Here is a 72,089-nt window from a genome sequence, read left to right on the forward strand (position 1 = left end):
TTCAGATTTCTCTTCAAATCTATTAACCTAACCTGACAACGAAAAATTATTCTTTGGTTGAGCTACTTATAACTCATCCATATCCAAATGAAAGACTTTAATTTACCTGTGAGGAGGGATCGCAAGTAGATAGTGCTTCATTTTAAGGGGTCACAAGTCTAAAAGTTTGGGAGCCACAGCTGAAAAGGGACTTAGTTTTGAGTTGCTGCAGTAGAATACAGGTGCATCATCATGGCCCTATATTAACTGTGCAACGCAATGCGTAACGAATAAATAAATGAAAAATAAAAAATGACCATCTGACAGTTCAAGAAGTTAAACGTGACATTATGTGGTGTTACTGGAGTGGTCGCATTCGTGCGTATATCCTGAGTGCATCTGTCAGACCGGCCGGGATATGTCAGCCAGGTACAGCGGTTCTCTCCTGTAGTAAGATATATGTTTAAAAAAAAGTCACGAGTAGAGTCCTGTCTGTCTCTTAACATGAGGTGCACTTGTTTTGGAATTTGATTCGCCGAGGAGGCTGCGGAGGCCCCGCCCCCCGGCCAGCGGAGCCTTCTGATTGGTCGCTGCCGTCGCCTGTCTCTGGGACATCAGGGGAGGCACGAGTTGGCCCATAAGCCTGCGCTCGGGAGTCATCAGTGTCGGACACGTAGTGGCAACGAGCGGGTCCCGATGCACAAGTCACGGCGACCCTCGGCGGAGATGAAGGCGGACTCCGACTGGCTTTGATTTTTAACAGCCCTTTTCATTCAGGAGGTTGGTTGCCAATGGTTATCAATATGGCAGAGCCGTTATCCCAAGCACCCACTGCTACAAAAATGGCGTCACTTAACCGGGTCCGAGCTTTGGCGATGATTTTCTTAACTGTCACTGGCTGTTGTGTCGCCCCGACAAGTGGCAAGGAAGGGTCCGAGGAGACCGTCATCATAGGGCTCCGGCTGGAGGACACGGACGACATTTCCTTCATGGATAAGGGCTACCTGCGGGTGAGCGAGCGGTCTCGGGTGAAATTGAGGGTGTACGGGCAGAACATCAACAACGAGACCTGGTCCAAAATTGCTTTCACGGAACATGAGCGGAGCCGGGCGGTGGGGAGCGTTGACAGCTCCTCGGGGGATAACCAGAGCCAAGAGGACCCGTCCGGCTTGCATCCCTGCGGCATTAGGACTTCGGATATAATTATATTGCCCAACATCATCCTGAATCGAAAGACGTCCGGAATAGTTGAAATTGAGGTCAAACCTCTGCGAAAGACGGAGAGGAGTAAAGCGTATTACCTATGCATCGCCACCTCTACGCCGGCCGTGGCCGGGATGCACGACCCGTGGACGGAGAACACTTGGATCTACCACGATGGGGATGACACCAAAGTAATAGTGGTGGAGGAGAAAAAGTTTCTGCTGCCTTTCTGGCTCCAGGTCATCTTCATCTCCATGTTGCTTTGCCTGTCGGGTATGTTCAGCGGGTTGAACCTGGGGCTCATGGCTCTGGACCCCATGGAGCTCCAGATAGTCCAGAACTGCGGTACGGAAAGGGAGAAGAATTACGCCAAAAAAATAGAGCCGGTCAGGAGCCAAGGGAATTACTTGCTTTGCTCGCTTCTGCTCGGGAACGTGTTGGTGAACACTACGCTGACCATCCTGCTGGATGATATCGCCGGTTCGGGCTTGATCGCGGTGGTCATGTCCACCATTGGAATAGTCATTTTTGGAGAAATCGTGCCCCAGGCCATCTGCTCCAGACATGGCCTGGCGGTCGGTGCCAACACCATATTCCTCACGAAGTTCTTCATGCTGCTCACCTTCCCCGCTTCCTACCCGGTGAGCAAGCTCCTGGACTACCTGCTCGGACAGGAGATAGGAACCGTGTACAACCGGGAGAAGCTTCTGGAGATGCTGCGCGTCACGGACCCCTACAACGACCTGGTGAAGGAGGAGCTGAACATCATCCAGGGTGCGCTGGAGCTCAGGACTAAGACCGTGGAGGACGTGATGACGCCGCTGAGAGATTGCTTCATGATCCCCGGGGATGCCACCCTCGACTTTAACACCATGTCCGAGATCATGAAGAGCGGCTACACACGCATCCCGGTCTTCGAGGGCGAGAGGTCCAACATAGTGGATCTGCTCTTCGTCAAGGACCTGGCCTTTGTGGACCCGGATGATTGCACCCCGCTCAAAACCATCACTAAGTTTTACAGCCACCCGTTGCATTTTGTGTTCAATGACACCAAACTGGATGCAATGCTGGAGGAGTTTAAAAAAGGTGAGACAGCCAGTTACACCAGAAATGTTTTCTCCTTTGTTAACTGTGAGTGTGAAAAGTTTTCAGTAGACTCACATCAACGCTTGACCCCTTAATATGACGTTGTGTCTATTATTCTGATGCCAGTTGAAAAGCTCACTATACAAAAGTGTCAGAGAGCTCTCTTGACCCTCAAGTGATAAAGTTAATTGCACATGTAGGCTGGTCTTTCACCTGTCCACCCTCTCCTTGGAGGAGGCAGGATAGACACAGTTATGTAATAGTATGTCAGGAATTATAATACTAGGAGCCACGGCTCTTTCCTTCATCATGCACTGAATGCCTGTGCTTCTCTGTCCATCCATAGGTCAAGTTGTGTGAGTGAATCCAAAATGTCTAAAACCTGATTTTCAGGAATAAAAGGAGGAGGAGGAGGGGGGGAATTCTTGCCCCCTGCAAGATTTCACAAGAAATTCCAGGTAGTGAAGGAAAAAGAGGAGGAGGAGGAGGAGGAGGAGGAGGAGGAGGAAGATGATAGGGTTTTTTTGGCACTTCTTATCAGGCCTGCCTCACAAAGCACTGAAGCAGCCACATCAGTAGTGAGGTGCACTTGCCACAGCCTCACTGGTCACTTCCTATGAAGGGGAGGAGGAGGCGTCCTTATCTTTCTCCATCGCTTCCATTCAGTGTTAATGTTCACACGGTCTCTTTCTCTCTCTCTCTCGCTCTCTCTCTCCTCCTGCTCTCTGTCTTGCTCTCCTCCTCTCCCCTTGACTTCCTCTCATTCATTCACCTTTTTTTTTTTTTTTTTTACTCTTTCCCCCTCCCTCCATCCCTCTCTCTCTCTGATTTGTGAATGCATTAGGACATGTGGGAATGGTGCAACGGCAATGCTCAGGTTATCAGGTGGGGGCATCTTGTTTGAGAACCTGCTTAAATCCCTCTCTACCTCTCTTGTGCTTGCCTCTGAGTGATGGTGGCGATAACTCCTTTTGCCCAGCCCTGGAATGCAGTCGTGTGGATAATGAATAACAGCCTCTAACACCCTCGAGCCCCCCCATGTGTTGTGTGTGTGTGTGTATGCGCATAGTGTTTAAGAAAGATGTTTACCTCACCCATGGTTTACCTGATGTTTTGCATAGCCACCCCCCCCCCCCCTCTCTGTTGTTGCCCCTGACTGAGTTATTCCTGGCAGTGTTTGTAGATCTGGTACAAGCCTCTTTTCTCTTTTCTTGCCAAACATAGGAGGGATTCACAGGCGCACCTGTTCAGCAGCTGATTTTTAAATATATAAAATGGGGAAAAAGCATGAGTGATGCATTGCGTGCTCATTAGAATATTCACTTTACTTTAAGAGGATTAATGGGGGGCAGAACAAATCAATGAGCTCCATTACCAGAAATTAGGTGTAGTTCTCCAGGCCAAATCAGCATTACATAATATACTAGTTGAGGGGGGGGGGGGTTTGTTTGTTTTCATCACAGCTAACTATTTACAGACATGCACTAGTTTTCTGAGTGAAGTATTAGGGAAGAGTTACTGTACAGCATTGCCTCATGTTATATTATTACAATAGTAATATTACAGAACATGACCCCTGCAGTATCTCTCACCTGTTTTTATTATTATTTATTTTATTTCATGTTGAAGTTGATTGTGAACATCTGATGGTCAAGATGCTCTGTAAGTGTCACCACTCTTTGTTGTACTTTGTAAACCTAATATCTTAGGGTTTTGACTGCCGGTCAGACAAAACAACCACCGTGAAGACGACACCTTGGACACAGGGAAATCATAATGCAGATATTCCACTGTTTTCTGACTTTCTATAGGCGAAAGAATTAGCAAATGAATTGAGAAAATAATTGGCAGATTAACTGATCATCATTAGCTGTGGCCATGGTGACAGTGACAAACAGAAGCTTTATTATTGAAGCGTGACGACAACAAAGTTTGTTGTGCTGGTGCAGGGTCACTGACCAATCACAGTCTGCTGCTGTACACTGTTATCACCTGTTGTGACCACAAAACACCTGTTCTGGTTATCATTCTTAAATGGAAGCAAATTGAATGAAATCAAGTTTACTGTCCTTGAAGGAGTTGTCATGACTTATGATTTTGTTGTCTTAATTATTAATGTTAAACTAAATTAGCTATTAAACAAAGTGGAGCAAGTCATGTAGTATGGAGGAAATAGTCTTATAGGCTGTGTGGTAGACTTATAGTACTACCTATAGTACTACCGTGTGGTAGACTTATAGTACTACCACACACCTATGTAATGAAATTCATTCACAAAAGTAGTTTTTAAAGAGATGCTCCTTAGTTTCCATCCAAGGTGTTGTTTCGGTTTGGATCATGTGTGTGTGCTTCTGCTACCCTCACCACGTACCTGAATGCATCAGGTCACTTCTCATCTTTTCTTTAACTCCACCTATGTACCTGCTAGATATGTACATGACCTTCATATTAACATCTGGGTCCTGGTATACGATAGAGTCAGTGTAACACATGTCTAAAGTACAGTTCATGTTATCAGTCGTATGGCTTTGTGCACACTCTGTGTTTGAAATCCTTAACAGCGATTATGGATGGAAATATTCATATTCTACCTGCACACTGACGTGTATCTTCATCATTATCATTATCCTAGCACATATGTTTCAATAAAACATATCAAAGTTTTTCTTATGATTATCATGATATTCTTTTGTCCACATCATGTAGTCGGAGCTGACAGCTGTTGAATACCAGCCTGAATCATGCTCAACAAGTCACATCTGCACTCGGTTCATATGAGTCGTGTAGCAGGTGCATCACTGACTGAAGTCAAAACCATCAGGCAGTTGAACTGTTGTGCTTAGGCATCTGTGTTGTTTACTCAAGTTAGTGGCACTTTGTGAATCAGTTTCCTGCCACTAAAAGCCAAACATATGACATGTTCACCTTATTATTGCCGACATACTTCATCCTATAGGTCCATTTGTGGCGTGTAGTGGCTGAGGCAGAGCGTCTCTGCGGCTGGCCCTGCGCCAGAGGGAATTCGCCTTCCAGCTTCTCATGGAAGTCATAAGCAACTGTTGCAGGGAGGGCTGCAGGGTCAAAGTTTCCTGTCAATCTGGCTCTGTTCGCAGCGCACACTCAGTTCAAAGTGCTTTTGTATTGTAAGTCATTGTTAATTAATTTAATGCCGCTTGCGGAGCTGCATAGTCGTCTGAAGTCTGTTACAAAAACGAAAAAACCCACAACATGTTGCTCATATTACAGACTGTGTTGGAGCAGCTGGCGTTGCTTTGCATTCGATCTGAACTTTCTGACAAGGTGTTTTCTCTGGGCCGTTGGGATTTTTGTAGGAGACTCTTTTATGCTGACATTCTCAACTTTACAACATTACATAACTCGCCATAATACAGTCTTCCACTCATTATGGCTCCTAATCTACCCAGAAATAACACAAAATTAATGCTGCCCTAAAATTAGTCAGAAATATGAAAAACAGCCATTCAAAAGTCAGATCTCGATCTCTACTGTGTGCTCATGCTGATGTTTTACATGGCTCAACCCAGGCCCTAGGTCAGGGGTCACAGTTAGCTTCATGTGGGCGCTTTTTAATTCAGGCAGACACCTTTCTGGAAACTTCTGACCCCTTCATTAATTGCTCTCTGTCTGCGATTGCAACAATTACTGTCATCCAGGGGCTGCTTGTCAAGCTGCAGGTTTACCGGTTAATGAGTGGGTCAATGTGTGCCATTTGGGAACAAAACCAAGTAGTTGAGTCAGAAACATGAATTTAGCTGCCCTTCTGACTTCCAGTTATGTGAGCTATTTCTGAAAGTGAAAGTTATTCACTCACTTGCATGCAGTGTGACCAGCCTTGTGAGAGGAGGAAGGAGGTTTGGAGAGCTCAAATCTCAAATCAGGTTATGCACAGGTATTCTTCTCCACCACACTGTGCTTTCTGCCCCTGGGGAAGAAAGGCCACTTGCCTAACTTGTATATGGGTGTCCAGAGCGGAACTGGGACTTGACCCAGCGGAAGCAAGGAGAACTTTTGTTTTTTTTTTTTTTCCCCAGTTGTCTCCCTGCCTTACAAAAAAATAGGTCACCGACACATACACTCAGCCCTTCTTATCTCTGACTTGTTAACTGTGCATATACATTTATTTAGTTACTGCGCTGTTTGTCTTTGGAATAATGTTTCACATGTGCACTGTTATGACAGGTCTGTGAGCCATTGTGCACGTATGACAGTTCCCCACAGCGCTCAGGGGAACTCACAGTACCAGTTTGCGTCGTATTTTCATTCACATTAACAGAACTCCTCACTCATCTGGAAACCTGTGTGTTCAGCGAGTGTTCCACGGCCCGGCGTGTATATGCCTCACCGTTTGAAGGTAGGGTCCCCTGTGTGAAAGAGTCTACATGGGGCCTGGCACGTCTTGAACTAGTTTCCCGATTGCTGCAATATAGGCCAATCTATGCTTAATTCAGATTCAACAGCCTTCACGGTCTCTTTGCTCGGTACTTTGTCTTAAAGCGAAACTCATTTCTTCTCCAATGGCCTTATTGAAATACTTACAGCAGTTTTGTGTTTTGCTTCAGATGGTTTTATTCTTTCTGGGTGTTTGTGTGGAGCGTATCATAGCAAATGTCTCGAAAGCGTGTTGGAGTGTTTGCCTGGTAACCCTTGGTGCTAACGCTGCAACAAGTGTTGGGATTAAATGGCATCATGTTGGTAAGAACACTTAATGTTTCCTGATGAGGGACACCCCTTTGAACTCAGCAAGACTTCTCCTGCCAGCCGCTCACTTTATCAGAACTAATTACCTCGAATCAAAGGTTGTCTGCTTCTCACTATACTTTGTGTTACAGGAGATGGCATTAGTAGTAGATTTTCTCTTGTAGGGAATGTCATTTTGATACACAAGTACTTATAGAACAGAAGAAGCATTGTTCATGTAAAAAGGATGTTATCTTATTTTTATTTAAAGTCTTTCCTTTTTTTTTTTTTTTTTTTTCAATCACATCAGTTGTAGTTTTGTGCTCACCTGTCCTGCCTTGTGGCACTGAAGCCTCACTACGTACTTTATGGAAACAAATATTTACTTTATTAATTAGCACCTGCATTTTGTTTAAGTCATTTGTTTGTGAGTTTTCATCCACACTCAATGCAACCCATTTGGCAGCACTTTTACGAAAGAAACCAAAAACTGCTGTTGTAGCAACCTGTTGTGCGGTAACCCTTTCTCTATTGTACTCTTGACTCTCAGTTTGAAGAACCACATGTTTACTTTGCATGTTTTAGCCTGTTTTCTAAAAAATCCTGACTAATTTACATCACTGCCGACAGTTTTTCCAAAGCACAATTTTGCAGAGACTTGTTGAAACTCTCTTGAAGTGCTCTAGTTGATCCAACGCAGTGAAAATGTAATTCTCTCTGCTTTTTGTCACAGTTAGGCTCATGACGTATGGTGATGTGTTTGCTAACAGGGCAGTTCTAAAAATTCTGTGAGTTTAAAGCTGCAGTTTTTTGGTTTTTTTTGCCACTTGGCTAAAAACAACATATAGAGGTATTATCACTCTTCAAAGTTGTTGTGTGTTGAATATATTAGCAAATCGTTTCTTATTACATTATTTGTAGTCATTTATCATGATGTACTTTTAAACCTGGAGAAATATTCTAGTGCATTAGCTGCCAAACACACCACTCGTTCACCAGCTAGTTGCTAACTGTGTCTGTCTGCTGCTTGGCGGTGGGCAGGTGTGTGTGCAGCTGCCTGATGTAAACGAGGTTTAAAGCAGAGTTCATTGGTCAGGAGCCAAAACAAGCTGAAAAATGCTGAAAGGCTGTGAAGAACTGCAGAGCTGGGTGATCATTCTCAGCAGGTTTGTCACTGCAAGCGACCCCTTACATATTAAACATAGTGATGTGACTGGTTAGTGCAGCTTTAAAGATGCTTTAACGTTTGACATCTCCGACTTTTATGCTGAACTTACACAGAAAAACAGCCAACCAGGTAGACATCATCTGTTCACAACACATGAGTTTGCTCTTTGTTTGGCTTCTGGGATTCATTTTTAATTTTTATTTTTTTCACAAAATCTAGCTCAGTGTCCTTGAATGCACAACCAAGTGAAGTTTCCAAAATGATCCCTTAGCAACTGTCAGTAGCAGAACAACGTAATGTTGACAAAGAAATGAAGGTGATGAAATGTTTACTGTTAATGGATTTTGTCAAGTGAGTTCAAATTCTCTACAAGTTGATTTTCATACACATGAATGAAAGGTAGGAGTGGAAAATAATCTAAAACACTGTATAGTATGCTTTAGGAAACCCTAAGCAGTCATGTAAAATCCTATGTAGTTAATGCTCCATAAATCCATAAATATAGTATGGATATAGGATGAACACAGTGAGATTAATCATGCTACTCACAGAACTTCCACGTGTGATGTAATATATGATAAATCACATTCAGTGAAAATATTGGTAGATTGCAGCGTGAAATATAAATGTGATTGACTTTTGGTGATTTAGATAAAGTCTGGATTGAGCTCTTGTGTTTGTTGTGTTAAAAGACTGGCTTTTGAATTGGCCTACATTCTTCAGATTCTGGTACAACATGGAGTAGGCTTTTAAGACCCGATTAGTACAACAGTTGAGGAGTGTGAATCTGGGAGCAGTGCATTCCCAAAGCCTGTCTGATCTGGCATTATGACTTTTCTTTACGTTTATTTTCCTCCCGGGACCCCATACTACAAATTTAACTCGACAGCATCAGAGCAGTCCTTCTGCAGTGGTCCTGATCCGGTGTTGTGAGGAGGTGAGATGTTTGCTCCGCGTGCAGCCCAGTATGCACTCAGGTAGGCTACGCCATCGTGCAGTGCTGCCCTACAACTCCTGCCTTACAAACAACTGTGTCAGAGTCAGCTTGCTATATTTGGCATTTGTTGGAAAATGCTTCAGCCTCCATATTTGTCCCACTTGGCAAACCTGTGTGCAACCGACACAAGGTGCATCAGAAAATAGAAAATGCTCCAGTGTTAAAAAAAAAAAAAAATCAGAAATCACAAAAAGTCCTTTCTGCCTTGAGGATGAACGGTTATGAAACATTACCTTGAAGAACAAATCGTGTGGATGTCTTTTGATATAAACCTCTGTGATCTCGCCTCTGTAAGACAGATTTATGAGTACGAAACAGTGATGTATGTAAAGGCTGCTCACAGTAGAGTGACAATGGGCTTTTATGAATGCCTGCTAAGATAAAGGCAGGATAAATCTGAGGCATTTGTTGTAACAGGTATAGTAGTGTTACTGTATTTCTTAGGTCTCTTGATGCTTTTTTTTCCTCACAGAAACAGTGAAATCCATTGTGTCAAGCGATTAAAATATCTATATCGCACTTGTTTCATCTTTGGCCCAGCTGTCAGATCACGTCCCCTCATCTTAGAAACTTAAACTCACTAGTGACTCCTCTCATTTCTGGTAACCTCTGATGATGATGGCTGTTCCTGAAGAAAGCCTTTGATAGTTTTGTGTTGCGGATGTAGTTAAGGAGTTGAGTCTGCTTCCAGCACATGTTGCCTAGGATCTGTAGCCATGCACTACTGGGCAAAATTTGTTATTATGCAATCGAGAATGCAGCCGCCCCCACGTTCCTTTTAATAAGCTGTTTCCCAAAACAGAGATCACACTGGACCTGTTTTTGAAGGACCAAGGTGTTAACAGGGTATTTAGGCTTTATAATTGACATGACATGACTGTTACCATAACAGCTGAAGAGCAGAGTGAGTAACAGACTAAAAATGACTTGCTCTGTTACATAAAGGTCTGAATTTGACTTCTGAGGTACCTGAGTGAGCAGAAATGAGTGGGTAAACTATTGTAAACTTTAATCAGTTCTAAAAAAAAAAAATCACATAAATGACAAAATGACCATATTTGGGTTTTTTTGTATAGTGGTGACATTGCAGATTACTTTATTACTTTTGTGGTCTCAGGCTTTATGGAAGACTTGCTGATGTCCGCAGTGTAGATTGAATGTTTCAAGGCATTCGTGAATTTAAAGGCAAATCTCATCACTTGAAGGGGAAATACAATTAAAAATGCAACCCAAGTTAATTCAGCACCATTCAGTTAAGACTGTGAACAACAACACCTCTCTCCCAAAGCTGAAAACCACAAAACCAAGAACTTTCTCTGTAATGTCATCAAGTTGAGATGCTTGTTTTTCATTCAATGACAGATCTTGTCTGGAAATGTAATAAAGGTTAATTTACTATTTTTAACAATCTTTAATATAGTGTTTAGTGCAGAGCCCTATTCTCCTATGTCTCTGGTGAGAGGAAAATGTTGCAGACATGTTTGTTTCCACTGTAGTTATGTCTTTAAGATATTATCATGGTAATTTGGGTGTTGTGCATTATGTCATTGTTATGAAATGAAAGGAAATTGCTGCAATTAGTGTCCCTGTATGATGATTAGGAGGAGGAGAAGAATATTGATGATAGTCACAGTACTGCACTGATTATTATCACACAGTAAAAGTTTACCACGTTGCTTTAGTTATTTAGCTCTGGAGGTAAAGACCCATAATGAAATGGGAAAGCTGTGAATTTACAGTAAAGCTGCTGCTAGCTTCTGTCAAACATATACAGTGAGTACGGTTGGTTTAAAAAAAACAAAACAAAAACTAAATCAAGCACTCCTGACCTCTGCCCGATGGTTTACTCTGCATCTGCACTTATCTGTATGTATACACAACGATATCTTCATCGAGTTTATGTCTCACTCTGACTTGAGCAAAAAGAAAAATAAGGCCCATTCAGGCTGTGCCTCACAGAGGGACAGAAAGCCCTCCAGCTTGGTCAGCCTGGTAACCAGGCTCTGTGCAGCACACTCAGGGAAGCAGAGCCACTTGCTTGTGCAGCAAGTCCCATCCCCCTCCTCCCACATTCCCTCTCTCCCTCTTCTCTCCATATTGTCCTCTTGCCCATTTCCCTCAGTGTTATAAATTACAAACGACACAAACCTCCAGGCCTAATGCCCTGCCATGGACGCCTTCCAAGCTGCACTTTTTGGAGAGCCAAGAGGCTGGCTTCATTGATAACACCGGGCACACTGTCCGTCTCTCCATTTGCTGGCAGGAGGAAAAGCCCAAGACGGGCCCTTCACAGGCCCGAAAGACACCAGCGCTTTTTACAATCAGCTGATGGAGCCTACTTTTCTGAGACTTCAGCAGTGGTACTGTTTCATTTCAGCTGGCCCTGCAAAACACATTGATAATAAACAGAACAACAAAAAGACTTTATACCTACTCTTAAAGGACGCCTTATGATTTGATTATTCATGAAAGTGTATGGATTTTAAAGTGTAAGTCTGTGGGAAACTAATCAAAGTCATTTTTGGGCACATTTGGAAAATTCTCACACCACCGTTTTGGTTTCTGAGAAATTGGCACCAGCAACCCTGTAAGGGTTTTTTATTAGCATAAGCCAATGGGCCATGAAGTGTCATTCTCAAAAGTGCATGTGACCATTTCGTGCCCTCACATTGCCAAAGTGATACTAAAGGGAAAATCCACCAAAAATAGACCTGGATTGACAACTTTTATTGTTTTTTATTTATCTTAAATACCCCGACTCACAGCTTTTATTTTTTTTTTACAAAATGACAGAGCAAAGAATGCAACCAGTATCTTCAATACCCACTTAGGTCCACATACACATCTTTTATTAGCTTCTCTTGTTCAAAAAAACAGAGTCAATTCAGATTCTTTTCTCACAGGTGTTATGTAAGTGTAAACAGGGAAAATCTGTTTGAATACACTGATTTTGGTCTTTTTTTGCACCACATCCATATGCAGACTTAAACCAGGTAGAAACCGGAGATCTCTTTATGTGGTTCTGCTCTAAATGCACAGATGCATTTTTAGGTCACTCAGTTCTCTTGGTATGCCTGCCCTTTTTCCCTCTCCGGTGTCTCCCGACTAACAGCAAGGGGGGAAACTGCTAGTAGAGCCCCACTATGGGCTGCAGGCCCCTGCCACTGCTCCAGCTGACCCTCCAGACCCAGATCCAGCCTCCAAGTCTTAACCCCATCCACAGCTGACCCTCCAGCTTGAATTATTATTCCTGTCCTGTTTGCTTCCATTGCAGATGGTGATTGTGCTGTGTGACTTAGCTGTGCTTATATAGTATTTTAGTTGCTTTTAGTCGACGTCTTATTGTTGTGCTTCAGGAGTCAACTGTCAGTGGCTGTTGATGACTTTACTGTTTCAAATCATGAAATAGTAATTCTGTTTTAGGGCCGATTTTCTCTTTGGGGAAAGACTTGTAACAATTTAAAAGCAATGTGTGATTTCATGAGTGATGGTTAATTAGTCATCAGAAAGGTGTCAAGAGAAACAGTGTTTATGGGCATTTGAGCATTACAGGGTCAAGGAGACCTGCAGTGTTTGAAAGAATTATTTCACATCATTACCAGGAAACACTGTGCATTAACACCGTGAGGCATTCACTGACACTCCTTGCTCAAGGCTGTTCACCCACTTCCACTGTGGCAGGGTTGCAATATTTTAATTAACGAAAACGTAGATGAGCAAATGACCTATAATAATCATAATTAATCATCACTACAGTGTTTGATCTTTAGTATTTTAAGCTGCAGCTTTTACCACGTATTATGACACTTTCATAAAATGTCAACATGATAACAAACATACCTTTAAGCTACAGCTTGTAAAGGTGAAAACGAGTGTCAGTTGCACTTCAGTAAGTCTACAGCCACTCAAACCCTATTAATGACCTTTATTAAGTCAGTTAAAGTGGTCTTTAAAGTCAGCTGTCTAACTGGATGACATCAAGCGTTTGACTGGAGTGTATATTTATATACAAAAAAACATATCTCAAGGATTTATATAGTTGCATTTGAGAATTAATAAATAAGAAGTCTAACCAGTGTTAGTGGCAACTTGATGATTCTGTGTGGACGTGTAATGTAATAAAAACAACACAAGGATGCAGGACATTCCTGCAGGTTTCATGTTTTCCTCAACAACCCACATTCTCAAAGCTTATTGCACAAAGCACGGCAGCTTTTTTATTGAGTACTTAGCTCATTCTAGCTTTAAGGATTTCGCCCGGCTAATTGTTTTTATTGAGGTATTAATTATGAGTTTTAAAGCTCCAAGTACTCTGTGCCAAAAATGTGTGTTTTCAGGTGTTAAATTAGCTTCCTCTTTCTGTGTCACAAGTGAAGAGTGTGTCAAATGATCCGGCTGCAGTAGTATGACACAGATCACTACTTGATTCTCTCCCAAATTTTGTCACAAGCAAAAAAAAAACCAAAAACTCGCTTTAGTGGGTGTTTCCATTTTACACATCTCAGCACCCTTGTTTTCATATAGTATGACATTTATTTTATATGAGCTTGTAAAGGATTAAAAACAATACGAAGTGAATTAGAAGTGCTTACTGCACACACAAAATTTGCTTCTACTAACACCTGGTAGTTAAGCAAAATCTTTAAAGGTGCCATTTATGAAAGAAAATAATAGCAAGAATTTTTCTTTTCTCAATGATGACATTTTCACAGTAAAAGATTTACTAAATAACTTCCACCTGCTGTAGTTTACTCCTACAGGATGTAATTAAACATTTAGCTTAAAGTGACAGTGAATTAGCTGTTAGAGCATCTTTAGCTTCCATAATGTATTTGTGATTCAAACATAATAGTTTCTACAGAGACATCTTCTCCATGTGTCTCTACAGCCCTTTACAGAGACATGTAGCTGTACAAGACTCTTTGCCTCCACCCACACTTTGGTCTTCTGCATTGTTCAATCAAGAGGCAGAGGATGAGGGAGAATTGAAGAAAATTAGACCTCATCCTCGCTCTTCTGAAAATGTGAACAGTTTTTGGCAGCTGACATCCAAACACACACCACCTACTTTATGTTGCTCTGCGAGCTGCTACGACCCACGATCTTATGGTCAAGCGTGGGTTTAAATGATAGGGGAGGTTAGTTAGTCGCCCAGATCACCAGCTAAACCCCCCCCATCATATGGACATGGTTATGAATATGCTCCCATGTTCAGGAAAAGAGAGGTATTATGATATAAAACACTCAAAAAATGTATACTAATGTATGCTATATACAAATGATGTCTATATTTGTAATGTACAAAAGAAGTAACGGAACAATTAACAGAAAGACTTGTGATTAAAACTTGAAAAACATATTTTTATTTCATGTCTTTGCAGATATAGTAAAGATGTAATATTTTACTTTCATCCTGTGAACAAGATGAGAGTACTTTTATCAGCACAGCATTGTGTGTTAAAGCAACACTACGTAACGTTTACTGATCAACAGCCGTTGTGGCCACGAGTGGAAATTACAAAATTAATGACGCATTGAATTTCACTTCATTTTCCAAGATTCTCTTGAATCGGTTGCTTGTTTTACTTTGATAGTAACATCTGTAACATATGAAAACACAGTGTGACTGTAGCCCGAGAAGAGAAGAGTCGTGAAGTCACAAACGCACCGAGTAACATCAGTTGCACAGTAATATCTAAAGTTAGCCAACATTAGCCACCATAAGCTACTGGTCATACCAGACCAAATAAGGCTGTAAGCAGCAGAACTCCAGTGTGTACTGAAATGAGTACGGTTGTGTTTTATTGCTAATGAATTGAACTTTGAAAAGGGATGTTGTCTTATTTCTTCTTTGAAATGTTGCACAGTCAGCGCTGTTGTCAAGATGTTTGGCTGAGCTTAGCATAAAGACAAGAATCATGTCATTTGTAAATAAAATGATGCGATCTGAGATTTTAGGGGGATTTATATGGTATGACTGTTGACAAAACAACAGTTGACCCTTCCCTACCTACCTAGAGCATGGGTAGCCAGACAGGGTTGGTCAACACAGGTTTTGGTCTCCTTACAGGCACAGTGGTACCAAACCTGTCAACCTCAAGACTTTTGGATATGTGCTCAGTCACTGTTGTTTTTCAATAAAAAGTTCTAGCATATAATGTCCCAACATATTGTGCTTTTTACACTTCTTTTTGTATGCATATTAGACCATTGAGATATGCAAATTAGTCAGCTTCATAGGTGTTCGTTGGCACTTTGTTTCACTTTTGGCAGAGCTAGGTGAGCTGTTTTCCCCTGCTTCAAGTCTTTATGCTAAGCTAGGCTAAACATCTCCTGACTCCAGCTCCATATTTAATGCACAGCCATGAGAATGAAAGCAATCTTCTTGTCCCACAGAAAGTTTTTATTGAACAACAATGAATGGACATGAAAGTTATAACTTCTTATTACTTATTACTTCTTATCATTTCTTAATGTTATGTGATCTGCAAGCACTAGATAGCACAGTTTATCCAAAGTGCAACAAAGTGCAGTTTCTGCAATCTGACCTTCTGTCTCGGGTGTCACTATTGCATCAAGTTTTCACATGGAGCTTTAAAGAGTATGTATATCTGTCACTGATAGACTGTGTAAACTGTGTGACTTGCTTTCTGTTGGTATGCACAGTTCTTTTAACTAATACCCACCTACAACTACTTCCAAACTATAAAGATAGCACAGATCAATATGAAACTAGTTAATCAACACATGTATTGCCCACATTAGAGAATGTATGAGTTCTGTAATACACAACTAATTTCATCAAGTCCTTAAGTTCACCATGCCAAAAGAGTAGCTGTGTGAGGACTATTTGTCACTCAGAAATTCAAAAGTTCAAACTTAAACAAACATCATTCCACTTTCATGTGTTTTTGCTGCTTGAAAACACCCCCGGTTCTTGTCATCGTTGTATGATGTGCTCACCATTCAGCAGTTGCAACACTCACATAACAGAGCAGCACCTGACCACAGGCCCATTCATTTATTCCCACTGGTTTCCCATTGATGCCTCTCCTTATGACTGAGGCCCAAAGGAATCTCCACCCAGGGGACCTTTCAACAACAAACGCAGCCAGCTACGACAGCAAGCTGCTTCTCTGAATGAACAACAATGTCATTCCAGCAGTGTGCGTGTGTGTGGCTGTACTGTATGTGTGTGTGTGTGTAGTGAAACACCACTGGCTAGTAGCAGCAGAGTGATCTTGTGACCAAGGCCTCTTAATGATGGTTAGGAGCTGTGAGCAGACTTAACGTCTCTGCCTTACCCTGATTGGTCCATATCATGCTAAGTGAGCTGTTCGACCCAAAGGCTGTCCGAGGCCACGGCAGCATCAGTGACTGAACACAAACACCAGACTGGTTGATGTCAAACAGGAATAAGCTAAGCTGCTTTAGGCTGTGTTTCAGCTGCCTGGAGTTAAAATAATGTTTTTCAATAGGTTCAAATAAGTGAGCAGGTGAACATCTGGAATGTACTTTCTGTTGTCACTGAGTGTATAAAGCTTATGACTTATGTGAGCCCAGGACTGTACTGTAACCACAGACCCACTTTGTCTCACATGTGGGTGACTGCATTTCCCATGAGCCCCTTTAAAATAAAAATGCTAACCTTTGTGCTGTAAATCTTTTCTGAGAAAATGGACAATGTAATATCAGCGCAGATGCTTGTGGAGGCACTGTAGAGTGTCACATCACCTCAGGTATGTACCATCCTTTGGTCCATCAGATATTTCACGCAGCTGTAAACAGGCTCCCCCTGGCAGCCAGTCATTTTCAGCCTCCATGCTACATCTACAGAGACACATTTGGTAGTGTTTTGGTGTCAGCAGAAGCATCAACACCTGATCTGCTTCTCTATTGTGACAGTAAACTTGGAAGTGTGAAAGCAGTAGAAGCAGATATGAATGAGGCGACAAAATATAAATATGTCACCACATACAGTTTCTCCTCTGTAATTTCATTGCTTTTCAAGAACTGTTTCATCTGGTCAGCTGTGTTTGTCTTTGCATGAACTCTCTCCGTTTGTGTATGTGTGTGAGTGTGTTCATGCAAACGCATTATGAATGAATGTCTGTATTTCTGTGTCCCAGCTGTGTAGCTAGATGACCAGTGAATTACAGACAATATCCCTAAACTCAAGACAGTGGCCAGTGCCCACCTCTGCCAAAGTGACCCTGCCTGACTGTGTCTGTGCATCAGTGCTGTGTGCTGTGGTCTCAGTGTGTTCCTCATCATGTTGCATATGGTGGGAAATAATAATTATTAATACAGTCTGAGCTCCAGAGCAATTTGTGAGAAGGTTGTGCAGGAAAAAAGCTCAAACATTCTCACAATCTCACCTTGATGCAAAGTGCATGAAGATTAAAGCTCCAGCAACGCTTGTTCTATTGAGAACTTAATGCAAGAAATGTGAAACAAAACGCTATAGCACTGGTGAATTATTCACAAGCCTCCTGTGTTTCTGTTTTGAGGAACATCGTCATTAAAAAAAACTTTCAAATGCAGATTTAGAGGAAAAAAGTGGTACAATTGGTTATCTTGGCTCTTGAGCCATGAAGGTTGTCTGCATATTCTTTCTAATGGAAACAGAGAGACAGTGGCTTACTGTATCTGTATTTCATCTTTGCAGTGCTTTCAGAAAAACACACAGAGGAGCTGATGCGCACACCCCATACAGTGTTTTAGCCTGCTGTGTCAAAAGGGTTGATTGGTTGATTTAACTTCCTGTCAGGAAAAAAACATTAGCTTACTTTCTGACCATCGTAGCATCCATCCATCCATCCATTATCTATAGAGCTTATCCGTACAGGGTCACAGGGGGAGGGGGCTGGAGCCAATACCAGACACTTGGCGAAGGCGGGGTACACCCTGGACAATCTATCACAGGTCTGACATATGGAGACAGACAACCACACACACTTACCTATGGGTAATTTAGAGTCACCAGTTAACCTAATGACGAACCCAGAACCCTCTTGCGGTGAGGTGACAGTGCGAAGCCCCATAGGAGCATGAGTTTGAAAAATGCTTTGTAAAAATTTGAGGTAGGGCTGACTCACAGTGTCTAAACTAATTAGCTGGTGTTAGCATTAGCTTAGTAAATTTCTTGCACATCATACCGTTATCTTGACAGGGGTGTAAGGTCAAAAGATTGTAACCGAGGGAACCCTTGTGAAGCCGGTTTGACCACACATATGACGTCGCCCGCAGGATTTCCTCAGAAGTTTAGATAGCGTCTCTAGAGCAGCAGCTGTACTTCCACTTTAAGTGGCAGATTAAGGTTCATTTGTTCCTGTGTTTATATCAATGTTATAAATTTTTCACAAGGAGTTTCATTTATCTCTTTTATCTATAATGCTTGTGGAGGAAATACACTTATACACCCAAATATACAGACACACATTCCACTTGTCTCCAGGCCCAAGACACTGAAATATGTTGTTTCACTGCATGTGTGTTCAGACTAAATGTTTATGTAAATTAAGAAGCTCTAAACAGTCCACATGTTACCAGCGTCAGGGTGAAGTTTCTGTCCATGTCAATGGAAAAATGGGTCAGAATGCCTGGAAACTCTTCTCCGCTTTTTTTCACTCGAGGTAGATTTAGAAGAAAGACCATCCAATGGGTTCCCATCACCCTAACATTGCACTATATTTGTCAGTGCTCAAATATTTGGAAAAATAGGAGGAGAGCAAGACAGGGAGGGGGGCAATGATGAGTGTCCAGAACAGATACTGACCCCTCATACTCCCACCCCAACTCTCCGAGCCTTACGTGCCTATTTATAGGGGAAAATTGCGCTATGGAAAAATATGACAAAGCTGCATTCCATAAATAAGCTGGGAATGGTGGAAAAGAGCACACGGCTTAGTCTCTGAAGGCCTGAGTGGTGGTTCTCAGGCTTGGCTTTGGAGCCTCCACACACCAGAGTAGCAGGGCTGCAGCTACCATTAGCAAGGTTTCCATCCAAATGTGGTGCAAATTTGAACTGAATTTCCAGACACCTGGCAGAAGAAAAGTCAAATGAATCCACGTCTCCATCTAATGCGGATATTAGCAGTTGGTTCATCAGTAACAGCTGGTGGCACCTGTTTGTTAGTCAGGTGCCATCAAAAGAATTCAAAGAGCACAGGCCTTTTTTCATGTATTAATTTGAGGAACATCAGATTCTTTTTGTCTGACACAAGTTACAGTCATAGTAAGTCACATGCATCATTGACTTTTGTGTTTGTCTTTTAGCAACACATCAACTTTTCCACCTCAGCCGAGCATAAACTTTTTTTGCTATATTTAAACTTTTTTTTTTTTTTGCATTTCCACTCAGGTGTTTTTCTCTGGTATTATGGGGACCTGAAGTGCAGTTTACATTTTTTTTATTTAAAGTTGTACATAGTGGTATTAGTAAAGATATACATATATATGGTATAATATATATGAGATTATACCAATATGTTTTGTTGGTCTGTCGGTCAGTCCATCACTTTCAAACCGGTCTGGGCTAATAAATACAATAGTATAAAATCTTGCACACTGGATCATTTGCTGTGCATCTTCATCTTTTCACAGCCAGTGTTTTAATGAAACACTGAAACACATTAACTAAACAAACATGTTGTGGTCTCTGTCTCCTCAGTGCGATTAAGCGCTTCCTGGTACCTTAGTCATCTGCTGCTTTGTTGGTAAGGGAAACAAAATAATCCTCTGTGTGTGTGTGTGTGTGTGCGTGTGTGTGTGTCTTGACTTCACTCAATTATAAATGTAAACTGAAACGACCATTTGCAGGGCTAATGACACAACCATTATCCTCAGAAATGTTTTAGAAATGCATACAAGAGCCTTTTAATGACTGAAGCGCTCCAGTGTTTGACCAAGAAAACATGCTGCTTCAATGGATGAAATTGAAAGTGAATTGACCCCCAACCCCGATGTGTGCAGTGTGCCTGTGTGCTGGACTACCCAGCATGCATTCAGTCTCAGCCCAGCTAGACAGCCCCAGATGTCAGGCAGCAGTGGTGGCTTATAGGACCCCAGACAACTGGTCTTCGCAAGGACACGCTCTCCCTGAGGCCCACTGCCAAGTTCCAGGCTCCAGAGGGTCCAGAGGGTCAGCCTCCCCACTCTACCTCCAGCCCCCCCCCCCCCCCCCCCCCCCCCCCCCCCCCAACAAAACCACTGCCATAACAGCAGCTAAGGAGCTATGAATAAACAGGCTGTCATTGTCTCGTAATATATTTATGGAAGACAGAAGCTGCATTTTTTTCTGTCGCTTGTGTGGTATTTTGTCTTTGTGGGAAACTGGAAAGTATGCACTCATCTTGTGGGACAGCGAGACAAAACGATCTGGAGTGAAGCTACTGTGCAAAAGTGTTTGTGTGTGTGTGTGTGTGTGTAACATTGAGAAAGACAGAACTAGACTTTAGACAACAACTCCAGAAGAGGAGTTTACATCAGCACTGTTACTTGTAAATTGGTAACTTTTAGATTTTCATTTAGTGACACCTGAAACTAACATCATTTAGTTCAACGGTTAAGGCCAGCTGGTGTTTCAGAGATTGAATTTTAAACTTTATTTATCATGCCACTTCAGACTAAAGCAAATAAATGTAGTGTAATGAAAGCAAGAAAGAATATGAGTGTTGAACAAAAAGTCCAATTTTACTGTGATTCTCAACTCAACTGATGTCTGCATTTCTTCCTATACAACTAGTATCCATAACTATGCTATAGTCTGATATCCTCCAATCTCTAGCCGACAGTTAACCGGCTCTAGAATAAACATAAAAATATCCTGGGTACAAACAAGTGGAAAAAATAGATTACAGTGTACAGTATTTGGCTGTGTACCTGTCTGTTTGCACGTGTTTAGCAGCTTGACACCTGTCTAGGGACTGAAATCTTGGTTTTTCCACCACCTTGGTCTAAACTGACATATTCAACATCTTCTGGAAAGACTGTCATTCGGTTTTGTACATATATTTCATGGTCTGTAGAGGAGGAATCCTAACATGAGGCTGTACTTAGGTACAACATTGCTTTGATTTAAATGCTAATGTCAGCTTGCTAACATGCTCACAATGACAATGTTAACATGCTGATGTTTAGCAAGTAATATTAATATGGTCACCATCTTAGTTTAGCATGTTAGCATGCTAAAAATTACACTAAACACAAAGTGCAACTGCAGTGGGAGGGTCATTCGTTTTGCAGCAAGTATAGGATTGCTTCAAATTTTGACCTGATGACACCAGATTAAAAATTAGCGGGTCACCAAACGAGCAGGGATGTTTGTAAATTTCAGGGCAAGACATCCAGTAGTTCTCCAGACATTTTACTAAACTAAACTAAAAACACCAACCTCATGGTGGTGCCAGAGTAATAGCCAGGAGATCACCAAAGTAATGAGGATTCATCATCTGGCAACCAAACTTTGTGCCAGCACACGCAGGAGACGTGAATATATTTCCAGGGATAAGTAATAAAGTTGACCTGCTGCTGACACTAGATGAAAAACAGTTATTAGGTTTGGGCACAAAATGTAATGGCAATCCATTCGATAATTGAGAAATGCCACTGTCAAACAAAGTGGTCGACTAACTGACGGACACTAGTCTCCCTGGAGCCACAGCTCTTGCATGGCAAAATATTTTCTCAAACCACGTCTATTGACTTCCACATAAAATATACAGAATAGTATGAAGTGAACGGTGGGTGTATGATTTTCCCTTTGCCGTCAGTTCCATGGTATTTGTGAAACTTCTGTCTCCTTACATTGCAGCCCATGGGACAGACTCTAGAATAAACACTAAACTTTGCATAAACATGCTTTTCTCTGTCATTTCAATAGTTTCCCATTCAGTTTTTTCCTCTGTGTCATGCTTTTTTTTTTTTTTTATACTGGTGGCCTGTCTGGCCTCTGTTCATAAAGCTCTTACAACGGGTCATCTCTAATAGTTCCCCAAGTACCCTCTTCTATAGAAGGAGGTGATGGAAAGTGGTCTTGATGTGGACAAACATCCTGATGGGATTAGTTTAACTTGTCAAACAAGCGCCTTGTGCTGTTACCATTGTGTGTTCAGCGTATGTGTGCACATGGCTGCTTGAAGAGCAGAACAGATTGTGTGATCTACTCCACCTCTTATCAGCTTGCTTACATAAAGGTCAGAGGTCGGGTCTCATTTTGTGCCAGAAAGGTGAGGTTATGTTGACACATATTCTGATTGGTTGTTCCACTTCCTCTGATGAAACCAAACCTGACATTCCCATATACACAGGGTGGAAACAATAAGGAGAGAAGATATTTAAACAAATCAGTGCAATGCTCACTCTTTGTTGAGGTTGTGGCCTTTGGTGTTGCTAGACTACATGCACAGGTTGTACAGTAAAGGTATAGGTGTTGAAATAATTGTATATTTATTTGAGATGGCTCTCTTGAATATTAATCATGTTAAGCTAATAAGTTTGCCTTGTTTTAAGACTTTTTAGTCAAACTTGTAATTTTGGCTTTTAAGAAATTTAGGAAAATACTGTACGTTCTGCTTTCTTTATAGCACTTCCATGTCTGTTTAATAACAGACATGGAAGTGCTAAAGTGCTAGCAGCTAGCAGCCTGTTAGAGGTGCTCTTTTCTTTCTTTGTACAGAATAAAGAAACAAGTCATAACATAGTAATATTTGTTACCTCTGGACAGGGCCAGGCTAACTGTTCCTACCTGATTTCTGTCTCTATGCTGAGCTCACCAGCTGCTGATGGTAACTTCACACAGACATGTCAGTGGTGTTCATGTTCTCATCCAGCTCTTGGCAAGAAAATAAGAATAAGTCTTTCCCAAAAATTTCAGGCTACTCCTTAAAAGGAGCCATTTGTAAGTTTTGCTATTGCTACATAGCCAGCGTTAGCAGTAGGTGTTTACTTATCAGTCTAGAAGAAATGTTGCGAGTTCAGCATCAAACTTCATCCCTTTACTCTCCAAGAGCTGTTTCCAGCAGTGGAAAGCAACGCCAATGTTAACCCCTTGTCTCTATCACATTTTTTCTTCTACTGAAGTTAGCATGCTAACCAGCTAGCCCCAGCCCATCTCACTTTCTGATAGCAAATCAATGTAGCCTCCAATCTGCACTGAAGACATAGTGCCGCTCAGCGGGCTTATTATAACCTCTTAGATTATAAAGAAAATGATGGCAGTGAAGTACAAGACACTGTAATATCACTTGATACAAAAAGATCTTGAAACAAGTGCATTTGTACTGAAAACAAATCATTGTAACGGAAATGAAACATTTTTGCATATTTTCTAGATTTTCATGTTCAGTTCATTCTTTGAAGATTAAGGCGACATTAAGGTCGACACTCTTTGCCTACAAACCTATATTCAGGAGCTGTGTTTATAAACCTGATGTGAGCAGAGTGGAAGCCATTAAAGAGAGGGGAGGGAGCATTGATCTGTTTCACTGTGCTGTGCTGGCCACTCCATTTGCCATTCCCTCCCAGGGCAGTTTAGAGTAATTGCTTGCTCAAGGACTTCAGAGGCCTGATTGCTTTAACCCACTAAGGCTCCATTTGTGTTTGTCCTAGTTAAACCCAACCCCACAGTGATAAAGCAATATGCTGAAGATGTCGACATATCAATAGAAATAAGCAGATTCTACTCTTGTTGGACACTTTGAAAATAAGACCTATACACTGCCTGCCATTTGCAGACTCTTTGCGTAAGTGCATTTCTGTGTTTACATTATTAACACCTCTATTAGGGGATCTTCCCCTTCCAGTAACCTGAGCATATTTGTTGAAAGCATCAATTCTGCATCTAATGCTCACAACATTCTCACATTCAGACTCTCAGGCTCTGTGCACTGCACATCAGTGTGCTGTCATAGTGTTGTGAGGAAGCAGAGAGCTGCAGTGCAATAAAACACTCTTGGTGATCAGCCCAGAAGTCCTTTCAGCCTGTGCTCGCCCGCACCGAAGCAGCCAACGTTAGCTGAAACAGCATCTGAGCACCGACTCTGTGATGCACCTGTGTTCTCCGAAAAATAACCACGCACACACCCGCGCACCCATACACCCATGCACTCTCACACACGTGCATGCACACGTACACACAAGCACACTGATGTCCTCCATTATTTACACCCAGGTGTATCTGCATGCAAACGGCCCATTTCGAGACAATCTGATCACACAGTGGAGGCTTCGCCCGGTCTGTTCCTTCGCTCGGTGAGAATATCGCCGGGGCGGAATGGAAACTTCATTTTGCAGGGGCTAATATTAGCCTGGGCCTCTGGAAAATTCCTTTTAAATGATCACAAGCTGAGAAAAGGCAAAGAATTTGTTTAGTGTTTTGCCTGACAGTATTCTCTGCATACACGGCAGTTTGTTTCTGTTTTTTTTTTTTTTTTTTTTTGTTCTCAGATGGTACAGCACACAGGAGGGTCCTGGGAACACAGATGTGGAGGGAGGGAGGGCTGTGGGGTCTCATATGATGAAATGCAGGGCTGTTTGACTGTCAGTCTGTCTGAGTTTGTGCTGGCACTTTTAACACCTGAACACTTGAACCACCATGTTCTGCATCCCTGCTCATTTAACTGATAAGGAGATCAGATCACTGTGTGTCTCCTGCTCTGTGTGTGATTTGACTTGCTATTGACAGCCAACCATGACAGCCACAACTCCATCTGACATTAATTATTTTTTTCCTTTTTCATAGCATAAAATATAGTGAAAAGTTATTTTTTTTATTTTTTTTTTTTTTGGATAGTGACATTATAAAAGGAAATACCTATGTATTTGTCCCCGCCTGTTTGTTCCCTTGTACCCCTATCACTGCCTGATGTATATTTAACTCTCTTATCATTATATGACCCTAACTTTATAACCTGCCTTTGTGTAACGGCGTGTGTGTGTGTGTATGTTTTGCCAGGAAAATCCCACCTGGCCATAGTTCAGAGGGTGAACAATGAGGGTGAGGGAGACCCTTTCTATGAGGTGCTGGGTATCGTCACCCTGGAGGACGTTATTGAAGAAATCATCAAGTCAGAGATCCTGGACGAGACTGACTTGTACAGTAAGTTCCTCTCTTGAAGCTCAGACTTCTTAGAGTTTAAGACTTCAAGGCGTCACCACCCTGTCAAAGTAAGAGCGCCGGTCTAAAATCCGTGGCCTGTTGTAACCTGATTCAAGCCCAGCGGCCGGGCTCAATCTAATAGCTCTTACATCACAGTGACTTTTAAAATCAATTTATTGTGGGTTTAACTCATGCAGCATAACTTTTTAAATAAACTTAAGTAAACTTGCAGGGGCTTTCAAATAAGCATCAGTGGATGTGTCACATCATATTCTTTTAACATAATTAATTCAATTTATTGTTAATTAACTTTTCTGTTAAACCCCCAATGTTTTTTGGTTTCAAGGGCTGTAGTGATATATCACAGGACAACATATCATGATACCAAAATGTGACAAAAGGCAATGTGAAGCTGAAAACTGAGTTGAAAATTGTGAATCCTCAGAGGTACAAAAGTTGTTTATAAGCATTAAATGTCGATTCAAAGGTTCAACTAAAGCTGCTCTGTTCAATTGTTTTTGTATCAACCATGTTTTGAGTGACGGGGGTTGTTTGTAGTGATGAACCCACGGGGAATTATCACACAACTCTGCAGTTTCTCTCAGCTCTCTGGAGCATTTTAGCACCTTTCAGCTCATTGTTTTGGTTCACTGTCAGCACTGCATTCAGCTGTACACTGCCTGCTCAGCATCAAACATGGTGGAGCATTTAGTAACTAAGGTTCCAGATATTTCCCTCAGGAGTTAGTGGAGAACAAAACTAAGTTAAAAGGAGAATGAATGGACTTATATTCAACAGGTGACCAGAAACAGGGCTCCATAAATGCTAGTATTGCGCCATAGCTACTGTTTGCTCACAATTTGCTACAACATTTGAGGGCTATAAATGTCCAGTAAAATGGCGGTTAGAGCATCTTAACCTTTCATATTGTGACGTATTTCTAAGCCAAATGGAAAATGTGAGCGGAGTTTTCATTTCGAGAGGAATTTGATCAAAGAGTTCAGATCTGATTGGATTGGAGCTGTAGAGCTATTTATGACCGTTAGAGCAGGCTAGTTTTTGTCAAGTGATCCAACAAACACACTTTCCTAATATAATATTGTTCTGCTAGCTACTATGACTCACAAGCTAATGGTCAAGAGTGGTCTTATTTGATGGGAGGGGCTAGCTAGTCACCCCGACTTAAATTTGACTGGGTATATTGATGCATGTGCCCCCAGGTGCAGGTTGAGTCATCAGAGATGATTAAATGTGTTGCAAAGAAAAGAGAAAACAGTTGACACAGAGACACATGAGCTGTCAAAGATGAACTGATGAAGCTTTTCGTCCTTCCTCGCATCAGTCTCTGTGAGGGTGAGGGAAGTTCAGACTCTTGAGGAGGACTTTTGCATTTAGACATTTTTTTCTCAGTTTATTTCTGTTTAGAAAAAAAAAATAACTGTGTAATTTTACATTTAAGAGTCTATGTGTGTGGTGAAACTTAACATTTTATATCCAGGGATGAAAAGCCCTTTTTTTTTTTTTAACAGCCAGACTTTAGTTTCATTTTGTTTCCCACCAAACCTTGAACTGGCTGCACTGTTACAACCTTAATGGTATCAGTAAAGGCCTGCAGACATGGAGTACGTGCCAGTCTATTTGTTGCCCTAATACATATGGCTTTAAGTAATGCTAAGAATGTGGTAAGCTAACAATGTAGCCCCCTATAGCTATCCTTTAGTTCTGAGAAGGACGGCACTGCTACGTTTCTGGAAAAAGCAATAAGCTTTGGGTAACTCAAGTTTAGTCACCCTATGACCCGGGACGACTAGCTCAGTATCTGTGGAGTGGTATGGATTGACCTTTCTCTGTTGCAGAAAAGGTTTTAGTTTGTGTCTTACCCTCGACTTTTAATTTTCCCTCCTCAGCTGACAACAAGACGAAGAAGAAAATCACCCATCGGGAAAGGAAGCAGGATTTCTCGGCCTTCAAGCCTACCGACAATGAAATGAAGGTTAAAATATCACCTCAGCTTCTGCTGGCTACCCTGCGTTTCCTAGCAACAGGCAAGTGGGCTGCGTTGCTGCTTGACTTCCCCCAGTGTGCCCTCAGCCCCTCACTGTGGGGAAAGTGTGTGTGTGTGTGTGGGAGCTGTTTGTGTGTGCATGTGCCCGTATGGGCTTTGAATTTTTGGGCAAGTGGGTGTAGGGGGGGAGTGAGTATGTGTGTAGAATGAGTATCTGTTGTGTGTGTGTGTGAGGGAGTGAGTTGTGTGAGGACTCACAACAAGCGTGTTGGTATGCATGTGTGTGTTTGTGAAGAGATGGAAGGCCTTTCGGGAGCGCGGCACGGGATGTCTGTGCAGACTGTGCGCAGATCCAAAAAAAAAAAAAAAAGCAGGCGTCTATTTGCTTGCATGTCATGCACTGAAGGTTACATGTTGAGTCACAGCTTTAAAAACACCACCCTGTTTGCTTACACTCATTCCTCAGTGACATCACGCCCAGCATTTTTGGCCTATGATCGGGGTTCTCACACAAGTCGACATATTTAGTGTAAAATGTGAAATATTTCACCCGCTTTCCCTTGGGAAATGGATTTCTAAACAGGCAGAAGAATATCCAAGTAGTACTACAGCAGCAGCAGCAGCAGCAGCAGTTGACCATGCCTCACTGCAGTTGGATTTGCTTTAGAACTTTGACCTAGCAGCTAAGCGTTGATTAAGTTCCTCTAAAGACTATTAGGGAGTTTAGTTCCTGGTGGTGGAGCCAGCAGCCAGCTGACACATATCACCGCCACTGAGTTAAAGGAGCTGATTGGCCCATTAGGTGGTTGAGGCAGACCAGTCACAATTAGGATACATCTTTTAAAAGTTTTAGACGAGTTTCTGGTTAGTTTGTATGTATAGAGAGGTTTGTATGCATCTACAGTTGAAGCTATGGCTGCAACTTTGGGTAAGGAACAACTCGACCAATAAAAACCCTTTAATGGGACATAAAGAAACTTCAGGAAGAGCAGCAGAGGAGGGATCACTCTTCCAGGACAGACAGACAGACCTGCAGTAGGTCTCATATATACAAAGAGTAGACAGAAATAACAATAGTGAAGTTACTGTATGGAGAAATATGTCAGGCCTAGTTTGAGAATATTTTTGTATTCCTATCCTAAACCTCTCGTGCTGTTATCTTTTAGGTTTTGCTTGTTTGAAGGTTTGTTTCAGCCTGATGAATGTCACCTCTTCATGAGGAGGTGTGAGTTTGTAAAAAAAAAAAAAAAAAGATTAGCATAATTGAAAAACCTCTAAAATTGCCATATACAGTTAGTTTCATTCATGAGAACGATGTGTAGAAGAATTTCCCACCACAGAGCTGTGTGAGGGTGAGGGAAGTTCAGACTCTTGAGGAGGACTTTTGCATTTAGACATTTTTTTCTCTGTTTACTTCTGTCTAGAAAAAAAAAATAACTGTGTTTTTTTTTAACAGCCAGACTTAGTTTCATTTCGTTTCCCACCAAACCTTGAACTGGCTGCACCTGTTGTTGTGAATGATTTAATATGAAGTTAGGGGCAGTAATCTAAAGCAAAGTGCTGCATGGCTGAGAGAGGAGCCAGTCAAGTGATGTTAGTGAGAGGAGTGGGAGGGTTTTCCTCACAAATGAACCTATGAGAGCTTGTTGTTGCCAAAAACAAAATATGCCAATAAAGTCAGAAAATGAATAAATAAAAAAAAATAAATAAAAAAGTTAAGAATTTCAAACCTCCCAGTAAACTGGCAAACCATGATGTTGATGATATGGTAAGAAAAATATTACTGCACTTCACATTAAGTCATTATTCTCAAGTCAAAAGAGTGTTTTTCCCTCATGCAGAGGGGCAGACTATCTCAGAATATCTCTACAGTTTTGAAACAAATTTGATGTTTTGTATATAAAATTTCAGAAAATTAGTGAAAAATGTCCATCACAGTTATTGTGGAACAAAAAGTGATCTTCAAATAGCTTGTTTTGTCCAACCAACAATCCAAAACATAAAAATGTGTAATTTATTATGATTAAAAAAAAAAAAAAAAATCAGCAATGTCTCAAACTAGAGCCAATGAAGGATTGGCATTTTAGTTTGAAAAATGGCAAAATGGCAAAAAAAGACCGTTGGCTGATATGAAACTGGATTTCTTTTAACTCACAAATATTGTACCAGCCTCAATATCCAGCGTCTGATGGGATGTAGTTTATATTTGATATTCCTCCCTTCATACTCTCTCTCTCTCTCTCTCTCTCTCTCTCTGTCCTCAGAGGTCGAGCCATTCGCACCTGTGCAAATGTCAGAAAAGATTCTGCTGCGCTTGTTGAAGCACCCGAACGTCATCCAGGAGCTGAAATACGATGAGAAGAACAAACGGGCGGCAGAGCACTACCTCTTCCACAGGAACAAGCCCGTGGATTATTTCATCCTCATTCTGCAGGTGCGTGGAGCCGATGAGGTGCATCAGCAGATTTGTTCCAAACCAGAGTCCAACATCGGGCACACAGCTGGACTGCATTTAAAATGACTCCCGGCACAAACACTTGATGTGGAAGACAGTAATATCTGTATTTCTACCCTTTTCTCCTAAAATAGATAAACTGTGTGTTTGTGACTCGAGCAGCGTGGGGTTTTATTCTCCTCATCTGTATAGATATTTGTGTCTTTCCTCTTTTACAACTTAAATTCTGTGTTATCACTGCAGCTACACACAATGACACTCCACTATATATTACACTAAACACATTTTAGTGTGCTAACACATTATTGTTAGCACTACAAGCCATTGTTTTCTGTGGTCCTCCAGTTTTTCACAGTGCAGCCATTGATCTAACAGCTGGACTGCAGGGGCCACACGTCCTAACACGGTATGCATGGTATGATTGTAGATTAAAGCATGCAACAGCGCCATAGATACACAGCTCATTAGTGACACAAATGCCTGATCTAAGAGATACACCACTTCAAAGTACACTTACAACGTGGTTGGTGCACAAGAAACTGAAAACTTGAAAAGCTTTCTTAACAAAGTGTCTTAACAAATCATAATGTGTTTTTGATTTAAACATGTAAACAGCAACAGAATAATAGCAGTGGTGCATGCATCCCTCTCCTTTCTCCCTGTCCTACCTTTGCAGACACCTAAAAGAAATCCTGCTATAGAGTTACCATTATTTATTCAGAAGCAGATCAAAACAAGTGCTGCTGACCTTCATGTCACCTTACAGTTTGAAAACCAGTCTGAATGTCTGCTCTGTCAGAGTCTTCCTCTTTGGTGTTAAGGAGAGTATCAAGGATTTCGTGAGGTGTCACAGCCTGGCTCTCGCTTGAGATCAAGTCTTTGTCTTTTTTCCACGGTGAAAACGCTTCACAGAACTGGAAACATTCCCAAACATAATTCTGACATCCACATACTTTGTATATTTCCCCCTATCAGTCCACTAAGTCAATATGTGTAGTAGCTCCGGATCAAGTGAGGTCCAGGTTGGACAAGTGTGAGGTCACTGCCCTTGAGACCAGGCTTAGGAGCAGATTGGGAGCTATTAAACAGAGTACGGATTTTCTACAAGTAGTAAAAAGGAGAGGAAAGAGGGAGGGAAGGGGTGGGTGGGTGGATTTGTTTTAAACTCACAGGCAGGGTGAATAAATGTATTGGAGCAGGAAAAGAATCAAAAGATTTTGAATAGGGCGAAAGAGGAATTGCAAAGCACAAAGCTGTAGCGGAAATCCTCGATTGAAAGGCTGAGAGAAATATACTGTAACTGACACAATGAAGCACTAATGCTCCACACACAACATTAAATGCAGTTGGATGGTTTAAAATGAATAAAATGCAGACAGTCTCTGAAAAGTAAGCTGAGTGGTTCACCTTGTTGCGTTGCACAGTTGTAAGTTCCTGCAGATAACACTTGGTTGTTGCTGTCACAGGGGAAGGTGGAGGTGGAGGCAGGAAAAGAGGGGATGAAGTTTGAAGCGGGACCGTTCTCCTTCTACGGGATGATGGCTCTGACAGCCTCGCCAGGTAAAACCTCTGACTGATACATCCTGTCTTTGTCTTCAGTTTCAAATGCTTTGTCAGTTAAACATGAGGAAAAGCCCATGATGGAAAATCCGACCTCCGTGTGTCTGCAGCACCGGGTGCTGAAAACTCTCCCGTACCAAACCCTAGCATCAAATGCTTGCTTAGCGTCATTTATGATGACATTTTGTTATTATCAGATTTTATATTTAGGTGAAGTTCTTGTATTTCTGCAATGTAAAAATGTGTTTTTTTTATAAAATAAAATAAGGATTTCATAGGAAACACTTAAATATTCTTCAAAGTCAAGTGTTGAAAAATTATTGTTTTTGTATTTGTTGCAAAACTCAGGTGTCAAATCAGCACAAATATCAAAAATTGAACTTATTTTTAAACATCCAGTTCCTGTCCCAAACATTCCCACTGTACTCTCAGTAAAGTCTATCTGCAGTAATACTTATGTCTTGCTATGTGAACCTTTAAGCAGTGATGTACATCAGTTTTACTTCAGTCTTGTAAACTGGTGAAATACAAATAAAATGTGAGATCAGTTTTAACTTTCCTGTGGAAACAGACCTGCCCCCCCTCCCCCCACCCTTTATTTGTGCTGGGAACCAGGTTGTGTTGCCAAGCCAGCAAAGAACAGATCAGTTTATGATCCTCTGTGATCAAAAGTATTAATTTCCTTTGGTGAATGTTTATCAACAACGGATGTTAAGTCTGAAAAGGCCGTCCTGCAGTGACATCATGAGAAAGCGTCACCCGATGATCCGCTCTGTCTCCACCGTTCATTCATAAACTACAATACTATTCTCAGCATTGCTCAACTCTTCTGATGTACTTGGGTGGTGGGACCTGAGAGACACCTACTGGTGGAAAAGTAGAATAACCCTCCTGTGTGTGTGTGTGTGTGTGTGTGTTGATGATTCTACTTGATGTAGCAGTAGATGACATGTACCTTTCTGTACAAGTCAACCACAGTTAAGACTGGAGAAGCGTGTGGCTGTAATCTGGAGGCTTTGTGCTGATGCTTCTCTACAGTTTGATCCCAGAAAGTTTACAGTTTGCGGATGTGCACTGATGACTCTCCACCTTTGACAGACTTTTCTCTTTTCTCCCTCTTTTCTCCTTCTCCCTTCTCACCCCCAAGTCCCTCTGTCGCTGTCTCGTACGTTTGTGGTCAGTAGGGCTGAATCATTAGCAGGATCTCCAGGTACAGTGGCCTTTTCTATGCATACAAATCTCTTCACATCTAATACTACACTAATATCATCCTGTCAACTGATGGGACTGTTTGAAAAATAATGTGTTGTTGAATTTAAAATGTTGCTTGGTTGAAATGTTAACCTGCATGCTTTGCGTAAACGTACATGAGTGTGTTTGATGTTTTTGACTCTCATAACTTGCATGAGTAGTGTTTTTTTTCCTTGTGTGATTCTGTAGCCAAGACAGTGTTGTTGTGTGCATGTCTGAAAGTCTGTTTGTACTTGAATGCAACACGCTCTGTATATTCATGTGTGTGTAAGTGAAAGAGAAAGAGGGAGAGAGGAAAACAGATTCAGATTGAGACTTGACACCCTCATCTCCTGAGCCATTAGTCAAGTGGCTGAATGGTGTTGGAGACTGGAGGCCCCAGAGCAGACCCAGGCTCCGCCCCGCTCGCCCCTAACCTTTAACCCTCCGACTACATAAACAAGACCTACAGCTACAGCCCCCTGCCGGACACCGCTGAGCGCACATACAAAGACACACACGTGCACACATGTTCACACGCGCGGGCACATGTACACAGAGCGCACACACTCCACACATAACTACAGACATGCTGCCACGAACACAAACACACCCACATGTATCCGGAAATGCAGTTGAACAAACACACTTTCTGCACCTCTGTTTTTTTTTCTTGTGCAGTGTGGCACTGCGCACACATTTGTGTGTGTCTGTGTGTAGGTGAAGGCATTATGTGTGTATCCTTGACACACACCGCAATTTTTTTGTATTGACCTGGCCCCTGCGTCCCCTAGAAAGTGGAGTACTAATCCGCAAGAGTTCACATGCCAGGTCTTTGGCCCACTGCGCTCAGTCTGCACACACACACTCTCAAACACACACACACACACACACACACACACACACGCTGTTTGTGCGTCTCACTCCCTATCACGCACACACATATTCCAACATGGGATTACATACATTCCAGTCGGTGTAGTAGCATTAGGCTCGGCCAAGCCGTTTCCACTTTGTTGTGTGTGATTTTCACTAGGCTTCTTTAAGAAGTGGAAAACATAATCTGGCTTTAATTAAAAAATTACAAAAAAAAATAAAACACACACACACACACACATGAGTGCACACACACACACACAGACACACACACATACACACAAAAAATAACAACAGAGCAAGTTTTCTATGTGGTGCCTAATAGAATGAAGCCACATCATTGGAGACCCCCGACTCATTCCATACTGTATGAAACTCCCCTCACCTAAAGCCTTATACAGAAATGAGATTTCCATACAGTGTCACAGCAAGCATCTGTGCTAATATCCAACACTTGACCTGGAAAAATGTCACCAATACACAGGCTCTTAAGTGCTGCTGAAGCTGCAGTGCAGCTCAACTGTGAGAAGGTCAGAACAGGTACATCACATGTGTAACGATCCACATCTGAAAGACATGAACAAGTAGATCATGTTCTGCGCTCAAAACTGTGATGATTAGCATCTACTCAGACTAAGCAATAGATTGATTGAAGCAATAGAGATGTCAAAGAGTGTCTAAAAGGAATCATCACAGATCACACACAATATTATTTGCCAGGTGCAAGTGCTTGTTTGTAGATATGGCAGCACTGGTGCAACAACAGCACGATCCATAGGACGAGTAAGGATTTTCTAACTAAGATGCCCAAAAGTTTTCTCAGAAACATGCACTGCAGCACTTGCATTACCGTTGCATTTCAACACATTTCCCGGGAACACGCAAAGGTTGGGAGGGAAAGCAAAAATATTTTGTGTGATTGCAAAAGCTTTGTCAAGGAAAATATTTTGGAAAGAAATTCCCAACATGGCCTCTCAGGAGCTCTGCACCAGTTCTAATGAGAAATCAATGACCTCTCAACATTACAGGGTTTTAGGTCTCATTTATTTACATTAGTTTTCTCCCGTTCTTCCCTTAAAGAAACAACTCAGCCAAGCAACACTAGAACTGAATTGAGTCGGACTGATTTAGCAGATTGGAACTAAATAGAACAATATCTATGAATACTCATCAGACTTGGATTAAACATCTTGTCCTTACAGAAAATAAATCTCCTCCACGGCCGTTTGGACTCAACCACTCCGACTCTCTGAACAGGAGTGATCGCATAGACGCCATCACTCCGACTCTGGGCAGCAGCAACAACCAGCTCAACTCCTTCCTTCAGATCTACGTACCTGACTACTCAGTCAGAGCGCGCTCAGACCTGCAGTACATAAAGGTGAGAACACATACAAGTGAACAGAAAATAACTCGACTTGACTGTGTATGTGTAATACCAACAGTCTTGCAAATGTTTTCAGGCTGTTAATCAATAGATTTTTTTTGGACAGCAGGATTACAAGGATTAAGACTATAAAAACCTAACAATTGACAAATCTAATTAATTTATTAATGGACAGATCAAATTTAAAGAAGCAACAAAGTTCTATTAAAGGAAATTCGATACAATTCCCAGATAAATTTAAAGCTGCACTAATCAATATTTTTATATATAAAATGTGTCAAACTGCAGTTGCCCTCAGCTCTGGAGCGATTTTAGTTTCTTTGTTTTGATTTCACACCCCACATCTTTAGTTTTTGATTTATCAGTCTATCAGCTCTTATCAGTGTGGTTGCAGGTTGGTAGAGACCAAAAACAGAGACAGAACAGAGTGACTGCTGGACTTACATTCATTAAGTGGACACAAACATGGCTCCACATCAATGCTAACCCATTTCTGCCAGATATGTAAACAAGAAATGACTTTATATAAGTTGACTGTGCATTTTTCTGCTGCCCCAAAATATGTACGCAGCTTTAAGTTTGTTTTTAACCTTAGATGTCTCAGCAGCTCTGGAGCCTCACTAACCTTATATCCGTTATTGCTCCCCTAAAATTTTCAGGAAGGCAGAAATGAACTGCCTTGATTTTGATTTGATTTAGTTATGCATTGATTTATTACTTTATTCATTAGTAAGATCTCATTAATTAATTGTAGTAATTTCTTTTTGATTGTCCAATGAAATATCAGTTAGGTTACTACATCACTGAACATTTGAAAGACTCTCTAGGTCCACACCACCTTCACATTTGACAAGAGAAAATACAGAGGTTCAAGATCAAGGTTTTACAAAACCTTTCATGAGACATGAAAACTCTTTTCTGAACCTCAGGTATCAGCAGTGGTAGGATTTCTCTACAGACTTTATTAAGAGATCATTAAATTAATTAGAAAATGATTCCAGTTTTCACAGAATATTTCTCTCAGCAATGTTCATGGAGGAACAAATTTGATCAAAAATGTAATCTGTGATTATTTGGCAGATCAGTGTATCAATCCACCATTTACAGACCAACGCTCACCTGTCGCCACTCTACACTCTATTATATACATAACAGTACAATCAGTTACAGTCAGATGACACCATCTTCACTGTTTCCTAGGTAACACGTCAACAGTACCAGAACGCCGTAATGGCGTCACGGATGGACAAGACACCCCAATCCACAGACAGTGAGTTCACTAAGATCGAGCTCACGCTGACGGAGCTCCATGATGGAGTGGAGACCCCGGTCGTCGTCACCACCACAGCCAGCACCACCAGCACCACACCTGCCGTGGCCATAGCTGTGGCCAATGAGACGTCCCACCTGCTCAACCAGCAGCAGAACTGTGTGGGCCTCAGCAGGAGCAACCACAGCGCCCACAACGAGGGACCCATCTAGCCCCCACCGAGCCAGGTGGAGACCCAGACCCTCCACCCTGTCTCGTGGACACACACGGAGCGGTGGCATAGACGGAGATGAGGGAAAGTGGGGAAGTGGAGGCGGGTGGAGTGAGGGTTCCGCTCCGACCAATAGCCCCCAGTCAGCCAGTCAGTCAGTGAGACCCTTTCATGGAGGGGCAGTGGGGAAGACGGGTGCTGTGTCACCACGAACGCCCCCCCCACCTGAACGCTGTCAGAATCCCTGCTGTACTACATCCTCTTACAGAGGCGGCACTCGGACACAACCTGTGACTGAGCTTCTTTATTGGGACAATCTCACACTTTCATAGCGGTGACTTGGACCAGAGGACGACAAAGTGCATGCAAACCCCGTCCCTGTACCCCACTCACACACACACACACATACACACACACACACACAAAAACACACACACATATAAACAGACAAACAACATAACACAACATTCGCTGTACTTTCTCCTCAGGCCAAAGACTTTGGTCCCAACCCTTCTTACACTGGACACAGACAGTTTTTACACACACATTCGAATGCTTACACACACACACACAGAAACGCAACCTACCCACCTGTGCATCTTTCAGGGAGGCTCAGTCGACTGTTGATCCCATCAGCGAGGACTCAAACCCAAACACGCAGAGAGCAACGGTTAGTCAAAGACTGCACCAAAAACCGCTTTGAAATAAACCGTTAAACCACGAACCAAGAATGTTTTCCTGTATTTATTTATTTTATAATATTGTATGTATATATGTATGCGTGGAGACATGATATGACATAAACTGGCATACGAGCATGCACGAGCATAAACACAGAGGTGTGCGTGGGGCACACGTGTCATATCAAAAAGGACATGCTACATATATGGAAATGAACATCCATTCATGTATATGAGGAGGTGAGGGTCTTTTACAGATACAGTATGTATATTACAGATCTTCTTATTTTTACTATTATCCTAAATCAGGCTTATGGTACACTATCTTTTTCACCTTTAAAAAAAAATCACACTATTGCCTTTAAGAGAAATCATATAATTAATTATTTTAACAAAGTGCAATGAACTGCAATTTATTTAAGAGATGATTATGAATAAAAAAAAATCACTGTATTATAAATTGACAGATATATTTGTATGTATGTACTGTATGTATATGTATATTTGTTTTTGAAAAATGCTAAACTGCAGCCATCCACAAGCAAAATTGTCCTTAGTCAGTCTGTGTTTTCTCTTTGTCTCTTTCATGTTTTTGCATCCTTTGACCTCAAACTAGTAAATGTTCATGTGGGAGTTATGATGCCTAACACAGAAGGGGGGTGTGGGGGTGGGGTGGTGGGGGTTACTGGATGGGGGGATATGTAAAAGTGCCAACACAGCACCTATGCATGTGGAGGTTATGTGTTTTTTTTGTTTTTTGTTTTTTTTTTGTTTGTTTTGTTTGTTTTTTTTTTTCCAATTTTACGCATAATCAAACTTGATAATTGCACAGTATTAATGACCTCATCTAACATGTTGAGCATCATCAACGTCACAAAAAGCAACCTCGACATTAAACGTGTCCATGAATGATACACAGCTATGCTTTTCCACCGTTTATGTGTGTGAATGTGTTTTTTTTTTCTTTCTTTTGTTTTCATGTATGTTACCTGCACGCGTGTGTGTTCAGAACGTAGCCTGGTCGCTCAGTTCTTGAATGCTATTTTCTGACAGCAGCGAATATTAAAGAGACTAGACTTTACTTATTTTGGCTTCCCACATAATGTAGACTATGTGTTACATGTGTTAAATAATTCTTGAGTTAATACAGATCAACGAAACTATTATTCTCAAAGAATGAGTCCAGAATATAAATCCCTGTAAAACTACAATTTATCGTTTTTGCAGTACATTAAATAGCATGTTTCATCCTGTTTGGTTATTTCATACAAATGCAAAATGTGAAAAAGTCAAGTTTTACAGTTGGTTATATGCTGGACCATTTCTTTGCCAACTGTGGTGACTTCCTTAAATAACTAGTAAAGTTTGTTTTTTTCTTTGTTTGTTTTTTGTTTTTTGAAAGTTTGGACTGAGCCAGGCTAGCTGTTTTCCCTGTTTTTCAGTCTTTATGCTAAGCTAAGCTACGCTAACATCTCCTTTCTACAGCTTCATATTTAGCGTACAGACGTGACAGTGGTATCGATCTAACTCAGCTAAAAAAAAAAAAAAAAAAAAAGAACAAGCTTATTTCCCAAAATGTTGAACTATTCTTTGATTTTTTTTCTTTAGTACTTTCTTGCCCTTATTATTTTACCTCATAAAGACAGGAATGAGTTTTATGATACTGTATGTGTGCTTGAAATTCTTCCTAAAGCTACATGAGTCTTAGACTAGAGTATTTCTGTTTACTTCTTATCTACTGGGGGTGGAGATTTTAACTCTCTAACTATACAAATTATTTTGAGTCCACTTCCAGGCCTGTTCATTAACATTATATGTACTGTATGCTGGCAGTTTGCCACTTTACAGGCAACATGAAAGTGTCCTAAAGCTGAATCTTTCTGTTAACATTCAGTTGCAGTTTGTAACCACTGGTGGTCGCTGTTTCCTCATGTAACTCACTGTCTCTGTGCGTGTAACAGTCTCTGAAAACACACATGGACACGCAGCCCTTCCATCTGTTCAGCCACGAGGGGCGTCCCTGTTGTATAACAGACATAGAGTACATCTGCATTGTTTGCAGCTGTGTTCGCTGTTGTTTATTGTTTACTTGAAAGTGCTCCTATGCAGCAGGCCCGCTCTGCTCTGCAGGGACAATCACTCCAGAGATGAAGCAATGAATGATGATCAGATTGTAAGACTGTGCTTGTGACATTCACACGCACTGCTTCACAAGCCAGTGGAGCTCAGTGCCTGGCAGGGGAGCAAGAAGCAAAGGCGACAATTTCAAAAGTCTAAACGCACAATAGAAAACACTGGGGGAAGCATCAGCTGTGACTGAATTATTTTAATATTCTGTGATACAGAACACACACATACTGTCTTTCTCTGTCTCACACACACACTCCATCATCTGCTGAGAGGTCAGCCTTCGATTATGTGAATGCTTTGCAAGCCTGTGTTTAACTGGTCTTATGTCAACCCCGATATGCTGCTAATGTACCCGTGTGCTGTCCATAATGCTTCTTCTACCTGAAGACAACATTCCCATTGCCTCCTCCAGCTGGTGGTTTAATAAAAAAGTGAATGATTAACAGACAAGACAGGTGGTGGCTCAGTGTACTCACTCTAAAGCTCTTCCGCTCCTCAATGCTTTTTCATGAGGCTTTTCATATGCTTTAGCAATAAAAATATACAGATACTAAGCACAGTCACACTGTGCAGCTTTTGAATGGAAAAATAACACAGTCTTCCTTTTACAAATTTAAAGCTGAGTTCAGAAGAAAATAAGAGTACTGCCTTATTCAGTTCAATACACTCAGTGGTTTGGTTGCTGTAGTATTACTTGGTTTGATCTGCTAATGGTTACTAATGATAGTCAATGTTAGATAAATATTACCGACTTTGACTACACTCATGCATTCATTACACTACGTTTTCCACATAAATGGCACTTTTTAAAATGTTATTATTATTGTTGTTATTATTGCATAATGACACAGTTTTAATCTACCACATATTTTAACAATATAACAATCAATACATACTTTCAGTATTTGATGGTTGATTCTGAAGCAAAATGCTGAGTCAGGAAATACTGCTGAAGCACACTCACCCTCCTGGTAGAGTGGCATTAGCATGACAATCAATTACATAATAATACCATTATTATTATTATTATTATAGACCCAGTAGAAGTTTACAGGTTTGAACACTGAACCCAGGAGGCTGTTTACTTAGCTTTTAGACTGTAAAGTGGCCCAGTGTGACAATCTTCCTCTTCTTCTTCCTGTTCCAGTTCATCATTAAAGCTACAGTATACGTTTAAATATTCAACCTCCAGACTGTTTTTCTGGCTGCACCAGTCCATCAAATAAAAACTTTAACCCTAATTTTATACACATTTCCCCAAAATTCAGGTTGATTTGGTATCTTTGGAAAACTTTGGGACCTCTATTAGAGTCATAAGTAACAGGACAAAGCTGGTAGAAGAATGCACAGCCTCTCCCACTATGCCTTTTTGTTGGGTCGAGGTTACTGCTCAGCATATCACACATGTTCCTTGATCCACAGTAGCAAAATATGAACAAAAGAACATCAACAAAATTATGAAAAACTATCTTTATTCTACATTTGTATATGCATTTTACCTCAATGTACAGTCTACAGGGTAATTTCTGGAAACAAACAAACAAAACAAATTGATATGCATAAAAACAGAGGATTACTATAGATTAGAAAATGAAAGGTGACGGTTTTGGCACCTGCTGTTACTGTGGATGCAATCTGGGCATCACAACAATGGATAAAAATCTTCTAAAGCACTGTAACTGTTCACAAGGCTTTAGTTAGTTCAAAGTCTGAGCAACAGCCTCCTGTGGTACGGTATAAAAATTAACAAAAAAAATTATTTGGAAAAAAAATATGGTAAGAAAAGAAAATGGAAAGGTCTATTTACATATCTGTAAACCAAGACCATTTAAAAACACTAGCTTAGAAAAATAAAAATAACCCCATGGTGTTGATTACAAGTAACATTTTAGTTACGGTACTTAACATGCTATTCACATTTCCCCTCATTGTATTTTATACAGGTTTAGAGTTTTTTTCTTCCTGTGTAAAACTACAATGTCAAATGTCAAAAAAGCTTTTCCTAAAAGCCACATAGAAGTAAAACCAACGCTACCATAACCCCCGTGTCAGAACGGATATGCTTCTTATTTTCACATGCATATGCAAATTATGCAAAGAAATGACAGTTGACTACATCTCATTAGCAATGCAGCTGCCTCATGTAGCATATCCAGTTACTCTATGCTCAAGAAACAAAAGTCAAAACGGAGAATACAAATATTTCATTTGTTAAAAAAAAAAAAAAAAATGTTTCTTAATATCCTACAAAGTTTTCTCCACTGAATAGTTCCATAAAGTTGCAGTAAAACACATTCACCTCTCACCACTTCACATCAAGCCAAACCAAAAAGTAGACGGCACGTTCCTTCCCTTTTGAGGCCTTAAACAAAAGGCCGACACTTACAAGACTGAGACAACATGTCAAGACTTAATATAAAAGGTGAGCAAAGTTAACGTACAGGATACACTGAATGTTAAAAAAAAGGAAAGAAAAAAAACATCAATTCACAATGTTGAAATATAAACTCTGGACACATGGACACGGCAGTGATAGTGTGTCTGGGTTAACTGCCCTGAAAACCTACTGTTCTACATGAACATACTTTTGCTTATTTCACATGGGAAACGTCTGAGTTTCTTTTTTTCTCTCCTCTTATTAGTTTGAAGTGGGCGGGACTTGCACCAGGATCAGGATTTAGCAACATTTCAATCCGAATGTGGTGACAGCTGGTGGGCTATTTGGTCACATATATAGGTTTCCATCTAAATCTAGCACAAATTTAACTAACTTCCAGAAGAAACTTGTTTCTTTTCCATCCACTACTGTTGCGACTATTAGGGAGTTGGCTCATTGAGACGGAGAACAGCTGGTGCCATTAAACCTCTGCACCAAGAACACATGAAGTCAAACCTGAACTAAATAAAAATGATGAAAAAATGTGTTTGTTTTGTGTATTAACGTGAGGAATCATCAATGATGTCTTTGACTACAGCTGTTTTGCTTTTATCACTTGGTTTAAGTCACTTGCTTCATGTTTGACATAATTTATTCCTGTTTCCATTACACTTTGGTGCACTTGCTGTTGTCATCAATATATGATGTCACTGCAGCCAAGTGCAAAAACCTTTTAAAGGATATTTTGACATGCTTAAAATTTCCTGGTGTTTCCAGTCAGGGTTTTTGTGCATATTGAAAATGTGCATGAAAACGTGTGTGGAAATGGACTTACTGAAATCAAACCACAGCCACACAGCTTTTTTTTTTTTTACTTTGATAGTGTTTTTTCATTCATTTCATTCATAATTAGTTATGAAGAAATACTTCAGATTTGAAGTCAAGTTTTCAAGGGCTTAAAGTTCAATAAGCTTTGCTTGTCCTTTTGTAAAGTTAAAAGAAAATACAAAGACAAGTGCTTAAACTCTGACCAACACTATAATGAAATGGTCATTTGACAGTGTTCAGAGGTGCAACAGAAGAATACAGTATAAACTCCGCCCCACACTCTGCGTCAACTTGCCCCCCACCCCGGAGGATGAAATGAACAATTCAGGGTCAACAGGTTTAAAGACCCAGTGGACTGAGCTTTGTACTGCACATCTGAAGCCTCACTTTCTTGCATATAGAGTCCACTTTCACGTTCCTATTACACGCTTGACAAAAGAAAAAAAAAAATCACTTCACACATCTTTAAGTTGCTCGAACTTGTCAAACTGTCTCGTACTTAACATCCCCCTATCAAAATAAAACTCTCTGAAATAGTTTCACCTTCCTAAATAACCAAGCTGAAAAAATACTGCATGTTAGCTGCTCGTGGCTTCAACCATGAACTCGTTACATGGCAAAGAAACATTCACCTGATGGCTATTTACAGAAACACTACTGTAGTTCAGGGTTGTCATAGAGACTATCAGTATAAAACATGGTTACAGTACTCTGTCGTCATTGTTGCTTGGTAACAAAATATCACTCCACCAGCCACTTGTGTGCCACATGTTCTCTCAAACAAACCTCAAACAAAAACTGCATCCGTTTATTAATCGCTTTAACGCCAGCTTGTGCTTCAGTGCTCCTGTGCTTGAGTACAATGGATCCTTAGCTTACTGTCACTCAGGATGCTACAGTCTGAGCGAGTCTACTTTGGCTGATACACACACACACACACCCTTACACACAAGTGAGAACAAACTCCTCTAAAAATGACGAGAAAATGGACAAAACAGGTGAAAAACTGAATGTTGTTCCCATGTTGCATAAAAAAACATCAGTTTTGATACAGTATGTGCATCTTTTTTAACACCACAACTGAAAAGTGTTTTCTGTTTCATTACAACATGCATACTGTGTCAGCAAGGCTATTGTGTTATGATTAAAACTACAGTTTACTGACCATATCTGATGGATTAAAGTGTACGTCTAATTACTCCACCAGCAGGTCTTAAAAGTCAGCTTATAAAACACAAAAATAGTGTGTGATGTTTACTCGACTGTGTTCTGTCTGTCGGATGGGAAAAATAATACAGAAATCAAATCAATTAAAAACTAGTAAATTTTTTTCTTTTTTTTATAATGAAGCTAGGAAAGGTTGGATTTTGAGGACCTACAGTCTTCTGACAGTCACACGATCTGTCTTGCTACTGGTCCTTTATACTTTCCTCTCCAGTGTGTGTGTGTGTGTGTGTGTGTATACAGAATTTACAGATACACACACACACATACACACTCAGAGAGATCACTTCCCAACTCTACCGGGAAAAATAGGAAGGCAGGAGCAGGAACGTGGCTCTCCTGTCCATGTCTACCTTATTCCTCTCCTCCTCCTCCTCCTCCTCCTCCTCCTCCTCTCTCCTCCTCTTCCTCCTCCTCTTCCTCCTCTTCCTCCTCTTCCTCCTCATCATCATCCTCATCATGGCAGTGGGTGATCTCTTGGGGAGTCTGGGGGAACAGGTTGGGAGGTTTGATCTCGCTGAAGGAGCGGGTCAGCTGGTTGCGTTTGCACTCCAGGTCTTTGCAGTCGCTGCATTGGGTGCGGTTGCGCGTCGCCAGCGGTGACTCTGTGTCGATGTCCACATGGGTGTGTTCAACGGTCGACTCGTGGGGCATCTGTGGGGGAAAAAAAAGCCCAAATGTGAGAACAACTTGTTTTGAACTTGGTTTGAATCTCCAACAAGACAGGTGTTTGAGGTAAGTGAAGGAGGAGGGCTCTGAGTGAATCTGAAAGTGTGATGCTGCTGAGCTGAGGTTGGATACTGGGGAATTACTCCAGTGCTGTCCACCTTTATTCAGTAAGGATAAAAAAAAAAAATCAGACTCATGTTAGACCTACCACTTGAGAAATTTTACAGTACAAAAATAACTCAAGGGCAATGTCTAGAGAGTCCAAATATCTTGTAAAGATTTTGAATCTCAAGAAGTGGTATTGGGACAAACCTTTGGGGGTGTGTGGTCCCTCACTTTACACTCACCAGTACGTGTGCAGCTCTGAAGAGGTAGCTGAAGGGGTAGTACAGCAGGTTGATGAAGGAGGCTGCGTACAGGTCGGCGTAACGCATCACTTGGGAGGCAAACAGGGTCTGTCTGGAGCCACTACGGAAAAGGCTACCCATCATGCCGTAGCACATGTCCATGTCATGTGTCACTTTCTGAAGGGCAAGACATAGAAGAGAAGACACATCATGTATGTTTACTCACTTTTAAAAGGATTTAGCAGCTTTACCATGAACAGTATAGTGTTTTTATTAGGGGTGTTGGTGTAGCTATTCTCTGCAGTTATTTCAGCACTGAGAGAACAAGATTATGATTAGACTATAGTAAACATGATGCAAATGTGGGGACTGATAACAAGGCCATCTTTGACAGCGAATGTAAAAAAGGTCTCTGGTCGTCATAGATACAAAGGTGATTAAGGTTGTACCTTGACTCTTCTCTGAATAGTGCTGATGTCTGGCCTCTCATTGCTGCTGCTGTCCAGATGTCTGAGGAAGGACAGGGGAGAAAGATGATGAAGTCAAAGGAAAGGATGGGGGAGGGGATGGAATTGATATCTGCTGAAAGGTAATTTGTTAAAAAGTGGCGCAACAGCATCGAGTGCCAGGCTATAAATAACGTCAGTGAATCTGGTTATCAGGCGACCTGCGAGAGCCGTCCCTTTAGACTTTACCCCATTGACCCCGTTGTTTTCTGTCATGCGCCTACATGCATGCAAACAGCTGCTGTTACTGCAGAGAGCAAAGAGCAGCAGAACTGCTGCAAGAGACGGTGAGGAGTAAGGTGAAGGGAGGGGGAAAAAAAGAGGCTAAAGGTCACAGTTCTTACTTGTAGAGTTCAGCCAAGAAAATGTCCAAGCCCTGCAGTTCTTCGAATAAGGCTGCAAAACATGAGAAGAGGGTGAATCTTATTACAACTGCTACGTATGTGCAAGATTTATAGTGCATGTAGTCTTCCAGCTTTGAGCATGATTCTGTGAACGTGTGCAGAGTGAGTGAGAATGTGACTACCCCTAGTCTGAGTTTAGACTTTGTACCTACTGATTATATGATCTTTATCAAATTTAGCTTATGGACAGCTCCTTGTTTTTTCTGAAACGTGCAGGTTTGACACTGCAGCTGCTGTTCTAGGTTAAGTCCCTGCTGAGACTGTTTTCCAATGCACTGCAATACCTGGAAAAACCTGAATGTGACGACATACACACGTGAACATACTGGTGTACATGACTCTGTGTGTGCAGGTCTGTGTTCATGTGTTTGTCTGCAGTCTCACAGCTCTTGTCAGTCCACACGTGCAGCTCCTGGGCCAGCTCAGGTATAACCAGGAACGTCCTCCAGCCTTGACGTTTTTTGGACTTGAGAATGTCTCCAAAGATATGATCCCCGATGTACACTATGTCCTTCCCCTTGGCCCCCAGCAGGTCGCACACAATGTCTGACGAACCTTAACGACAATCACAACTACTACAGACAACTGATCACTACGTCAAAGAGTGAGTGACTGAAACAAAATGTATTCTTACCTCCAGAGTAGACTATCCCATGCTGCAGAGGTCCAGTGTAGGTTCCTATCTTTAGACGGCCTGTTGTCTGAAATGAAAAAGATCGTACGACAGATTAGTGAGAGGATCCTTGGCCAAAGCACTAACAGGATCAGTTTTATTATCACGAATGAAGGCATGTGTTAGAACACATTTTAGAATGTAGAGAGTGTGTGCAGAGATTAAGCAATAAGCTCAGTTTGTGTTTCCCTGGACTGTCTTTCTATGCTGAGCTGTGGCGGAGGGACAGTAACACAACCAAGTACTTCTGTACTAAAAAGACTTAAACTTTGGAAGATATCAATTTAATTTGTCAAACACAGACTTCTGAAGTATCACTTCAACTTCAGACAGACTTTTCAATGTATTGTTAAATGAAGAACCTGTGTTTTGTCTCCTATCACTCACAGGTAAATTAATTTGGAAGTGTATCTCTTTAGGACCAGCATGAAAAGAAGGAACAACTACACCAAGAAAAATCTTTTGCAATGTACCTATTGTTTTATGACAAACCTAAATTGTAAACTTGTCCTTACAATTTGGTATTGTTTTTGTTAAGTAAAATGTTAAAAGCTCTGTAGTTGCTCTACCTGGATAAATGCAAATCAACAATGTAAACAGAAAACCAATGGGTTCCAATTAAGTTCTACTAAATGCTAAAATACTAAAAATCTAAATGGTTAAATGTCTTTAATTTAAAAACGTTAAACAAAATGAAATAGGCTGTATGTGCTGACCTGGGGAAAAAAACATAACCCATAATAAGTCTTGCATGTTTCTGAGACATTGTTTTTGCCAATTTAGATCAATTCAATTTTTTCCTTTTCCTTCTCGAACACTGGATTCCTCCAAGAAATGTCATCTGGCACTGCCATCCCTGCACACAAGGCAATCTCAGTCCAGACTGTTCTCTCTGTGGTTCCCCAATGGTGGAACAAGATACCAAAGGCTTTGAGGGCAGGGGCCTCCCTCTGTATCTTACCTACCTCTGTATACCCTCACATGCCTAACTAGCACTCACTATCCACTCACTCTTTACCTGATCTCCTTGCTGACTCCTGCTGCACTGAAGTTTTAGTGATGTCACTCACTTGCTTGCTTGTTGCTTTGGACAAAAGCGTGTGGCAGATGAGTAAATGTAAATGTATCATGTGAAGTGAATCAGAAGTGGAGCTAAATCAGAGTGGATGTTCTCAAAATCTATGTCTACAACTGCTTTGTCAGACTATACAGCTGTTATTGCAAAAAGGAATCAATTTCTTACAAAAGGTGTCAAAACATGAAAAAAATATGTCACATTTTGTCACCTTCTGCCCATGTACTTATTTGATTCTTCTGTATCATTGTACATGCATGCACACAATTGGGCTGCAACATGTCTGGATATGTCAGTCAGTGTTTGCATGCAATGGAGCGATTAGTGATGTCTCCTCTGTCCCAGTTGTGTGTTCTGTGTGCTCTCACCGTGTCGACTTGTCTGAGCACCGTACCCTCCCCGAAAAACAGCGGCTTCCTGGCGTCCACCAGGATCAGATCAAAGTAGGACTGCCAGGGGCGGTGGGAGGTACCAGGCTGCGGTGGGTTCAAACACACACATACACACATACACAGTTACATAAGCATACAAAGTTATATATATCAAACAAAATCACTTTCACTTTTACCTTCATTTTAAACACATGTCAAAGTCTGATCAAAGGGAAGGGGGAAAAAAACAATACTTTACCTTGGGGCCATGTGGGAAGTCAAACAGGTAGGTCATGATTTTCTGTGAGAACACAACACACAGACTGACAGTCAGTTCAAACTCAGCAGTGTTTTAGATACAGATGTTGATGCTGCCAACAGTTTGCACAATGAATTCATGAGTATCTGTCTCCTAACTACAGTTTTTGAATCACCTAAATTACTGTTCTTCCCAAAAGGTTCCTAGCACAACTACACACATACCGTATACTCACATCAGTGTATTTGTAGTCACTGTTGGTAGCCAAGAAAACCTTGGCTACTTCATTCATTCGGCTGAGGAGAAGAGGCAGCTTTCCCTGGTGGGAACAGAGAGGAAGAAAAGACTGAAGCTGAAGGCATCTTTTCAAAAAACAGCCTCTCCACAGAGTACAAGAATGTGTGATACTGTGTGTGTGTGTGTTCTCTAACATAGTACACTTGTGGCATTCTTGATGAATACTAACTACTTACATCTTTCACTACATACTTCTCCAAGTTCTCGACCGTCTTCTCCTTTAGAGTACCCTACAACATGAGACGCAGGAGTCACACTTAACACTGAAAATCTACGTTTAAATGTTTACATCAAATTCTTAAATTGGAAGCATCAAAACAAATCCATCCATCCAGTAGCAGTTAAAGAACAGTTACTAGCGACCACCCCCACAGAACACATGGGGACTCGTGGCATTTAGCTGTGGTTTACACAGGATGTGCAAAATGAGACAGCAGCAGTGTTAACAGCAGTGATATCAAAGAAACATCTTTTTCAGTTGATATAAAAACAACACTCTAAACTCTTTATGCATTGCAAAAAAAAAGAAAGGTCCCTGTACAGAATCAAACTGGGAATGACTCGCCCACAGTACAAGTTTTGTATCCCAGCCACTATTCCAGCAGAATGTCCCGACGGGTATCCATTAATGGATATTCATCACCCCAGAGGACGATTGTTTATCATTTTGGTGACGACTTGACCTTTGGTGTGTTGTCAACATCCGGTTTGCTTTTCCCCTGAACAATGTTACATGACAACTAGTATTGATATTGTTTTTATAAGCTGTAGTTAGTCATTGTCCCAGGAGATAAAACCTTGCTAGCTTTCTCTGTTTGGTTTGTTTTTCCACTTGAACTCTGGTGTGTTTACCCATTAAGTTGAGTTTGTTTATGATCATGTGGAAGCTTTCGATCAAACTCTGGTGCAAGACTAAAAGTGCTTGCAGAGGATTTTGTGGTAGTAGATATTTGATTTTGGCAAGAATTATTTAAACCCATCTCCTGATGATAAACCTTTCAGAAAGTGATAGAATGATCTGAAGGCTATAAGCAAAATACTGTAGAACCATATTAACACGCATCAGCACGTGAGTATGGGGATTTTCCTGTTAACCCAGAGGTGTGTTAAGCTTGTGTCCTACTATGTATATCATCATTTCCTCAAAAAAAGGGTGAAGAATGAGTGAAACATAGCAGTAACTACAGTAACTATTCCCGTAATATTACAATCTGTTCATATGATACACTATTATATGAGGTCTGTTGCAGTCTTTACTAATAATGCTCATGTTCAAATATTCCTGTAGTGCTGATGATGCAGGGCAAAATTATAAACTGCTAAATCAATGACTTACCCGTCAGTGCATATAACAAACATTAGTTTACTCGTGGTTAGTTTGTTTAAAGTCAGTGTGAACATAAACCAGATCAGAACTGAAAAGCAAAAGTCTATATTTTTTCCCTTATTCTGGATCAAATGAGCCAAACTACAGTTGTGAAAGTGACCTTAATGAACCCTACTTGTACAAGAAATAATGAAAAAATAAAATAAAATTAAGGGCAGATTTCAATGAGCACTGATCATATTCATGTCCAGGCAGAGCACTACAGACTGTTTGAGTAACACCTTGGCATCAACATGTAATGTCAGTTTAACAGCTGCCACCGAGCTGAGGTTAAAATCTCAGCCCTCAAAAGGTGCCTTACCTTGAAGTGGACCCAGTCAACGGCGTCGCGGACATCCTGGAACATGCTCTTATAGGACATGAAGAGGTCACCATCTTTGAAGCCAGTTTCACAGCTGGAGGAGAGGAGCAGAGACACACACGTACACAGCCGTCGCACAGGCCACATCTTTACAGAAGGTTTTCAAAAACATGACATTTGTTTTTTGTTTGCTTTTAAATGGGATAGCCTTCCCTTGTTGGAGGGGTCCCCAGCCAAACAGGAAAGCATTCTCCCCCTAAAAGACCAACAACCAGGTTTCAGAGGACAAAGGACATGCAGCCATTCCAGATTACATTCTCAACAAATTTACAGGCCATTATTATCTCCTTACATTTAAAAGATTATCTCTTAGTCATATCAAGATTCATTCTCTGTCAATGGTAGTAAATAAGAATCCATGCTTTTCTAGAATTAGTAGTGGCAGAGATGAATTATTCATTGTTACAGAAAATTAAAAGTAGACAAGTTCTTCGACTGAGCTGCCATTTAATTTCCATTTTCAAAAAGATTAGCTGAGATTAGCAGCTGAGACACCTGCACCTGCACCTGCACCCCCAACCCCACCCCCCCTCCAATTCCCACCATGCTGTAGGATTTGTTCTTGACCCAGTTTGGCTTGCAACTGTCTTTGTGTCACCAAGCGGTGTCCGGAAACTTGTTGCATGACAGATAATGCAACTAAGAGACTTTACCTTGTGTATCTGTCACAGTTGGAGAAGAAATCCACGAGGCAGGCAAAGAGGTAGGTCTCTGTGAAAAAATAAAACAAACAAGGTGTTGTCATCAAACTGATAAGACCTTTCTTACCTATTTATGCCTCTTTAACAGCCCTGTGGTGTTCTCCTCAGTGTTCAGAGACCTTACCTGGCAGGTTGAAGAGTGTGTTAAGGATATAAAAACGCTCTGTATCATCTCTCTGGATGAACTTGTTTGGGTACCGTTCGCGGATCTCAGGGCTGAGAAAAGACAACAAACAAGACAAAATCTCAATGCAGACAATGTCAGAAAGAAACACAATAGTTGAAAGTTGGCAAACAGTATTTGCTATTGACTATTACTCACCCTCGGAGGAAGTTAAATCCATGGACACAGACCAGGATGTTACCATAGGCATCAACCTTCAACAGGTTTCCATACATGGTATCAAACACAAGGCCCCTGAAAACAGGAGGAAAGAAGTGATTATTGGAGTTTACAAAACATAATGAAACTAACTTTTCTAATTTCACCGTTGATCATAACAGCTGGCATTTTGACTGCTATCATTTGGGATATGATTAAACTTATTATCAGGATAGACAGAGAGGTATTTCAAACCCAGTGAATTCAGAGTGGAACTGAATTGAACAGATGATGGGTTTTTGTTCACCCAGTCACTTATACTTGTTATATCCACTGAGGTTAGAAGTTTAAAGGGGCTAAAATGATCAGAGATCAGGCAACGGAAGCAGCCGTTTGCCAATAGCCTGACGGCTATCATGGTGTCCATGAGCTGGCGTGTGATTGGTCTGACCTGGTGGGGAAAGATGGATCGTATACGAAGCTGAGCAGCTCCTGGGGATAACCAATGGAAACCAGACGCTCCACTGTCAGCTCAAAGCCTAGGGACTCGTACTCTGGTGACTTGTACACTGGAAGTGAAACAAACACACACAAACACACACTTGTGAATTTTTAAATCTAAAACACATGGTGCTACAGTGAAGTTTTGTGTCTAATCTGCTAAAAAAAACACAGATTTGGTGTCGACGTTTAAAACAATTGTGCAGTTGTTTTAGTCCTGGCATAATGAGAATGATTTTGTTCATCATTTAGCTTCTACACAGAATGAGCTGATTAACAGACAATAAAACAAAGATAATTGTGGTAACTGCTTTATCATTAGTTAATGTTAATCACTGTAAAATAACACATGCAAACTAACATAATTAGTCAATTAATTGATTAGTCGATCATCAAACAATTAATCTATCTATTTTTCATTCTGTTATGTAGCCTTTCATCAAGCAAACATGCCAAAAGGTCTGTGATTTCAGCCTTTCAAACATGAGAGTCTTCCTGCTTTTCTGTAGTTTATGTCATCTGAAAATCTGTAGGTTTTAGACTGCGGGTCAGACCTCACCTTTGGCTCTGAGAACTTGTGACGGACATGTTCCACTATTTTGTGACATTATATAGACAAAACAATGAACTGATAAATCTAAACAATAACCAAACTGATAATGACAATACATGTGAGTTGAGTTGAGGCCTTGGGATGAATATCTTTGTGGTTTATTTAATGTTGGTCAGTGGTTTTGAAATGTAGCTTTGGTAACTTGAAGACACAGTTGTTTTTCTATATAGAGACTACACGTGTCCAGACTTTGTCCAGGTGGATGGAAATATTCGTACAACATGTGACATACAGGTAAAATCTAAAGAAACACTGACGTGTGTATACAGTTAAGGAACATGACCTTCGTGTGATAACACATCTGACATAAAGTCAGTGGACCTTAACTCGTGTTACACAACATTAACATGTGACTTTTCTATAGCTATATCATCTACTTCAGACCCTGTGGTGTTCTCTCATGTTGACAGCAACAGACACACACACACTCACACACACCCATTGCCCTTCTCTGTCCTCACTATCAACAAGGGCCTCTATGTTCTGCACGCAAATCCACAAAGAAATAAGATCAGGCGTGAAAATGAAAAATCGCTCAACTTTCAGCAGCAGCTCTAATGAGCCCCGATGACACTGATGGGCCTCCCACCCTGTCGCTACCAGTGCCAGAAATCTACCCCCAGGCCAAACCAAAACCAAGGCAAGGGTGGGCTCTGAAAATAAAAACACAAAGTGATGCTAGGCTAAGGAAAGGCTGGCAGAGGATTAAAATGCTACTTGACACTTTGGAAAAGAATATGTCAGATGTTATAAATACTAAACAGAGAATGCACTTGTGTTGTTGCCTGCTTTCTACGCTCCCAGTGGGGTGGTGGGAGGCCCCTGGAGGGGAAGAAAAATTGGCTGATGATGCTTGGATAGAGGACAGTTAGTAGGGGACCAGTACTGCAGGACAAACAGGAAAACATCTGCTCTGCAAAATGTCAACATGCACTTGCCTTGTTGGTTGAATGCTGGGTTTTACACAAAAGCTGAGTATGAGGTAAGTATGCATTGAGTTAAAGGAAAAGGTTCAGTAAAGCTTTGTGAGCTTGTTTCTGCATTATAATCACGTAACCTCGCCCCAACCCCCGCCCTCCCAGCCCCCTGCTGTGGTCTCCCAGAAAACTGACAGTTTGGGCCCTCTGCCCAGAACAGTAGCATACACCATCTAAATTGCCCTTCCTCCTCCTCCTTCTACTTTTGACTCCTCCTCGCTCACTTGTCATATTCCTCTTGAAGTTCTTAGGCGCTACAAAGAAACCTATTTTAAGAGCTGCTGCTTCTCCCCCTCTGTCACCTTTGCTATCATCACTCTTTCTTTCTTTAGTTTACTGGGTGGCTTTTTTCACATGCAACCTTGGGATGCTGGTGTGGTGCTCCCACTCACACATATAGCTTAGGACATGTTAAATCACATTTATATAAAAGTGAGTCAGGCTGGTCATTTATGATCAGGAAGTTGTTTTGTTACATTATCATAAGATAAGACTATTGTAAGGGTTTATTGGCCACAGTTATGACAGTAAGTACTCTGCAGCAACTACTCAAATGAATGAAACTACTGTAAGTGAAACCAAGGAATCATTAAACCACTCAAACCTTAACTGTTTTTCTTCAACCTTCAACCTGTTTTCCTTCAATCTAAATCAGCAACAATCAAAGGTAAAACTTAAGAGAAACACTTATGAAGAGTTTACTGGTTATTTATCTTATTAACATGCCTTCAAAACCTCTAAAAACTTGGTCTCAAACCTTAATTGTTTTTCTATAACCTTTAATATGCTGTTATAATTCATTACCCTAACAATGAATAAATCAAAATAAGAGATAAAGCTTTGAAAAGGAAAGTTGAGTTTTGTATATTGAGAGTTTCAAACTCCAAAAATTTGTTTATATGCTTCATCAAAACTATACGGGTATTGTTTGATCAGATTTGATCGGCAGTGCTGCACAGAAATATGTGACATCACCTTTATCCGACTGAGCTCCACCCTCCTCAAAATACAGATAATCTCCAGTGTGAAACAACCAAACTGTCCTTACAATGACTGGCTTTGAAAAACACTGCTGAATCCAAAACTGACCATACCTGCACATTTTTTTTACTACTTGTGAACAACTTGAAAAACAAGCCCCCCTTCAAAACTCCAAGCAGACACATGACCTGAGGCCTACAGTGTATCCTTTTCACAAGTAAATCTAGACATCCTGCACTATTTCAGGTGTCAGCCTGCTCGAGCAGTGGTCGGAGGAGTGATTTGTAGATCTGTTTTTCCATGAGAGCCACACTAGAGGATACAGTCATTGAAAACACCATGTTTAAGTAAATCAGACATCAACGCCGTTATTATTAACAGATGTTAGTGAAAACTCAGATTTACAACATTTGTGTGCACATCAGAAGTTGTGTTACTGTTGCTTGCTGTGTCATTGACTCTTCTGCATTTCTGTTTTATAGCTCCCCTGCTTTAAGCCCTTTCTCATTTCTCACGCTGTCAGTACACGGATGTACACGCAGACATGCACGTAGACACACACACACACACACACACACATGCACACACACTACTTAGAGGCGAGATGTGGCCTTAGCTTCAGGCATATGTTACCTTGTGGCCCTGATGAGACTGTTGCCAGATAATTATACTCCCACTGTTCCAATTGCTGAAGTGTGTGGTGTCTCTCCGGAGTTTATAGGCCAGATCACCTCAGGCCTATGTGTAACATACACCCCTCACACACATGATAAACAACCCCCACCTTTCTACTAATAGACCACTAAATCCAAACCACAGAAATTATTCCAGGCAGAGAATTTATCTGAACCTTGCCACATAAAACACCTATATTAAAACTAACACCTTTACAGTTCTAATTTTTCTGTGGCCACTAATATGCAAATATGGGCCTGGGTCACAGATTTAAGACGCTATCAAGCATATTGTGGAAAAACGAGAAAACTAATGCACAGCCTCGGGGTCCTACATTCCAGCCAAAAGTCTGCTGGAAAACTAGGACAAAACTGTGTGTTGCTCTCAATGCAATCTGGGTCTAAATGTGTGTTGGAGCAACATTTTCTACAGGCGATTATGTGTTCCCAGGAAGAGTACCAAGAACAGATGAGGCAATGTTGTCCCAAACAATGTTTAGTTAGTTTACAAAACCTCACAGATGTATCATGTTTGTGAATGTAGTAGCTGAAAGTGTTTAACCACAATGGATTTACAAATAAGAAGCCTTACTTTGGATATTTCCATCTTTGGGTGATTAATTTAGATCAATAATTTTTTAAAGATATGCATAAGAGAACCATATAAAACCAAGAGTAAACTAAGTGTCTTAGGCCATGTTCTTCCTTCTGTCATACACAAATGTCAAGTGTCACTTTTTGCACTAATTAAGGTTGCAAACAAACACACGACACAACGACATAAACACAAAATTCCCCCAAACAGATTTGATTATATCAAATGAGAGATTCCTGTGACTTTCTTTGTGCTTTTTTCACTGGTTTGGAGTGGGACTGGCTCAGCTGGAAAAATGTAATCCTGCGTACACCAATAAGGATTTAGCAACACTGAATCAAAATATAATGACAGCTATGGGGTGGATTGCTGGTGTTGATTAAATGTGACCCAAACAACATCCACATAGTCTAAAGTTTTCAAACTCAATCATACCTAAAAGAAAGTTGCCTCAGTATGAAGAATCCAGTGGTTGACATATGATATCGTTTTACATTATTTATCATATTGTATCATAAACCAAACCCTGCCATACTACATATGTCAAGGCATACTGCAGAAAAAATAACAGAAATCAAATATTTCCCTTCATCAGGACACTGTGAAGTGTGTTATCACACTTCTATCATGACTACTTACTGAACAAAACCATTTAAGACAAACTGAGAAACTAACCTCTGACTAATGTGGTGGGTATCTTTGGTCTTAACATCAGTTTAACTGCTACATGCTGAGTATGAACACTGACACAGTGTGAACCATTAGTATTGACTGACAACTGTTGACAGGGGCTATGTTTGAGGTGTCCAGATATACAACTTAAATGGACCCCTGCCAGTCAATTAGAAACCATTGTATATTAGTCCCCACACCAAGTTTAGTCCAGATAGAAAGTCTAAGGGAAACATTTTTGAGAAAGCACATGCATTTTGCACATTGCACAATTGAACTGTCGTCAACACCCTCTAGAAACAAAGACTGTAGTCGGACACGGTGCTGTGGTTAAGCAGCAGCTCTTCTGTGAATCCTTCAGTTCCCTGGAGTTGATACAGCATTTCTGTGGTCAAAAGCTGAACAACCTCCAGCGATACATGATAGCCACGCTTCTAGCAAACATTAACACTTGGTTATGAGCGCCCATAAAGAGAGCCATGTCAACAGCTGAGCGTCCATAAAATCTCCTGCCATCGGAACGAGGATAGGGGTACAGAGCCAGACAGGGACTATGAGTGATCCCCGTTCTCAAGAGAGCCATCACTGGTGAACTCAACAAACAAACGTGACCTGCTTTTCAAAGTGAGGGTAGATTTATTTATAGAGACAGAGAGACCAAAAACTGGAGCTGAGTCACAGAACAAAGTGGCACGAAAAATCTGGATATTTTTGGCCTGGTTACTGGTCAGTAGGAAAGCGAAGCTCTATGTACAACTGACTGTGTGTACCAGCTAAGCTGGGGGGGGGGGGGGGGGGTACCAAAATATAGAGCTGATAAGACAAGATATCACTTTAACATCTACATGGAACTCACAGGGTCACAGGAAGTTCAGCAACTAAGAATTTGTTATTCAAATTCCATAGGTGACAAATCAGTAAATAAATCAAATATTCAAATCCACCCAAAAGGTTTTTTTATTCCTCTTTCAAATTTATGCATCTCTGATTTTTCATTTCAATGCACCTCCACAAATGCATTTATAATTTATTTCTACACCCAGTCTGAATTTTTTGAAGGCGCTAATTGTAAGTTTTGCTGTTGCTTCATAGCCAGTGTTAGCTTTAACAGCTGTTTACTTACTAGTCTAGAAAAAAACATTGTGAGTTCAACATCAAACTTCATTCCTTTACTCACCAAGAGATGTTTCCAGGAGTGGAAAGCAACTCTCTTGTTTTGCTTCTATTTCTATCCCTTATTTTCTTCTACTGAAGTTAGCATGCTAACCAGCTAGCTCCGGCCCAGGTGCCCGGCTTGTCACTGAGTCACCGCAGCAGGCTTCCCTGAAGAAGTAGCACTGCTCAGAATGAGAATAACCTCTTGTATTGTAAATGCAAAATGACTGAAGCCCTTGGCAAGAATGGTAAGTAAGTAGATGTTAATACTAACGTTGGCTATGTAGCGATAACCAAAATGAGAAATACCTCCTGTAAGAGACACATATTCATTTTGATAAGTCTGAATAAATATGACAACAGGAGGGACAATCCATGTTGACTGATACAACTCTAATAGCCTGCATATCAAACTCTGAATGTGCATATGGCTGGAAATAAGTTATTTTAATTGTTAATGAATGTGTTGATTGTCTTGAATTTAGAGATGTACTGTTTAGCCAATCAAATGTTGAATATAACATAATAACTGTCAAAAGTTGGCAGAGCCCAAATTGTTTTAATATCAGAAGTTAGAAACCCCAAGACATTCAATGGTAGGGGTGGGGGGAATTTTGTTTTTAGCACTAGTGCTAATAAGTCAGATGATGTGTATCAACTTACCTGCTAAAGTGTAATCCATGTCAAAGCCAAAGCACTTAATCTTCTCCATTGCCAAGCTTCTGTTGACAAACACTCTAGAGAAAACAAAAAAATGTTTTAGTTTCAATACAATCTTTAAAAATTGGATTAGGATTTATTCAGTAGAATTTAGTAGGATTTTAGTAGAATCCAGAGGAGCAGTTTTTCTCTGAGGAAAATATTTACTTAAGATGGTTCACATACTGACCAGGCCCACTCTGACAATTAAACTCTAAGTAATTTTGAGCAATGAGCTTGTACTGTTATTGGATTTAATTTTGTCAAATGTGAGTTGACACAAAGATTTAAGATACAATGACATATCAAAGTTGCCCTCAGGCTGTGTCAACTGCATTCATAACTTTGGATTTGGCAGTTGAAATTACATGCTTTCATTTCATCATTGAACCCATATGACCCAACAATGGGAAAAACATGGAGGCCAGGCAAAGGATTGACTGAACAACAATTCCTGCTAAATTCTAATTATCTGGCATTACCTATATTAGTTTTGTATTTCAAGAATTCTAGAATAAAAATGAAACATCTGAAAAATAAAGATCACGGTTAACTTAAGGTTTACTGTTAGAGAAAAGACAACTCCAGGAGGTACCAAGAGACAAGAAGAACTTGTGGGAAACATGGATCCAATTTCAGAGAACACTGACCTATGTTAACTAATACCTAACACAAAGTTAGCTTGTTGAATTACAACTGAATGCCCATAAAATACCCAGCACATATTCCTGAAACTGTTATTTTACAAGTGCACTTTGCCAACAATTTCAGGCCAAGTTAAAGCATAATTTACCCTTTCGGTGGCTATTTGTACAGAATTTTATACACATTCATTAGTTAAAGTGGACTTTAGAACACGTTTTTCTTGAATGATGGCATGGTTGAATTTTTAAGATGTGGCACTTCTCAGTAACTAGCAAACCTACAGTAGCTTAGGGAAAAGCATGATAATATCAAAAATAATGAGACATAAAGTTAAAGCGAAACACTGAATATCACAACTGTATTTAACAATTTATGGTCTTAATTTGAGAGATTAATTAATTTATTTATTTTTCGCATTTTATGTCAATGTACAGTATTAACAACTTCTAGATAAAATGTTTCGATTTATCATGTATCAGTAAGTGTGAATTATAACTTAAATAGCACCATATGATTATACAATTTTGCATCACTACAATGAATTTAGGTAACAATACCTTAAAATCATTTAGTAATTTAAAACCTGAGGCCTTCAGTCTGGTGCTGGGTAAAACCACAGAGAGTTAACAAAGCTCTAAACCAGGAGACGGTAAAACCCTACAAACTTAACTTGAGCGTGACAATCTTCCAGGAAACAGCTCTACTGTCCTCATAAATCTGTCAGGAGAGTGGGGGGTCTAGAGTGGCCACAGTGATAGACAGTGTTTACATACCCTGGGTGGCACGGCTTCCACAGAAAAGACAAGATACACACTGCTAGCTTAACTTTGACTGCTGGCACAGACCTACTTAACTTATCTTCAACATCTGTGACTGAGGTGAATGTGAGGCTGTATTCCTAAATATTTCCACACATGTCAATATTTGGTCATGCTAGAAATAAGATGTACATCAGCTAAAGAGAAATCAAAAATGTCACACAGAAATAAAAACAAGGTTACATCACTCTCAACTAGCACAATAATCTGGTACATGAGCTCATAACTGAAATGTCTTACAATGACTGACTTTGCAAGGTAACTTATCATTTATCTGTGACAATGACCTTCTCATCTTTACCAATGTCTAAATCTGTTGTGAAATACCTGGCAGCAGATCCATAGTGAACAAGTTCCCATTTAGATCTTAGTCCAGCAGACGACTGGCGATGCATTCTGTGCGAAATTAAGCCTCAGTTTGACTCTCGTTGGTCTGACCTGCTCCAGCAACACGGGGTAGCTCTGGCCCACAGACAATGCGCCCCCTCCCTCTCTCTCTTTGCTTTCTTGCCATTCAGAAATTTTCTGACTTGTTGCAAAAATGATTGTGGCCATTCCGCGTCATTCTCTGTTGTTGTGTGCTGTCAGTCAGGGCTGTTGTTGTGCAGTGTGATGTTTGTGGGCCCTCAAAGACATCCAGAACAATCACAAGTCAGGTAGAATCAAGCAAGCCCCTGCCCCAAGCGACAGCTGCTCATTTCACTAAACACTACTGGTAGGGCTGCAACTAATGATTATTTTTCATTATCGATTAGAGAGGTTACTTTTATGGATGAATCTCGTTGGGGCCGTTTTTTTTCATTTTATCTTGTATTTTACATTAATGAAGTTCATAGAAGCAAAAGTAAACTGTAATATCTGAATTGTATAACTGAATTACTATAAAATAGGTAAGAAATTTAAATAGCACAGAATGTATGGTATTTACATATTTTCCTTTTTTAGAGTGAACAAAAAAAAAAAAAGTTAAAGCAACTATTAAAAAGCATTTTCACTTTGATCAAATTCTGATCCATAAATTCAATTCAAGTCAAACTGATCAAATTCAGACACCAAATTTTAAGATGAAAACTCAAACATTCAGGCTTCTAGAAACAAGCAGCCAAACTTGAGCCTTAAAGAGCATGACAACTGTCAGCCATGCAAAGACATGAAAATATGATATAAAAGTGTTCAACCAAATCAAAATATCCAAATGTAGGAGCTCAGGGGAAAAAGTCTAGTTTTTGAAATTGTTTAACTAGAATATTAAAATATTTCAATGCTATCATTTTAATTTTAACATGAAGCATGCAGTGCTGATAATTTATGTAGGTATTAGCTGCTTGTAAAATTCAAATTATTATGACCTTATTTTGCCTCCATAAAATCCCGACTTGTTTAAAGCTGAGGTTCTCCTGAACAACCAAAACAAATGTACATCTTTACTGTCAACATTTATCAGCACTGAGCGGGTATCAGCCTTCTCCAGTGAGAGATTTAAATGTAAATCTTTTCCATTTTGTCGTGCTATTGTCATTTAACATGTGACCTACGGATTGATGCCTGAGGGAGGTGTGGTAAACGGCAGCTGTAAATGATAGGTAAGATTGTGCCTCTCCTAAGCTCGCCCATATTGACAAAGGGTGGGGGTGACTTGTAGTCAGCCTCGACTTTAGTCCCCCTGATAAGAGCATTACCTCAAATAGCCCACATGGACCATGCCACACCTCTGAGAGAATCCCTCATGACTTTTACTCCATCCCAGTGCAGCTGTGCGACAATCTGCCAGATTTTTTCCACTGCGCTCTAATCTCATGCAGACAGTGCCTCGACTCCCTGTGATTCAAAGTTTATCTGTGCTGGGCAGAGTCGTCAGCCCTCTGCTATGTGATACACAGCTCAATCAGTCTGCTTTGCCTCAGCTGAGCTCTCACTTTGTCTGTCTGTGAGATGAACAAGAGGTCATGTTTCACATTCTCTTGCATTGAAAAACAATCAATCAGACAGATCAAGAAGCCCTGATGAATTCAAACTACTCTCACAAATGTATTGTTTAAGTGAGGTCAACACCATCTCTGTGTCTTTGTTATCTTCGTGCCTGTGATTGTTTGCATGTGTTTCTGAGATACGTCAGCACAGCACACACAGAGCTAACAGATGAGTGACAGTTTCATTAACCTTCTGCGCACAGCATTTTATATAATGGTGCAGAAGAACAGCAGTACCAAGTGACAAATATGACTTAGGGTGAGTTAAACATTGAACAACAACACACGTGTTACAAATCCAACAAGAAATAAATTCCTTCTTACATCAGCAAGAGTACCTACAGGGCGTTTCCAGTCAATTTTCTAGGTAATAAAAGACCTCTGTGTGTCAAAAAAAGACCTCTGTGTGTCAAAACAGTTTAATCAGAATTATTTGCCTTTTACACAAATATTAAAGTTTAATGTGAAAAATCTTGACAAGCTTTGAGTTCATGCGCTCAAGCACTTTAACAGCCTGGTGACATTTTGCCATGAGACTGAGAGGAGTTTTTGCATAACAGCCAGAAAACCACACCCAAGACACAATTGACTTTAAACTTTTATATCCCAATTCAATTTCATACACCTGTGACAAAAGGCCTGTTGAGTGCTTTGTAACACTTTAACAGAGGGATCGGGAAATGTAAAGCAGTAATTACATGAGTAAACACAAAAATCCCTAATAATTAATGATTATCAAGTGAAAAGGCTAGTAAAAGTTTTACAGTACATTGTAATGTGCTGTAAAACTTTATCTGAAGTTATCAGGTTAGTTTGTTACATTTCACCATGTTATAATAACATGAACGAAAAAAATAATTGGACACACTTTTTGCTCTGTATTACTAAGCTCTACATATGGGAAGTAAAGAGAAAGGTCATCTTCTCATTTTTAAATGCCTAGTGACAGATTGATGAAAGAGAAAAAAACAAAAAAACACAGGAGGTATCAGATCTGACTAAATCAGAGCATTAATGACAACAGTTTTGGTTTTGCAGTGTTTGACAGAACCGATATGTCAGTCCTTCCCTACCACCTTCACATGTGTGTCTTACCTGTGGTATGGCTCTCTCCTGTATTTTTTCATTGTCAAGCGGTCCATGTTGGCAGGTAAGTCTGCATAGTTCTGCAGTCTGTCACTCCATGAAGTGGTCATCTTTAAAAACTTTCAGTGTCTGGGAAGAAGGGAAGCAACACATTTGGAGGGTCTCAATTTGCAAAAAAAAAAAAACAAAAACAAAAATACAATAAAATAAAAAGTAGCTAATGTAGTGTGGCATGGAGGTTTAATTCAAGTCATCTTTAATTGCAATGGGAATATTTTGGATTGGAGGAACAAGATGAACCGGATGACAAAACAGCTTTCAACCTGCATGAACTCCAACAGTTTAATAACTTATAAATCAAACATGTCTCTGATGTGCCAACAAGTAACAGTGATGACACCCTCAGTCAGGATGAGGCATGGGAAATATATATAACTATATATATATATATATAAAAAACAGGTCAGACCAGAGGGTACATTTGATTTATATTGAGATCCACGCTCGTCTGTCTGGGGAACAAGCACAGCCTGGCACAAAAACATCCCCTCTCTGACTTTGCCTTGTGGAGTTAAAGTCAAAGCACAAAGCCTGAGAAAGACAGCTAGCAGAGTGTAGACCTATTTTCAGCCTGCATGTTTATTAATTTGCTTATTTTTCTTATTCTTTTTTTTTTTTTTTAGCTAATGCATTTATGACACCTTAGCCCGCGGAGTGAATCGGGTCCAGTGGGGTCTGAGGACAGCTGGGGCTTGGAAAGATTCACAGCTCAACATTCAGAAAAACTGCTCTGCAAAAAGCAACTGACAGAAAAAGTACAACATAACTTACAGTAGGCTTTTGTTGCCCGGGGTCAGTCTTGGGGAGAGAGTCGGTCAGCGTCTGTTTCAGCAATATTACACGTAGCATTAACTGTCACTCATGTTTTGGACGTCGTTTCTGTTTAAGTATTATCTTTAGCTGTGTAAATATAAAGGGCTCTTCAGCGGGACCCATGGTGGACGCTGAGAGCCTAGCATAAGCTACTGTAAAAGTATCTTCACAAGCTAGCAGCAAAGACGAGCCTTATTCGTAGGGTTACCAAACAAACAACGTCCCGTTGTGTGCTGAACTGTAAAAGCTAGCTAGCATTCTGCTCAAAATAAGCCTATTACCGGCTCTTTTAGTCTGACATTGACGAGAAGGACAGGCAAAAGTGTCAGGGGCAAAGAAAGCTAGCGCGTTAGCTGGCTTTGATGCAAAAACAAAAGCCACAAACAGCCGGGGCAGATTTCACTGCGTTTAGCGGTGACTGGCATTACTGTACTCACCTCCGAGTTCCTGAATACAACAACTGCACCGTCTGCTAGTCTGAGCATGCGCCTTGAGCAGTGAAAAAAGTCTGACAAAAATGTCTAATGTAGATTTTCTTAGGAGAAAGCTGCAGTCAAAGCAGGGGATGTGTACACTAACGTCAAGCAGCAGATGAGCGTCCCTGCTTAGCTCTCTCTCCCTCTCTCTCTCTCTCTTTGCTGCCAGCTGTTGTTGTGAGACGTTCAAGGGGCGGTGTTTACTCCAGTCTGTCATCAGGAGGCGGGACTATCTGTCGTCGTGGCACACCCACGTGACTCGCATCTATCAAAGTGAAGGGAAAAATGCTTATGAATTGCATCCGTTTATTTTGCTGCAGTAATTAATTCGCCAATGCCACATTGAGATGGGTGATCCAGTGAAGCCGAGATTAGTGGTATTCATTTCTTCAACTTAACTTAAACAACAAGAAAAAAAAAAAAAATCACTTTTTAAAAATACTTTACAACATCAAAGGGATAAAAGGGCTAAATCATGTGGGTAAATGGAAAATTGCAAAGTTAATCACTGATTGCTTACATGTTTTCGCAACTGTCTAGGTGGAGGGACATATGTGGTTGTATGGATATCATCAGTGGTGGATGAAATACTCGGATCCTTAAAGCCCCCCTACACTCAAAAATGTGTTTTGGTTTTTACACACTCAAATGTCCTTTTGAAGAGCAGTTTTCCTGTGCTTGTTTTAAATCTGAGGTTAAAACATGTACATACGAGTCCAATAAGTGACATTACAACAAGGATCAAAGCATGGTGCAGCATGAAATTCAGACAGGTGTAATGTGGAAACTTGAAGCCTCCGATGCACATACACTGAGAGGGGACATTTCAGTGAAGTAGGACACATCAGTGAAAATAAAACTGAAAAATATTGGTATATTCAAAGATTCTGGATTTTCAAAAAGGGAGAAGGAGTTAAATTTAATTTTAAGCCTTTTTAATAAGGTAATCTAACTTTACATTAAATAGATTCACCCAGTAACTTTCCACCACTGGATGTTCAACAGTCAGCCATTTGTGCAAGTGTATTTACAGTGCAGCCCCAGTGTTTGGACAATGACACAGTCTTTGTTGTAGGTCTGGAATGAACCAATGACTTTGAAGTTAATGCAGTGACTTTCTGTTTTAATTTGAGGACGTATTCCGTAAACTGTGTAGACAGTCATTGTCTACACGTTGTCTGCAAACTGCAACTGAAAGAAAAAGCAGCTACAGCGTGACCCGAGGGACAGTCATTCTCCTTTCATCTGGTTCAAAAGTGAAAGGGAAGGTTATGAGTCTGTCTACCCCATGGATTTGAACAACCTCAGCCATCCTCAGTGCTAAAAGTCAGTACTTTAACCTCAGTCATTGCTTCGTTTCACACAATATCTGCAGGAGTAGAGCGCTAAAGCAGCTGAATATGTATCACTGTCCAAATGGACTGAACTGTAAGTAAAATAGGGGATAAAAAAGTAATTCAAAAGCTTTTAAAGATACTAATAAAATGAAATGTGTTGTGCTTCCATTCACGACAGACTTTAGGTTAGGACAAGGGTTCCCAAACTTTTTAATTTACCAAAAATGTAATGTCCCATTTTGATAAGGTTTGACCCAGACCAACATCTGCGCAGAGCCATTGTAGTGCGAGATAAGGATAAAATAGCACAAAATGGAAACGAAACCCTCTCAGTGAATAATACTTTGCTGCAACAATTTTTGATTTATTCCATATCTCCTGAAAGGCTTGGGTATACAGTCTTTACTATTGACAGTGGCGTCATATAACTACGTGCCTCCTCTGCCACAGCTTTGTTTACTTTATCTTGCAGCCTTGCACTTTATTGTTTCACACACTTTACAACATCTCTTGATATCACCATGAATTGTGAGAGAAGGAAAACATATCTCCGGGGCACTTGTGGGGCATCAGGCAGCTCAGCTGATGTATAGTTATAGTGTGTTCGGATGAATTATAAAGCTCTTTTAGTTTGAAGCTCCTCAACTGATCTATGATGCTCGTGTTGGTCTGAAATAGGACATATAAGAGGGAGAAAATCCCTTTGAGGTTTGACTTCTGTCTGAATGTACTGCACAACGCTCTGATAGGGATGACACATTATTTTTCTCATCCATACATTCATCCAAATTTCCAGAAGCCTCCATACACTTTAGATTCATTTCATATCATTCATGTCATTCAACAGCTTATTATCACATTTGCCTGCAGTGTGCAGTGATTTGACAACAGAGGGCAGCAAAGGCCTGTCAGTGGGATTCTGTTTCTCCAAAGGCTCTGCAAACCCAACAGCAAACAAATCATTATCGACCACCTAGAGTAACTTTGAATGTAATTCTTATACTTTTTCTTCATGACGAATTCACTTCAAATCTAAATCTAAATCTAAATCTGCTCATAAAATGTAGGCCCGCCATCGATGCAGAACAAATACATCTTCAAACACAATTGGATGATTTCCTGCAAAACTTCATTAATATGTGCAGACCTTAGGTTCATATATTACTACACAAAACTGCAGATGCAGAAGTCTTGTGGATGGTGTCACTGCAGTGTTTTAGAGCACATGAATAAAGGTACTTTTACCATCCAGCCCACCAGTTGCAAACAGCCAATGTATAATAAAAAAAGTTTGGAGGAAAAGTGCACCATCATTCTGCCTAAACTCGCCACTGTACACTTGTGTGACTTCATGTGTAGAAATGTTATCATCAGATTTTTCAGCAGTTTTCTCAGCCACAGAAACACTGGAAATAGGCTCAGAGTTACCGTAAGGATTTGATTTCAATAAGCTATTATTTTCTCTTGTTTTACGTGTAAATATGCAACAAGCTACCAAACACTGACGCATCACCACTGCGCCAAAAAGGACAGTTCCATTTGCTCCACACAAAGACCGGTGCCAACTCCGCACATCTGGACTAATGTCAGGATTAATGTAGACTAATTGTTACCCACTGAAATCCATCTCTAGCTCGATGTTAATCAATGATTATAAAGAGTGGACTACCTGACCCATCTGGAGCGGATCGGTCCGGATGTTACCAGCGGGCATTAATTAGTGATTGGGTTGGTCCCCCTATAAAAAGGGGACGCGCCCACTGCTCTCCTCTGTCTCCATTCAAGCCAAGATGAGCTACGGATCTGAAGTCTTTTCCTCTTCTTCCTACCGGAGGATTTTCGGCGATTCTCCCCGTTACGCGTCCTCTCCATCGCGTACAACGATGAACGTCGCCTCACGGGGGGGTTACCGGTCCTCCTCTCTATCCCGGAGCAACATTTCATCCCTGGGCTCGTACAGCAGAAAGTCCGGCCGCTCCTTCTCGCCTATGCCACTGGAGACCTTCGACCTGACACAGAGCAGCGTCCTCAACAATGAGTTCAAAATCATCCGCACCAATGAAAAGGAACAAATGCAAGGTCTTAATGACCGCTTTGCAATGTTCATCGAGAAAGTGCGCAACTTGGAGCAGCACAACAAAGTGCTGGAGACGGAGTTGATCGCGCTGCGCCAGAGGCAGGCCGAGCCGTCCCGCCTGGCTGAGCTGTACCAACAGGAGATCCGCGAACTGCGCTCCCAGCTCGACGAACTGAACGGGGAGAAGTCCCAGCTGATCATAGAGAGGGATAATATTGAAGACGACCTGCAGAAAGTCAGGGGCAAATACGAAGAGGAGTTCCGTGCGCGGGAGGAGGCGGAGGCCAACCTCAAGGCTTTTAAGAAAGATGTGGATGATGCGACCATGGTGCGCCTGGACCTGGAGAAGAAGGTGGAATCCCTCCTGGATGAGATCAACTTCCTCAGGAAGGTGCACGAAGAGGAGGTGGCCGAGCTGACGGACATGATCCAGGCTGCCCAGGTGTCTGTGGAGATGGAGGTGTCCAAGCCGGATCTCACCTCCGCCCTGAAAGAGATCCGCGGCCAGTACGAGTCCATGGCATCCAAGAACCTGCAGTCCGCCGAGGAGTGGTACAAGACCAAGTTTGCGGACCTGTCGGAGCAGGCTACCCGGAGTAACGAGGCCATCCGCGCCAGCAGGGAAGAGGCGAACGAGTTCAGGAGGCAGCTCCAGTCCAAGACCATCGAGATAGAGAGTCTGAGGGGAACCAACGAGTCTCTGGAAAAGCAGCTCCGGGAGATGGAGGATAGGCACAATGTGGAGATTGGAAACTACCAGGTAATTACATTTTTAATCACATATTAACCGAACATCAAAGGGATTATAATATGGAAAATCGACCATTTATTTTCAGTATCATAAAAGTTTATTTATATTGAAATGAATACTCTTTATAGCCTATTGTTTTCTGAAGAAGTATCGGCTGAATGTCGGGGCAATCGTAAAATCAGGAGCAGCAGCTGCGGCTCAGGCTCTGTCCGTGGTGCTGAAACTCGCTCCCCTGGGACAACCCGCTCAGCAGCTGCATCTGACAACGCCCTCTGAGTGGATCAGCTCTGAACGGGCACATTTATACAAGTGCTGCTTGTGATTCAGCACCACTAATAGTAAAATACTTATATGACAAACATTTCAACCCATTTTCTCATAAACGACTCTAGTCCCCAGCCACACAGTGCACAGGTTAATAACAGGAGATTTTACATGAGGTGCTGTAATTATTCCCCTGCGCTGTAGACGGGCTGACCTTTTTATGCCTTTTGCTTCTGTAAATAAGACAAAATGTTTGTCAGAAAATGCTGACCTCTAGCCGACTGTCCTTAGGAAAACATGGCAGAGCTGGAGAATGAGCTGAGGACCACTAAGAGCGAGATGGCTCGTCACCTGAGGGAGTACCAGGATCTGCTGAATGTGAAAATGGCACTGGATATTGAAATTGCAGCCTACAGGTAGGTTCCTTTTTCAAGGACAACCCAAATATTGTTCATTACAATTACATCTATAATGTGGAAGTGAAAGAGTCTGAAACACTAATATACATATTTCTGCTATCGAAAAATTCAGTCTCCCTTGTTGAATGGCTGCACCCTTTCTTTTTATGTTATCACCTGTACCTCATTATTTATTCTTTCTAAACCCTTACCTATATTATCCTCCGTGCAGGAAACTCCTGGAAGGAGAGGAAACCCGCATCGGGACAGGCATGTCCTATTCCAGCCCCTCCATTGGGCAAAGCTACAACTACCAGTCTCGCATCTACACCAGCTCTGGCAAGGGCTCCAAGAAGGAGGGCAAGGATGAGGAGCAGCAGCAGCAGCAGCAGCAGCAGCAGAACAAATCTGGAGGCAAGGTGTCCCAGCGTGAAGTTTATGAGGAAACAGTGGTCACCACTAAGAAGATGGAGAAGCAGCAAGACTCCAACGATATTCCCACCAATCAGAAAAACTAAGAGCGTACTGTAAGCCTGTTCTTGACCCCTAAACCTTCCATTTATCCCGCAAATCCTCTCCTCTCTCCCACCCTAAAACAAACCTTGAGCCTTAACACTTGTGGCACTCGTGGGGATCTAGGATGACAGCCCTGCTTTGCCTTCTTATGATCAGCATAGCAAGACTGTCAAGGTTTCTGAAATCTGAAATAGAGTGCAGGGTTTATAGGTTTGTTTTATGTTGGTTTATTCTTCCTCGTACCTTTTGTCCCTCCACATGTTTTCCCCAAAGGAAATCCATTATAACTCTACTATAACCATCACTCTATTCAAAACCACAATACATCTGTTCTCTCTTGTTCTCTTTCACAAACTCAACATCAAACGATAACAAGCACTTAGGTAGCAGCAACAGTATGTAATACCAACACAAGGTAGATGATAACTCTGGTCATGCACTTCTACCACCACAAGCTGTGAGATACTGTCAACACATTCCAATGGAAGCATGTGTGTGCAAGTGTTACTGTGTGCACTTAAAACATTCAAAAACACTTCAGCTGGTATCGGTTACTCTCTCTACACCCACTTATACGATACAAATAAAATTCTCCTTACGTGATGATGACAGTTTAGTGAAGCAAAAGCACAAGTGTCTGCTTAGGTTTCTTCTTGCACAATATTTCTGATCACAGTCAGCGCGTCAGTGGTTCGACTGTGGTTCAACAGCTCTGCATGACAACAGTATAACAGAGGATGAAGATCCTCAGGCCAGCACTGACTCTTCTTAACTTCCAGATGAAGTTTATTTAACAAAAGTGGATTACTGTAGCTTTTTAAATGACACGAAGACTTGAAGCGAACAAGAAAACAAATGTATTAATTGAGCATAATTTGCATGGTGTATGTAGATGTCATGCTTGCATGGAATCCATCAGCCCATTGTTAAAAGTTCAAAGGTCTTCATCATTGACCATGCTGAGCATCATCATGCACACTCATCAATAGCTGTCATAGACATATGCTTGCTATAGCCTGTAGGCCAGATTTCAGACGACTGTTATAAGTCTTAGGAGATAGGCTACAGATCTCTGCTGCCGATGCTGTGTAGTTAAGGAGGAAAGGTCCTCTTTAAGGCACTTATTTAGGAATGAAAAATACATCATTTGGTAATGATGAACAGTTTGCACAATGTGCTATGAAGGATACAGGGAAAAAGGGAAGTTAGGCAAGTATACTGTAAAGGACACAAAATAATAAGAAAGAGGAAGTTTTTCTCCTGATGCAGTTCAGTTAATCAGAGACTGAATTGTGAATTGTGCTTAAGCACAAAGGCATGAGATTCTGTATGATCCATCTGGGTGAGATGAATTGTATTCATATTTAACACCATTTCCCACATGCCATCGATGATGCTTGAAGCTAATTTAAGCCCCAGAATCCATACCATGTCACTCAGCTTGAAGAAATCCACACCAACAAAACTCAAGTACATCACAAGTTCTGTAAGAACCTGCCAGACCACGAGGTGTTTGAAACAACTTGACCTCTTTCTTTTTAACTGTGGCCATGACTGGATAAAACGTCTGTTGTAGTACGACCTCACCAGTAGAAATCCTTCAGTATGAAAGAATTGTAGCTTGTTTCCCTGCTTGCGCACTGCCAACTCTAGCACTGCTGTCTTGTTCTCTTGCTGTTGGTCATGGCGAGCCATGCCCTGACAAACTGCACTCACATTAAGAAATCAAAAAACTACTGTGTGTCAGACCGTCGTGGATTGGGTTCCTGCTGTTTTACCTGAGGCTCGTGACAAGTATCTTAGTACTGTAGTAAGTGTGTTTGTATCTCTACACAGTGGCCTATCATAACTGCAATTTTTTTGGAGGGAGCGGCAAATCTGAAAGTTGGATATTTTGTTTTGTGAAATACTGAATTCCAGTGTCAAGCAGAATAAAAATCTCAGAAGTACAAGAACTTACGAATAAAAGCAGCATTTTATAGTAAACAGCTATAACAATGGGTGAATGGTTCATGGCTGCAAATGTCAAGCCTTTATCTTTCCAATGTAAACCAAAAGAGTTTTCGTGGGTGTCTCAAGAAAAATATCACTACTACTTCTAAAGCACTGCCAAACTTTTCTAAGCGCACATGCAGCACCACTTCATGCAAAAGCTTGCATTTTCTGAAAATACGATACAGTATGTCACCCATCCAAAACCAAGAAGCAAGATTTAGCCATAGAACAAATACTGTAGGATGTAAAATGCCTTAAAACACCAGCAGCTTTTTTTCTGGCCATGTGTGTGATATGTATGATTCTGTTCAGTGGGGTGTTTAATCATTATTATCTCTTAGCCTTTATTAGAGCTGCCATGACTTCAAAAGCATAGGGATTGAATGTAGTTGACATGCTATTCTCTTTATTGTTATTACTACTTATGTATTGCTGTATGACACCATATCAATAAAGACTTGACATTACTGCGGTGCACATGATTTCACTGTGTGCTTTTTTTGTTATATTCATCATACACTTTTAGGGAAAGGGTACCCTACTGTAAAGTATACAAAAGATAGCAGAATATTCTGTATCATACAGTCTATGTGATAAATTGAACACATATTACCAGCATCAGTTCATCGATGAGTTCATGCATCCCATTAACACTATAACTAATGACACTGAAGTACAATTCTGAGTTACTTCTTGCAATTTAATACTTATACTCAACTACATTCCTGAAGCAATTTATTTGATGTTGCTTTGCAGATTCAGATTAATAAACAAAATACAATCAACAAATACATTTGATGTATTATTATAAGTTAAGATCAGGTGATACTTTATTGATCTCAGGTGGTAAATCTAAAAGTTACCAGGCAGTAATAAAAATTAGCTGTAACATCATTGAGATGTACACATGAATGCATCATTAATTATAATTCCAAAACTTTTAAACTGTGGTTTTTCTATTTTCTCCTTCTTCCACCACCATGATTAATGATTAGTCAATAGGATTTGTAACAGAGTGAATAAAATAATACGCACACATTTCTGTAGTAGTACATGAGTATATGATTTGATGCTATTCATCTGTAGCATGACTGGGATATCAACCTGTAGTACCTGTGATTATAGCCATATACAAGTGCAGAGTTTTCTTTCTCTTGCAGGCTTGAAATGATGCAGCAAAT

General features: G+C 40.9%; 3 protein-coding genes across 5 annotated transcripts; 2 read left to right on the forward strand and 1 right to left on the reverse strand.

Annotated features, from left to right (window-relative positions):
• The first annotated feature begins 668 nt into the window (after positions 1–668).
• On the forward strand, positions 669–37,544 carry cnnm2b (cyclin and CBS domain divalent metal cation transport mediator 2b). The gene is made up of 8 exons (XM_071504867.1): positions 669–2,268; positions 25,087–25,230; positions 27,138–27,275; positions 29,500–29,669; positions 31,157–31,250; positions 32,398–32,460; positions 34,559–34,737; positions 35,944–37,544. Exons 1-8 carry the CDS (start codon positions 771–773, stop codon positions 36,223–36,225), a joined length of 2,568 nt encoding a protein of 855 aa, XP_071360968.1. The 5' UTR covers positions 669–770; the 3' UTR covers positions 36,226–37,544.
• Positions 37,545–40,489: 2,945 nt separating this feature from the next.
• nt5c2b (5'-nucleotidase, cytosolic IIb) lies at positions 40,490–63,752 on the reverse strand. 3 transcript variants are annotated; one of them, XM_071504874.1, is made up of 19 exons: positions 63,532–63,752; positions 63,053–63,103; positions 62,231–62,350; positions 57,667–57,740; positions 51,287–51,404; positions 50,836–50,931; positions 50,638–50,729; positions 50,466–50,523; positions 49,753–49,846; positions 48,241–48,294; positions 48,003–48,086; positions 47,768–47,809; positions 47,506–47,613; positions 46,024–46,090; positions 45,774–45,944; positions 45,330–45,381; positions 44,929–44,989; positions 44,480–44,656; positions 40,490–44,117 (listed from the first exon to the last, which is right to left on the reverse strand). In XM_071504874.1, the coding sequence occupies exons 3-19, from the start codon at positions 62,329–62,331 to the stop codon at positions 43,818–43,820; spliced, it is 1,749 nt and encodes a 582-aa protein (XP_071360975.1). In that variant the 5' UTR covers positions 62,332–62,350; positions 63,053–63,103; positions 63,532–63,752; the 3' UTR covers positions 40,490–43,817. The 3 variants fall into 3 exon arrangements, with proteins under 3 accessions (XP_071360975.1, XP_071360974.1, XP_071360976.1); XM_071504873.1 differs by lacking the exon at positions 63,053–63,103; XM_071504875.1 differs by lacking the exons at positions 63,053–63,103; positions 63,532–63,752 and adding an exon at positions 49,961–50,008 and having other exon boundaries at positions 62,231–62,334.
• Positions 63,753–66,502: 2,750 nt separating this feature from the next.
• inab (internexin neuronal intermediate filament protein, alpha b) lies at positions 66,503–71,390 on the forward strand. The gene is made up of 3 exons (XM_071504879.1): positions 66,503–67,744; positions 68,291–68,415; positions 68,630–71,390. The coding sequence occupies exons 1-3, from the start codon at positions 66,698–66,700 to the stop codon at positions 68,913–68,915; spliced, it is 1,458 nt and encodes a 485-aa protein (XP_071360980.1). The 5' UTR covers positions 66,503–66,697; the 3' UTR covers positions 68,916–71,390.
• Positions 71,391–72,089: the final 699 nt, after the last annotated feature.

The sequence above is a fragment of the Trachinotus anak genome, unplaced genomic scaffold (assembly GCF_046630095.1).
Source record: "Trachinotus anak isolate AG129_WGS33_773 ecotype Australia unplaced genomic scaffold, CSIRO_AGI_Tana_v1 ptg000019l, whole genome shotgun sequence".
Classification (NCBI taxonomy): Eukaryota; Metazoa; Chordata; class Actinopteri; order Carangiformes; family Carangidae; genus Trachinotus; species Trachinotus anak.

Bases quoted from the DNA above. Each gene is read 5' to 3' on its own strand.
- nt5c2b (XM_071504875.1), bottom strand. From the start codon at position 62,331: ATGACCACTTCATGGAGTGACAGACTGCAGAACTATGCAGACTTACCT. The intron at 50,730-50,835 runs GTGAGTAATAGT...GTCTTTTCTCAG, and splicing joins GGATTTAACTTCCTCCGAGG to CCCTGAGATCCGCGAACGGT. The intron at 49,847-49,960 runs GCTATCCCATTT...CCTCTCCTCCAG, and splicing joins GACCCCTCCAACAAGGGAAG to CTGTGAAACTGGCTTCAAAG.
- cnnm2b (XM_071504867.1), top strand. From the start codon at position 771: ATGGTTATCAATATGGCAGAGCCGTTATCCCAAGCACCCACTGCTACA. The intron at 27,276-29,499 runs GCAAGTGGGCTG...CTCTGTCCTCAG, and splicing joins CCTGCGTTTCCTAGCAACAG to AGGTCGAGCCATTCGCACCT. The intron at 29,670-31,156 runs GTGCGTGGAGCC...TTGCTGTCACAG, and splicing joins ATTTCATCCTCATTCTGCAG to GGGAAGGTGGAGGTGGAGGC.
- inab (XM_071504879.1), top strand. From the start codon at position 66,698: ATGAGCTACGGATCTGAAGTCTTTTCCTCTTCTTCCTACCGGAGGATT. The intron at 67,745-68,290 runs GTAATTACATTT...GACTGTCCTTAG, and splicing joins TGGAGATTGGAAACTACCAG to GAAAACATGGCAGAGCTGGA. The intron at 68,416-68,629 runs GTAGGTTCCTTT...TCCTCCGTGCAG, and splicing joins ATTGAAATTGCAGCCTACAG to GAAACTCCTGGAAGGAGAGG.